Below are 72,089 nucleotides of genomic sequence, written 5' to 3'. Positions count from 1 at the left end.
TAGATTGGAATAGAATAGAAAAACAGAATACTATACAATAGAATGAATACTATACTATTCATTCTTGTGAGAAACGGAAATCTCAAGTAAAGTAGCAGTAAAGTCTCAATGGTAATTCTGCTTCAAAACACTACATCTTACACGTGCTTATTACTGTGACTTAACTGGATCTCGATGCATGTCTCTTTAACTTTGCACACGGGTGAATAAAGCAGATATTCCTCTGGCCGTTGTGGATAATGTGACGAATGAACCACCAGACAAACAGGACTCTGTAGTGACCAGATCACACAGACAAGCTGAGGCTGAGGGGGGTGTGGGGTCAGCTTTTCAGGCTGAGCTCCACAAGGTAAACCCTGAACAGTAATATAGTGGTTATACTTATGTTATTAAGTTATGTTATTATTATTTATTATCATGTAGCTTAGAAAAATACATAATTGTACATTATTTAAAAAATGGTTTCTACCCTCTTTAAAATGTCGAATAAAAAAAGAAAATATATAACAATAATACATAGTGAAAAAATGACATTGCATGAGTAGTATATTTCAAGATAGATAGACAAAGGTGACATAAACCCTATGGTTATGGGATTTCATTGATGTATATAGTACATTGTGCACAGTGAGCTGTATCTTTCTAGTGGAGAGCTCAAAACACGGAGTATTGGGTTCACTTTACAGGCCTCAAACAGGCTGTGTATGACAGCTCCCTCTGGTGACCGTTCCCTGTCCTACATCCATCAGAAGAACCCAGCTGTCATAAGAACTGAACTCAGAGTAGGAACAGCAGCAAGGGCATCTGAGGAGGAGAAGGTTAGTCCAAACTACGGCCTAACTGTGATCACTTGATTTCATTTTTATTTTACTCAAACAAAACCGTGGTCTGCCCAGTAATCACCACTTTCATACATAAAACAGATGATACCCACACTTCATGAAGTTGTATGGCATTGTTTATTTCTACTGATTATCACGTCCTACTGGTGTGGAGCTCAACAAAGGCTTATTCTGATTCCCCACCATAGAAATAGAATCATTCTATAGAAATATATTTCTATGTAGCTCACTAGTGGTTAGAGCGTTGGGCCAGTATCCGAAAGGTTGCTGGATCGAATCACCGAGTTGACAAAGTAAAAATCTTTCATGCTGCCCCTGAGCAAGGCAGTTAACCCACTGTTCCCCGGGCACCGAATCGGAGAAGGTGTATTGCTGTTAAGAATGTTAATAAACCACTCCCATGAAGCGATGGACAACAAGGATGTATTTGATTGTTTCATTTCTGTGAAACCGAAAGTAAAATATCGACTTGAGGAGAGCAACTAAAAAACTGTTTGGTAAGTTTATTCTACAACTACGTTAAGTATTCGTACCTGTTGTTTCTTGTTTTACATGTTGAAGAATGAGCCAGTGCTCGAGAGCCTATGGCTGTAAAGTTGTCTGCCTAGTGACGACAGGTAGCTCAGTAAACGCCTGAGTTTTGAACTTCATTGAACATAACTACATTATTGTATTACAGTAGCCGTAAATGCCTGAGGTTTGAACATCATTGAACATAACTACATTATTGTATTACAGTAGCCGTAAATGCCTGAGGTTTGAACATCATTGAACATAACTACATTATTGTATTACAGTAGCCGTAAATGCCTGAGGTTTGAACATCATTGAACATAACTACATTGTTGTACTACAGTAGCTGTAAATGCCTGAGGTTTGAACATAACTACATTGTTTTACTACAGTAGCTGTAAATGCCTGAGGTTTGAACATCATTGAACATAACTACATTGTTGTACTACAACAGATATTTATTGTTGAAGTATCCAGCAGCAAAGACAGATGATGGGGAAAGAGAACCAACATAGTCCATTAACCATGAGCTATAGAGACGCCCTTCAAACACCATCTAACAAAGGTGAGCTTTCTTTTTAAAATTAGTTAGGGTACTGTATTTTGTAAGACCAGTATATGACAACCCAACCTTTTTGCTTTGGGGAGGGTTGTGTGTTTTTTATTGGGCACAGGGAAGGGTAGTGTGTTCTCCCATGGTTTACATTCACTCTTTTGCAGATTTTACTATATAATGTCTTCTATCCTAGGCAGGGTAGCCTATTGGTTAGAGTGTTGGACTAGTAACCGGAAGGTTGCAAGTTCAAACCCCCGAGCTGACAAGGTACACATCTGTCATTCTGCGCCTGAACAGGCAGTTAACCCACTGTTCCTAGGCTGTCATTGAAAATAAGAATTTGTTCTTAACTGACTTGCATAGTTAAATAAAGGTAAAATAAATAAAAAATCCTAGCCAACTTTCCTTGTCTGCTTGCATGCGCCTCCACTATATCAAGGTGTTTTGGTATTTCCCTTATGCGCTATGGTTTTCCTGCTTTCTAACTTTTAATAAAAAACTGGGTGGTTTGAGCCCTGAATGCTGATTGGCTGACAGCGGTGGTATATCAGACTGACAAAACATGCATTTTTACTGCTTAAATTACATTGGTAACTAGTTTATAAAAGCAATAAGGCACCTCAGGGTTTTGTGGTATATGGCCAATATATGGCCAATGTTCTTATCCGTGATCCTTCGTGCATAACACCAGCCCTTAGCCTTGGTATATTGGCCATATTACCACCCCCTCGTGGCTTATTGCTTAACTATACCAAAGGTCAATATAGTCTACCAGTCTAACCGTCTATCCTGCCCTCTATCCACCATTCATCGTGACAATGGTGGTTGATCGTTTCTCCAGATCTGCAGAAGGCTTACTACTAGCGGTCAAGCAACACATAAAAGCAACCTGCACAAATGTTCCATATGAATCCACTAGAACAAATAGGAATAGTTAATAGGCAGTGGAGGCTAGGTGCATCATTGCGCATGAATGAGACAAGCAGCTCAAAAGGCTCCCCTAATGATCTTGTTTAGGGACAATACATTTATCCAGTGGCGTGTATGCTTGGATGCCAAGGAAAGCCAGGCTTCCCCAAAACATTTACCAAGAACAAAATATATCTACCTTTAAAAAAAATCTTTCATCTCTCTACGTTTCATACATTTCCTTCAAATCGCAAGAGGCTGAATGTATTTCACTGGAGAAAGCACCTCTCTGTCTTACTATGTGAAGCACATCTATCTGATGCTGTCTGGTCAAAATTAATATGACATTGTTTCTGCCCATTGCATTGAATGCAATGGAAGCCAGCAGACATTTGGCCTCCCTTGATAAAAAAGAAAGAAGCTCAACTGAGTGAGCTCAACTGTGAATGGTCCTGTTGCAAAACAACAAAAAAGTGTCAGGTTTGCTAAAATCGTCCCTTTCTTAAATTAGGCATGGATGGAGACAGGGAATTGAACTTGTGGTTTTACTTAATTCTCCGTACTGGCCAATGATTATAACAGCAATTCTGATTCAACCACTGATTCAACCACATTGTGCCCATGGCCTGAGGATGGAATTTCAACATGTAGCTAAATGTAGCTAGCTGTCAACTAGCTGGTAGCCTAGGACAACAAAAACTAAAAGCATGTAGAGTCATAGACCGTTTGAGTAGCATGAAAGAGAGGAGGATGGCATTGATGATTCTCTTTTTCTACTTACACACACATAAATTAGTACCATGGATGATATTTTGCTGATGTTGATTGGACTAAATTGTTTTTTTGTATCTTTGTTGTCACTGTACTAGACTAAGCATAGGTGATTTGATGTTGAAATGGTGCTGGAATAGGGGAGTCAGCTCCCGTTTCCTCTGCGACTTGCAGTAACTCTTCTGTGTTCTAAATCAATAGTTGTTTAGTAGTCCGAAAAAGTCGGAAATATTAACTTGATTGGCCATGTAAATGTATGTTACATGCAATATGCTTTGTAGACTCCACCACGTATTGTCTCGGCCTTAGGCCTACAGTGCTTTCGGAAAGTATTCAAACCCTTCCCCTTTTCCACATTTTGTTACGTTACAGCCTTATTCTAAAATTGATTAAATCGTTTTTTCCCTCGTCAATCTACCCCCATAATGACAAAGCAAAAACAGGTTTTTAGAAATGTTTGCACATTAAAAAACAGAAATACCTTATTTACATACTGTAACTATTCAGACCCTTTGTTATAAGACTCAAACTTCAGCTCAGGTGCATCATGTTTCCATTGATCATCCTTGAGATGTTTCTACAACTTGATTGGAGTCCACCTGTGGTAAATTCAATTGATTGGACATGATTTAGAAAGGCACACGCCTGTCTATATAGGGTCCCACAGTTGACAGTGCATGTCAGAGCAAAAACCAAGCCATGAGGTCGATGGATTTGTCTGTAGAGCTCCGAGACAGGATTGTGTCGAGTCACAGATCTGGGGAAGGGTACCAAAATATGTCTGCAGCATTGAAGGTCCCCGAGAACACAGTGGTCACCGTCATTCTTAAATGGAAGAGGTTTGGAACCACCAAGACACTTCCTAGAGCTGGCTGCCTGGCTAAACTGAGCAAACAGGGGAGAAGGTCCTTGGTCAGGGAGGTGACCAAGAACCTTATGGTCACTCTGACAAAGCTCCAGAGTTGCTCTGTGGAAATGGGAGAATCTTCCAGAAGGACAACCATCTCTGCAGAACTCCACCAATCAGGCCTTAATGGTAGAGTGACCAGACGGAAGCCACTCCTCATTAAAAGGCACATGACAGCCCGCTTAGAGTTTGCCAAAAGGCACCTAAAGGACTCTCAGACCATGAGTAACAAGTTTATCTGGTCTGATGAAACCAAGATTGAACTCTTTGGCCTGAATGCCAAGTGTCACGTCTGGAGGAAACATGGCACCATCCCGATGATGAAGCATGGTGGTAGCAGCATCATGCTGTGAGGATGTTCTCCAGTGGCATGGACTGAGAGACTAGTCAGGATCGAGGGAAAGATCAACAGAGTGAAGTACAGAGAGATCCTTGATAAAAACTTGCTCCAGAGTGCTCAGTACCTCAGATTGGGGCAAAGGTTCACCTTCCAACAGGACAATGACCCTAAGCACACAGCCAAGACAATGCATGTCTCTGAATGTCCTTGAGTGGCACAGCTAGAGCCCGGACTTGAACCCAATCGAACATCTCTGGAGAGACCTGAAAATAACTGTGCAGTGACGCTCCCCATCCAATCTGATAGAGCTTGAGAGGATCTGCAGAGAAGAATGGGAGAATCTCCCCAAATACAGATGTGCCAAGCTTGTAGCGTCATACCCAAGAAGACTCGATACTGTAATCGGTACCAAAGGTGCTTCAACAAAGTATTAAGTAAAGGGTCTGAATACTTATGTAAATGTCATATCTGTTTTTATTTGTAATAAATTAGCTGCAATTTTTAAAACCCTTTTTTTGCTTTGTCATTGAGGTATTTTGTGTAGATTGATGAGGATTTTTTTTTTTTTGATCCATTTTAGAATAAGGCTGTAACTTAACAAAATGTGGAACAAGTCAAGGGGTCTGAATTCTTTCCGAATGCACTGTATATATCACGGTGGCAAGGCATATGAACTAACAGGTTATAGAGCAAACAACTCAATTTCACAACACATAGGTTGTAATATGGCTTTTTTCACTCTGGTTTGCTTTCCCTGGTGATTTTACCTAAGCACTGCCATTGTAATTATCCTCCATAGAATTTATTTTCCAATTTACAGATTATGTGAATATTCTAAAATCTACATAAAACAATATACTCATTTTCCTACTGGAGATGTGTTTCCAACTGACTTATTGTGGATAAACGGCTGTGCGTGATGACCTAGTGCACATAAAAATAACTTCTGCAGTTAAATTCTCTTGTACCGAATGAAAAATACAAGTTAAATGGGTTCCATGGCATTATCAGCATTACTGATGGTTTTGTCACAAAAACTGTTGTTTTATAGCAAATGTGCGCATTATTAACAGCAGCCAAGCATCGATCATCATATCACCAGAATAAGACCCTCAATATTGATTGGACACTCACCACCTTGGATACTCACCACCCTGTGAAGTTCATAATTTCTTTAATCTGCTAATCAACTGCATGCTTTCACGAGTTGTAGTGGGAGGACCACTTAACATATCATCGCATGACTCCCCAGTTTACTTCGACATGGTCATTATATCAATATTTGTGCATAAAGGTGTTCCCACTGCCATTTCTCACATAATTCATTTTACACACAAAAATATCCAACCATGTCGACCGAGCTTTCTCATTCTGAGGGGAGAGATTCTGCAAGTGATTTACAGTACAAGGGGAGTCATGATTGGATCAGACCCCCCCCCCAGTACATTTTTAACTATCCCTAATTTGGTTATATTACAACAATGAGAGGATAGCACCTGAGTGCAACCTCATAAGATTAATATATTTTCTTTTTCTTAAAAAGTAAGGACTTCTGCAAGACCAGCAGCCCCTACTACTGCCCAGAACAGTTACCTGACCAGACTGAGGAGCAGCCTCCATGACCTGATGAATCAGCACCCAGAGGGAGTACCCCTTTCCCGTATGAGTCAGGCCTGCTCTCTCCTCCTGCACCCGGAGGTACTTAAGCCCTATCCCTCCACCAGGTACCTCTTGGCCTCCCTTCCCACTGTGGTGAGGCTTCAGGGGATCGGGGTACAGACCCTGGTGCTCCCAGCACTAAGCCATTGTGGAGGTGGGACGGATGCTGGTCGTGTTGGTTGTCGCTAGCCTTCTCGACCTATGCCAAGCAGGGACCAGGCCGTCCGCAAAGAGACTGATTTCAAGATTCCAATCAAAGCCAAGACAACGGAAGAACCTCAAATGTACACAGCCCATAATGATATCAGGGAAAAGCATTAGGGAAGTCTACATACAAGACAATGGCACATCTTACAAGACGGGATACACACAATCAACACATTACTCACTTACCATGAAAGCACACGCCTGTGAATTACAGATGTATGATTTTTTACATTTTTAGACTGTGGCAATACAATTCATTCAATTATTTTATATTTATGATACATCATGGAAAACAATATTTCACTTTAAAGTGTACATGTTTGAACCTAGATACTTTGTGCCCAATTTTATTCATGTTTGACAGATTTTAGACAAGTAAACCTAGAACGCTACATAAACCAATCACTGTTGTGCAGCGTCAATTTGATTATATTTTTCTTAGCGTGATAAGCGACATACTTTACCATATAATAACAGTTTTCCAAACATTTGAATAAAACATTCTGAAAAACATGGAAAGTGCTTTTTTTTGCCTCAAACTGAACAGGCAAGGTCTATTCTATCATGTTAAGGTCACATCCATTCAACAGCACTGTACAATAACACACCCACTACCTCTTCAACACTCTAGTCATCTTACTTTCCCACACAACCTATAACATACAGTACAATAAAGTCTAAATAAACCAAAAACTTTGAATGAAACTGAGGGGCAACGTTGTTACATTTAATGCCTGTTTGCCTGAGGCTGATGCCGTACAGGTGTTGGTACACATGCATGCAAATATTCATTCACACGTAAATAGTGCCATACATGCACTCAAAATTATTCAGTTGTCCTTGATGTCATTTTATGTTCTCCTTTGTTTTTCGCTTTTGTTCATTGTTGCTGCATTGGGGGACCGGGAATGGAATGATTTTAACATTATTATTTTTATCAGGGGGGGGGTCTCGGATGATTGAGGGGCAGCTCTCGGGAACTGTGTGGGGGGGTCTTGGAGGACTGGTGGCCTGGCAGTTGGGAACTTGGGCCGGTGGCTGATAGGTTCCTGGGTCGGGTCCCTGTTTTTGACCATGTGGGAGAACTGTCGACATGCCCTTGGGCAGGACATTGACCCTGGTTGCTTCTGTGGGTCCCCCTGGATGGGAGTCTGTTAGATGACAATGTAAATGTTGAGCGGCTTCACTGCAGGTAGATTGTATGTTTAATATTCAATAAAATAAAAATGTAAAAAGTGCTCACGGTGCTATACGGCTGTCTCCATTCCGATTCACCTTTAGCTCATCTCCCTCTAGTCTACTTTGTTTTAACATGATTACTCCACCACAAGCTGTAGCAGTTACCCAAGATGGGTATCTAACTGTCAACATCATTAGTCAAAGGGCAAGGAACATCATCACTACCTCACTCTCCAACCAAGGGACTTTAATTAAGGAGCAAACTGAACTGAAGATAACATTCTGCAACTCTTGGAAGTTGATAGAAATGTGTCTTTATTGTTCAAACCAACACATTTCAGCTCATAGACACTGTCCTTCAAGAGTTGTTGAATTTCCTCTTTACTTCAACATCCCATTAGTTATAAAAATCCCTTGATAATCAAAGTTGTTCACACAGCATGTTTTGAGATGAGCGAAGTTTAATTCCGTTATTCACCCTGCTGCCCTAGCATTTTCATTAGCTAGCATTTGGTGTTAAGACTAAAGAAGACCCTTAGTTTCATCATATTATTCACTCATTAGTTTCATCATATTATTCACTCATTGGTAGACAATCTTGGCCTATGTGCTTACTAAACTCCGGTTGGGTTTTGATACAGATGCTTGAAACATACGGCCCCTGGTCTCAGTGTTTGGTGCCAAGGCTGTGACAGAGCATGATGAAGGGTTTGGGTTTGTGGATCAGGTTGAAGAATGCCCTCCGTGTCCTGGGGAGAAGTGTTGGGGGGCCAGGATAAACACAGGCGCTGCAGCAGGGATGTGAAGAACACAGACAGATCCAACTGGCCAGCTACTCCCCAGACACACCCATGGGCCTTCAGAGGACAGGGAGCCAGTCAAATCAGGGCCTTACTTAACATGTTTCAAATAAATAAATCCTCAGAAATCTACACAATATCCCATAATGACAAAGCAAAAACAGGTCTAGACATTTTTACTAATATATAAAAAAATCATAGAAATACCTTATTTAAATAAGTATTTAAACCCTTTGCTATAAGACTCGAAATTGAGCTCAGATGCATCCTGGTTTCTGTTGATCATTCCTGAGAATAAGGCTGTAATGTAACAAAATGTGGAAAAAGTCAAGGGGTCTGAATACTTTCCAAATGCACTGTACATACATTACATTTACATTTAAGTTATTTAGCAGACGCTCTTATCCAGAGCGACTTACAAATTGGTGCATTCACCTTATGACATCCAGTGGAACAGTCACTTTACAATAGTGCATCTAAATCTTAAAGGGGGGGGTGAGAAGGATTACTTATCCTATCCTAGGTATTCCTTAAAGAGGTGGGGTTTCAGGTGTCTCCGGAAGGTGGTGATTGACTCCGCTGTCCTGGCGTCGTGAGGGAATTTGTTCCACCATTGGGGGGCCAGAGCAGCGAACAGTTTTGACTGGGCTGAGCGGGAACTGTACTTCCTCAGTGGTAGGGAGGCGAGCAGGCCAGAGGTGGATGAACGCAGTGCCCTTGTTTGGGTGTAGGGCCTGATCAGAGGCTGGAGGTACTGAGGTGCCGTTCCCCTCACAGCTCCGTAGGCAAGCACCATGGTCTTGTAGCGGATGCGAGCTTCAACTGGAAGCCAGTGGAGAGAGCGGAGGAGCGGGGTGACGTGAGAGAACTTGGGAAGGTTGAACACCAGACGGGCTGCGGCGTTCTGGATGAGTTGTAGGGGTTTAATGGCACAGGCAGGGAGCCCAGCCAACAGCGAGTTGCAGTAATCCAGACGGGAGATGACAAGAGCCGACTTCAACATACAGTTGAAGTCGGAAGTTTATGTACACCTTATAGGCTGACCACACAGCGTGCGCTGCGAATTAAATTTAGAAATCTATGTTATTCAATTATTGCACCCACACTGCTCGCGAGCGTCAATGAGCGTCTGCATTGCCAAGGGCTAAAATAGAAGTCATTCCTATTTCTGACACAGATCGCGTAGCAAGTCCTGCCTCTCCAATCTCCTCATTGGTTTATAGAAGCAGGTACCCACGTGCCATCTCCTCATTGGTTATACCCACGTGGGTGATTGGAAGACGAACTGTTGCCAGTTGTCGTGGTAATAATAGGAAAGTTTAGATGCCAATCACCATATAAGTTCAATGAAGAAAAGGCCTGGAAGGAGGAGAGATGACTAGAACGGTTGACCGTTTTATGTGTGGATTAATTGTCAGAGTAGAGGACCTTGTTATTTTACCTGAAATGCAGGACAAATTAGCTAGCAACAACAAGCTAGCTAAATAGGACAAATTAGCTAGCAACAACAAGCTAGCTAAATAGGACAAATTAGCTAGCAAGTGCAAGCTAACTAACTAAATTGCCATAAATGTTTCATGCTTTTCGCCTGTTCCCAAATTAATGTAATTGGTTCAGATTTTTTTTTAAATATTTCAGCCGGCGTGTCGTTATCGCATTTGGTGTAGGGGACAAAATAAATGTATGCACGATGGCGCCAGCGCGCAGCCGGTTTGGGTTCCGTGTTAGCCAAAAACATTTAAACTCAGTTTCACTCCTGACAATGTCATTCCTGACATTTAATCCTAGTAAAAATTCCCTGTCTTAGGTCAGTTAGGATCACCACTTTATTTTAAGAATGTGAAATGTCAATAATAGTAGAGTGAATGATTTATTAGACTTGTGGAGATCTACCATTTCTTTTTCTGAGGTCTTAGCTGATTTCTTTTGATTTTCCCATGTCAAGCAGAGGCACTGAGTTTGAAGGTAGGCCTTGAAATACATCTACAGTTACACCTCCAATTCACTCAAATTATGTTAATTAGCCTATCAGAAGCTTCTTAATTAAGCCATGACGTAATTTTCTGGAATTTTCCAAGCTGTTTAAAGACACAGTCAACTTAATGTATGTAAACTTCTGACCCACTGGAATTGTGATACAGTGAATTATAAGTGAAATAATCTGTCTGTAAACAATGGTTGGAAAAATTACTTGTGTCATGCACAAAATAGATGTCCTAACCGACTTGCCAAAACTATAGTTTGGCAACAAGAAATTTGTGGAGTGGTTGAAAAACTTGTATGTAAACTTCCGACTTTAACTTTACTGTACATACTGTGCAGTTAAACCCCAACACATGAAAAATCTAATCACATCGTTCTGGGATTTTTAAATAAACACAGATAAGCATTAGGAAAGCAGGACTGAGTCTGAAATGGCTACCTATTCCCTACATTAATATCAGCACTTTCAATTTCTCACACACACACACACACACACACACACACACACTTTTCACCTATTGCCTCTACATATTTTTAGAGTAGTGATACATTACTAGAGTGACCCATGTCACAAACCTTCATAACTCTAGAAGGGCAGACATTTTGGTCAAAGATAAATTCCAAACAAGTCAAATTGTAACCATACAAATGTTTTATTTATTTCTATGGGTACTCCGTACTCGTACCTGGCCGAGAGCAGATCCAGTCAGGAAGAGATTTTAATTGTCGATGTCCAGGAGGCTGTGGAAACGGTGTTCTTGTACTCATAGCAGTCCGAACACCACTGAGCAGATTGTTGGACACGGCCTTCACGATCACGTGTTGTGGGTTGAATGGATTCTCATGATAAAACCACCACAGATCACAGTGAAAACTTTACACAGCTGGTCAGCGTCCTTCATCACACAACAGTAGATATAATATTCCACTGACAAGATTCCAATAAGCCAATAGAAAATGTCTATGTGGCACAATCAGGATTACTTTTCGGGGCAGTCCTGCCAAAAACTAATTACTGCCCTCCTTCTGTAGCACCTGAATAAGGTAGTGGGCCTCCTCTGTGACCCGATGATCCAGAGATTTCTTAAGGCCTTAAGACTGAGAAAGACTAACTTCCTGTTGACACCCAACTTTCCCCTGTAGACATTCAAATCCCTGAGTGGCAAAATAAATCATATAGGGTATATCTAGCTGGCACCCTATTCACTATGTAGTGCACAACTTTTGACCAGGGTCGATTGGGCTATGGTCAAAAGTAGTGCACTTGTGATAGACTTTGTGATGTGTCAATGCTTTTTATCCATCCTAGCACTTGAGTGCAAGAGACCCAATCAAAACCATCTGTTCCAGCACTGCAACAATCTTTGATTAATGAAAAGGAAAATGTGTGGTTTTTAGTTACACCTGGTGGCAAATATTGCAGAAATAATTATGGTAGTATCTCAAATATGCTTTCTTTTAGCTCAGCAAAAGTGGGGTATACTGATCCAGTCCAGAACAGGCATAGATGGCCTCCCTTAAAACATGGCTCCATTCCGGACCAGAGTCACAATGGTGACGTGGAGAGTGTTCAGCACTATAGACAGCTTCCAGCTGTTAAAGGAATACTCCACACAAACATTTTATTTATTAGTCCCAAAATGTTTTGCATGTCAGCAGTCACATTTTCAAGGCATAGGATTTTTCCAGAAGCAAAATGTCAATTGCATCCTCATGATGTGGTAAGTGATACTTTGCCTCTTGAAAATGTTATATCTTGAAAACGTGAATGTTATCATACAAAAACATTTTGGGACTGTATTAAGTAGACTAATGAAAAACAATTCCAAAAAGTAGTTTGAGTGAATTTTCCCTTTAATTATTCTTTCGGGGCGGTTTTCCCTCACTCACAAATTAAACACTTTCAAATGGAGATTATCCATTACGTTTTCCTTTTAGTCCCAGGACTAGGCTTAATCTTGTGTCTGAGAAACAGGTCCTTCATCTATATTAGTTAGGAAACTGCAGAAAGTCAAACTGACTTGACTTATACCCTTTTAATGAATAATAAATGGATCATTTGGTGGGTCAGTGCCATAGCGCAGTTTCGTGCCCACCGCACGGTCCATCTTTCCCCCCACAAATATTTATCTTAAAATTAATATTTCAAATATATAACAAATCATTATTTTACTAACTGGATTTATGTCAACTCAGTGAGACACCATAAAAGCCTTTTCATTTTTACAATGATTGTCCAACAAGTGTTTAAAGGACTTGATTAATTCTAATATTCAGATATGTAATACAAATCTCCAAACTTCTTTTGGATTAATAGCCCTATTAAATGCTCCAGGGATAATGTATTTGGCATGGTTGTTTTTCTAGATTTAGAACATAAAACATTTATAAAGCAAACAATATCCCTAAAGTCTAGCACAGAAAATACTTCACTGTTTTAAGCATGCGTTGCAGAACAGTGATTACAATACTTATTCAGAATATTGACAAAACATTATTGAGTCCATCAGTAGAGTTGACAACAGCTATTTGACCTAGATTGTGTGTATGCATCTAGTTCGGTCCTTGAGCTGTTCTTGTCTATTGATGTTCTGTATTATGTCATTCTGTATTATGTTTCATGTTTTGTGTTGGACCCCAGGAAGAGTAGCTGCTGCTTTTGCAACAGCTAATAGGTAGCCTAATAAAATACCAAATACTCAGACATTTTTGCCTCTAAAGAAACAAATTAACATTTTTAAAATATGGAAAAATATTTTTAGCAAATTTGCTTTTCCTCAGTTGCTTTAAGAGACTCTAAAACCTCATTAAATGTACCAGAATATGAATTTTGGTTCAAATATATATCTTAATCTATCAGGCAGATGGAGCTGACAGTTAATGGTTGTGACCACGGTGATTCTAATATTATTAAAATCTATCGAAAGTAGAGAACTTCAGACTACAAGTGGTCTTGTTGCACTACATGTTATGAAGAAATTAATAAGGAGTCCTTATGGTAAATAGCTGCCCCTGCTTATTCGTAATTTAAGATTTTTGACAAATATGACAGACCAAATCTCCATACACATCTTTAAGGAATCATAGTTTTGAGAGAAATATTATTTAAAGTCAGAGGGCTATTGCAAGAAACTAAATAAGATAATGGATATTAACTGAAATGTTTTTGCCAGTTTGTAGAATTTTAAACACTTATTTGGATCCTTAACCATGGACAAGGGCATTTCCAGGCATAGAGCCGACATGGAAATGAATAACATTTAAAGTATTTAGAAAATACCAAAAACAATTTTTTCCCCTTGTAAAATCCCTCTAAATGTAAAAATTCTCAACACTATAATTAAAGTTTCCCTGCCGGACAAGGATTGTCCGACTTTCAAAAATCTCTGGACAAATTTCCTACACATTTTGCCATAAGGCTGAGAGAAAATGTTGCAATTTTAAAGCAAATATCATTTAATTCTAAACATTCCTTCATGGCGTGTTCATATGCTATCTGGGGAGGCCCGACCTCCGTGGGCCATGCCAGTGTGGTGGGGGCTTATATGTGTGTCCTATTTCACCCATGAACAAGTGTGTGTTATGTATGTAAACGACCACCCCTCATCACTGTCAAACGCTCCCTAAATCACTTGCGGACCTGTCTAATCGACCGGGCCCAGGTATCCTGGTAGGATATTGACCTCATCCCGTCAGTAGAGGATGCCTGGTTGCTCTTTAAAAGTGCTTTCCTCGCCATTTTTATTTAACCAGGTAGGCTAGTTGACAAGTTCTCATTTACAATTACGACCTTTCCAAGATAAAGCAAAGCAGTGTGACACAAACAACAGAGTTATACATTGAATAAACAAACATACAGTCAATAACAATAAAAGTCTATAACAATAGAAAAAGTCTATGTACAGTGTGTGCAAATGAGGTAAGATAAGGGAGGTAAGGCCATAAATAGGCCATAGTGGTGAAATAATTACAATTTAGCAATTAAAACACTGGAGTGATAGATGTGCAGAAGAGGGGATGGGGTAGTTGGATGGGCTATTTACAGATGGGCAATGTACAGGTGCAGTGATCTGTGAGCTGCTCTGACAGCTGGTGCTTAAAGTTAGTGAGGGAGATAAGTCTCCAGTTTCAGTGATTTTTGCAATTCGTTCCAGTCATTGGCAGCAGAGAACAGGGAAGGAAAGGCGGCCAAAAGAGGAATTGGCTTTGGGGGTGGCAAGTGAAATATACCTGCTGGAGCACGTGCTACGGGTGGATGCTGCTATGGTGACCAGTGAGCTGAGATAAGGCTGGGCATTACCTAGCAAAGACTTATAGATTACCTGGAGCCAGTGGGTTTGGCGACAACGGCATGCAGGTCGCAATGGTGGGTAGTAATGGGGCTTTGGTGACAAAATGGATAGCTCTGTGATAGACTGCATCCAATTTGCTGAGTGTTGGAGGCTATTTTATAAATGACATCGCCGAAGTCTAGGAACGGCAGGATAGTCCGTTTTACGAGGGTAGGTTTGGTAGCATGAGCGAAGGATGCTTTGTTGCGAAATAGGAAGCCAATTCCAGATTTAATTTTTGGATTGGAGATGCTTAATGTGAGTCTGGAAGGAGAGTTTACAGTCTAACCAGACACCTAGGTATTTGTAGTTGTCCACATATTCTAAGTCAGAACCGTCCAGAGTAGTGATAAATGGGTGGGCAGGCAGGTGTGGGCAGTGATCGGTTGAAGAGCATGCATTTAGTTTTACTTGCATTTATGAGCAGTTGGAGGCCATGGAAGGAGAGTTGTATGGCATTGAAGCTTGTCTGGAGGTTAGTTAACAGTGTCCAAAGGGACAGATGTATACAGAATGGTGTCGTCTGCGTAGAGGTGGATCAGAGAATCACCAGCCGCAAGAGCGACATCATTGATGTATATAGAGAATAGAGTCGGCCTGAGAATTGAACCCTGTGGCACCCCCATAGAGACTGCCAGAGGTCCGGACAACAGGCCCTCTGATCTGTAACTTCATTTGTTGACTTCTGTAACCGTTAAAAGCCATGGTTTCATGCATGTTAACATTAGAAGCCTCCTCCCTCGGTTTCTTTTATTCACTGCTTTAGCACACTCTGCAAACCTGGATGTCCTAGCAGTGTCTGAATCCTGGCTTAGGAAGGCCACCAAAAACCCTGAAATTTCCATCCCCAACTATAACATTTTCCAACAAGACAGAACTGCCAAAGTGTTGCAATCTACTGCAGAGATAGTAAGACAGAACTCAGCAGGCTAATCACGTCTGTGCCCCAAAAAAAATAATTTTTAAAAGTAGCTCACCTTTCCAGAAACAATTCTCTCACAATTGTCACTTGCTATAGACCACCTTCTGCCCCCAGCTGTGCCCTGGACACCATATGTGAATTGATTGCCCCCCCATCTATCTTCAGAGCTTGTGCTGTTAGGTGACCTAAACTGGGACATGCTTAACACCCCAGTCATCCTACAATCTAAGCTTGATGTCCTCAATCTCAAACAAATGATCAATGAATCCACCAGATACAACTCAAAATCCGTAAACACGGGCACCCTCATAGATATCTAACCAACCTGCCATCCAAATACACCTCTGCTGTCTTCAACCAGAAGCTCAGCGATCACTGCCTCATTGTCTGCGTCCGAAATGGGTCTGCAGTCCTAAAACACTTCAGCGAGCAGGCCTTTCTAATCGACCTGGCCCGGGTATCCTGGAAGGATATTGACCTCATTCCAGTCAGTAGAGAATTCCTGGTTATTCTTTAAAAAGTGCTTTCCTCGCCATCTTAAATAAGCTTGCCCCATTCAAAAAAAATGTAGAACCAGGAACAGATATAACCCTTGGTTCACTCCAGACCGGACTGCCCTTGACCAGAACAAAAACATCCTGTGGCGTACTGCACTAGCATCGAATAGCCCCCGTGACATGCAACTTTTCAGGGAAGTTAGGAACCAATATACACAGGCAGTTTGAAAAATCTAGCCTTTGCTTTCCTAACAGAAATTTGCATCCTGTAGCAAACTCCAAAATGTTCTGGGACACTAAGGTCGATGGAGAATAAGAGCACCTCCTTCCAGTTTCCCACTGCAGTGAGGCAAGGAAACACTTTCACCACCGATAAATCCACTATAAGCATTTTTCTACGGCCGGCCATGCTTTCCACCCCCCTACAAATCAACTGGGCTAGACAATCTGGACCCTCCCTTTCTAAAATGATCCACCAAAATTGTTGCAACCCCTATTACTAGCCGGTTCAAACCTCTCGTATTGTCTGAGATCCCCGAAGCTTGGAAAGCTGTCGCAGTCATTCCCCTCTTCAAAGGGGGAGACACTCTAGACCCAAACTGTTATAGACCTATATCCATCCTGCCCTGCCTTTCTAAAATCTTCAAAAGCCAAGTTAACAGATTACGACCATTTCAAATCCTACCGTACCTTCTCCACTATGCAATCTGGATTCCGAGATGATCATGGGTGCACTTCAGCCATGCTAAAGGTCATAAACGATATAAACACCATTGATAAAAGACAGTACTGTGCAGCCATCTTCATCGACCTGGCCAAGGCTTGACTCTGTCAATCACCGCATTCTTATCAGCAGACTCAAAAGCCTTGGTTTCTCAAATGGACTGCCTCGCCTGGTTCACCAACTATTTCTCAGATAGCTCAGTGTGTCAAATAGGATGGGCCTGTTGTCCGGACCTCTGGCAGTCTATGGGGGTGCCACAGAGTTCATTCTCAGGCCAACCTTTTTCTCCATCGCACCTGTCCACCCGACTAGCATCACTACTGTGGACGGTTCTGACTTCGTTGTCCACATATTCTATGTGTCTGGTTAGACTGTAAACTCTCCTTCCAGACTCACATTATGCATCTCCAATTCAAAATTAAATCTAGAATTGGCTTCCCATTTCACAACAAAGCCTCCTTCACTCATGCGGCCAACACTTCCGCTGGCCGCCTTTCATTCCAGTTCTCTGCTGCCAAAGGTGGAGTCTTATATATTCCCCTCTAACTTTAAGCATCAGCTGTCAGAGCAGCTTCCCGATCACTGTACCTGTACACAGCCAATCTGTAAATAGCATACTCAACTACCTCATCCCCATATTGTTATTTATCCTCTTGCTCTTCTGCACCGCAGTAGCTCTACTTGCACATCTGCACATCACGCCAGTGTTAACGCTAAATTGTAATTATTTCACCTCTATGGCCTATTTATTGCCTTACCTCCCTAATCTTCTACATTTGCACACACTGTTCATAGATTTTTATATTGTGTTGTTGACTAAGTTTGTTTATGTGCAACTCTGTGTTGTTGTTGATGTCCCACTGCATTGCTTTATCTTTGCCAGGTCGCAGTTGTAAATGATAACTTTTTCTCAACTGGCCTACCTGGTTAAATAAAAGGTGAAATAAAATTAAAATAAATAAAGTATTATAATAGTGTAAATTGAAAATGTGTGTTTTGCATATCCCATAGTGCATTCAAACTGACATTGGGTCTTCTGCATGTAGCCAAACGTATGCATTGCAGTACATATACAACTTGCACTATAGCAAGTTTAATTTAGGCGGTTTGGCGATGTTTGGTGCTGCTACCTAAATTACACGTGTTATAATAAAAATACCCTAATTGCCCACACTGATCATAGAACTGCGTGATTCCAAGCTCCAAGTCTTGTGCCATGCAAGTTTAAATAGTTTAAGCTATTACTATAGTAATAGTTTATGTCCAGATTCATTTTCATTACAATTTGTATTTGTATCCACTATTACTTGACCCTCACCCACAAGGATGCGAGTGTTTACAGAGGAGATAAATAAAAGATTGTAGGGTTTCATAGTCTAAATCAAACAAACGTATGGAAGAGAATGAACACTAAATTGCCAGTGAAATATAGGCGGTTATTATTTCCTGAGGATAAGTCCTAGCTGACTGTACAGACTACTTCTACTGCCTTCCTTTCGATACAAGAACTCTGGGCTAGGCAAAGGAGGGAGAGCCCAAGCTCAGTTCAGAGGGTTTCCATCAGTGCAGGACAATATACTACAAGAGCTTGTTTATACTGCTAGACTGGTGTGACATCTCCTGCCATTGAACATTGAGAAAAACACATGCCAGGGGTGTATTCATTAGTGCATACCATAGGAAACTGTTGCAAAACATTTGCAAAGAAAACAAGAGTTCCTTACTGGAAAAGTTCAGCCGATCCCTCCAGCATTAAGGCCAGTTTAGTTCAGAGTAAATACACCACAGGGTCTTTTCTAGGAAAAGGTTAACTTTGGTGACAGAACCACTACCATTATGTAATAACAGAAATCCAAAGTAAAGTTTACTATCAATGAACAATATGAATAATAATAGTACAGTGACTTTGCTATAAAAGTCGATAAGAGTCCATGTCCTGCTGATTAAAAACTCATGCTCTAGTAGTAGAGCAACTGCAGTTCTGGACATTATTACTAAAGCTGGATTGTAAACATCTGTACTCATACAATGAGTAAAATCATAAAACTCACCGATCATAAATGATGTGTATTGATACTATAATGAATTGTATGTAGAGTGGCCGTGGTTTGCGGTCCTGACCAGGCTATATCAGGGCATACAATTAAAAATATATAAAAAACAAACAGATTAAGAATCTCTATTGGAAATACTTTTAGAACAGGAGAAGACTTAAGATGCTTAGGAAAATTATCAAAATTGTCTGCAGTCAACAAATAATGTCACCAAAAACAAAATGTTTGATTTAACTTTATTTATTTTTTATGGCTTTGTTTTTTTCTTATTGTTTTCTTATTTTTTTCCCCCTTACTATAGGTCTTTTTGGCACTACATAATTATCTGATAGGAGTGGGCATGTTAAAATGTTGTTTTTTGTTTGAACAAATGTCTATTCAAAGCTTTTATCCTTAAGCAAGCAAAGTATGAACACAGCTAATAAAAATAAAGGATCATTTTCCCTCCTTTACACAAAATAAAAACACTTTTTGGACCCCTTCAGAAATGGGGGTATTAAAATATTTAACATTTGTATTACAAATCAATGTAATGAGACAAAACACGTAAAAACTGTACAAAAATGATAAAATTCATTTTAAAAAGTATTGTGACCAGATGATGAAAAGTTAAGATTATATAGTTTTTGTTTTGTCAGGGTGAAGGACCATAAATGAAAGAAGCTGCTATGAGAGCAGAGTTCACAATTCATTTCTTCTGCTGGATGTAGTTGAGGTTGACGTGATGTCGTCCGTGGGGGAGGAGCGGGAAATGCTGATTGGGGTTCACCACAGAACCTGGGGCGGGGCCAAGACAAAGAAGGAAGTAAAGTTAACTACAGTAGGGGCATTTTTGTAAGATCGAAGGGGAGAATTATTTAGAGTAGACCAATCAATGAAGTATTACAAACTATACTAAATGAGAGGTGGATCCGTGGCTTTCCCACCCCATGAGATATGCAATAATTAATTGTATTTTTTAAAACGGACACCCGTTCTGAATGGACTCAAGGACAGACCGACCCTTTCCGAAAAGGACTGTTTGAAACTGACCCAAACAGACCCATGCTGGTTCAGGTTCCGAGACACCCGTTTAGATTCTAAAGAAAGCAATTTAAAATATCCAATTGGGCGCTGCCAGCACCATGAATAAACAAGCGATGTTGGCCAAATTAACTACAGTTACGTGTCCTTAAAAACTGCCTATAACTAATTATTTTAAAAAACGATTAGTTGTGTCTCGACGTGTAGCATATGGACTATACTTTGCTAATACAAAATGATATTAATTTATAATTTTTTTATATTTAAAAAGAGACGAGCTTAGGCCTAGCCCTAGAACAACAGAAAAGATAGGTATGCCGGTGTTGTGCCGAAAATCTCCCCCCTGCCAGACCCCCCTCTTCTAATTTCCTTAATTTTGTGGCTAGTGTCAAATAATTTCTGTAGAACTTCAAGTCAGGATAGGCAACCAAAAATGTATAATTAATTCATGTGTGTTTTATTAAACATGGAGGGAGTAAAATGTTGGCAAGCAATAAACCTTTCAGAACAACTACGGCTGAATTATTATCCATAGACTTTCAAAAATACTAGTTGAATAAGACATGGGATAGATGACGAATGGCAAAGAGATTTATTTATAGACCAATACAAAAATCAGTAGCGGATTTAGGTACGCGACAAGGGCAGCCGCCCATGGCGGCATCTTGCCGGGGGTAGCACAGGGCGCCCCAGGGGTGTGTGCGCTGAAGGGGGGGTTCGCCCAGGGCGCTATACAAGCTAGAACCGCCACATACACTTGAAACAAATAGCCAAACCGAAAACTGCAGACAAAAATGCATTCTGCTACTAAGATCAGTGAATGTAGGCTAAACTGACAAATGAGTGAAGGGCAGAAATCTCAACTAGCACGCAAGTCGCAACAATGAAGAACACGGGGGGGATTCTGAGGGGGAGATTTGGCAATACTCCAGCGCCATGTTCCCGACATCTTTTAAATCCTTGTCAGATTGCTAAACAGATATAGGCTGATGCAGTAGCTTTATTTCTACATTTTCTATCCCAATGTGTTTTTATAAAGATAAGCATTATATTGTTAGATTAAAAGGTGTAACTCCGGTAGGCATAAAATATTCTTCCTCACCTCAAGTTCAACTCTCGGTGTGCACTGCCTTCATAGGTCTGCAGTACCTAAGCCGAATGAATAGGCATACCACACCAAACAATCACAAAAGTTGCTTAACTTTATTGGGATGATATCAAAAGTCCCTATTCACTGGGAAAATACGAATATTGCCGCAATAAATTCAATACCAACAAAGGTGACTGCCTACCGCAGGCCTACCCAACAAATGACAGTAATAGGTTAATGCCATTTCTTTTACAACAGGCCTACTTTTAGCCTTAAACTAAATACATAGCACAAAAATATAGATACGTTTTCGTTGACAAAAAATGTTCAACAAAATGAAACACTTTTTGCATTGCTAATTTAAAGAACTGGTTTAGATAATTAAAATAGACCTACAATAGTAATAAATAAACAATAATGGACTGGACGATAAATGAAAATAAACAAGATAGAAATATGCATCAAACCTGAATAGCGAATTGCACACAGTCCATTTGGCTGTGCCAACATTTTTCCTCATATTTGTCAACTACAATATCACAACTTGTCCCTGAGGACGTTCCCCTTGTCGACTTCTTTTCACTTTTCTCTTTCTCCTCTAACTTTTGTTATACTTCAGTGAAAAAGGACTCAATCTTCACGGATCAATAGTAGAGAAGGGTAATTAACAGAAGACGGGTCCAAATCGGGACCAACGGTAATACATTTTAATCGCACATACCTGGTACCCGTGACAATTACGTCAGACCCGACCCAGATCCGAGCCAGAAGTCAGATTTTAGGGCCAGGACCCGATTGGGTCCCGGGTCAGATCTCGGGATTTCAAGTCTGTTGAAACCGTGAAGACCTCTAATTCGCATCTCTCTATCACAGAGCCTCTTACCTTGGGACATGAAGGGTTTGCCGGGTTGTGGGTAGCCCCCGTTGCCCTGCTGGATGAAGTTCTGTGGCATGCGGTAAGGCCAGGACGGGGACAGGGAGTAGTGGGCCGCATTGCTGTGCTCCCAGGTCCTAGATCCCTGCTGGCTCACACCCCCAAACTGGGTCTTGTAGCCTGGGTCTACAGGGAAAGGGAGGTCTTTAAATTTGGTCCACAAAACGTAAATGGAAAATTTAAACAAGAAACTGCTCAGCCAACCACAATAATTTGATATCATCCTTCTTACCCAGCACCAGTTTAAGTGCACAGTGAATTAAGTGTAGCTCAAAACCACTGGTGTCTCTTACCTGACCACACAATCAGCACAGTTAACAAGGAAACAGACAGTTACTGCTAAAGACAAGGACAGAATCTGACCAGTTAGTCAGACAAACCAACAAAGACAGACTGTTCTGACAACTAGCAGAGACAGAAAGAGCCCAGACAGAGACTGAGCCACCCAGTGTGTACCTGACTTCCCCACAGTGCCGTTAGCCACCATTGCCCCCTGTTGTGCCAGGTGGTTGTGCCAGTGCCTGTCCCGTCCCTGCCCTCCTCCCAGGCCCATGGGCCTCCCCGCCGGCTGGGCGAAGATGATGCTAGGGTCGTTTAGGTTCATAGGGCTAGGGCTGCCACCCCCCAAAGAGCCCCCTGGCCCTGTGTTCCCATTCCCTGGGCCAGGTGCCTGGCGCAGAGGGAATTTAAGGCCGGGCGGGGAGGGCCCACCAGGGCCACTGGAAGTCTGGAGGATTGGGCCGTGAATGGGCCAGGAGTTGGAGGGGTGGTGGTGTTGGTGATGAACCTGGTGCCCCTGGGACTGATGAGACTGGTGCTGGTTGTGATGGGACGGCAGCAGTCCCAGAGCAGTGAGAGCTGCAGAGTGGTGGTACTGGCCCGGGTGGGAGGGAGGGAAGCCGAAGAGAGAGAGGGGAACCTGGGGGTGTTGGGGCTGCTTAGGGGGTCCCACTCCAGCGGAGGTCTTGGAGGAGGAGGATTGGGGGGGAGCTGGAGGATTGGCTGGAACCCTGGGAGAACAGGTTGGGCTGGGGGGAGTAGGGCGGAGTCTGGTGAGAATCAGACTGAGGAGGGGGGGCGGGGGACAGCAGGGTAAGGATGTAGAGGGAAAGTCAGGAAGGGAAAAATACAGGAAGGGAAACAGAGAAATAAATTAAAAGGCTTCACCATACATAGAGGTCTGTACTGATAGATAAAGAAGCTAGCTGTAGCATGTTTGAACATGGTTAGGGTGGCTCAGGGAGAGAGACAACATAGAGTTGTACTCACACATTCGGAGGGTTGTCTGGTGCGTCCGGGGCGGTCCTGTGGAGGCTGGGGGATGGGGATTGACTGGGAGCTCACCATGGCTTGCACCATGTGGGGAACTGGAGGAAACGGAAGCAAACCATTACATCACTCAGTCATCGAGCCACTGCTGTCCTCTGCTGGGAGGTAGTAGTCATGACAAAACACAGGTCTTTAAATCAACAACTAACATGGGCTCCTATACAATACAGGAATGATAAGTTTTAGTTTGAAACGATTCAGTGCCATTCGGTTTGAATACAGAACTAATCGATGCAATTCGGTTCGAAACAATACGATTCGATACACTAACATTTGTTGCACAAACACATTCATTTTCCATTCTAAATTAAAAATCTGCTGCTGATGGAGCTCATGAGTTGGGACTCTTGGAGTTAATCTGTCTGAGCTTGTTATTTTTGTTATTTTTTTTTATATTTTTTTTGCATGTTTGAGCTTTTAATATTTATCATTTACAAATTAGCTCAGACATACCCAATGAATATATAGCACAACTTTGGATTTCACTCCCATCTCAAAATCAAATGGTTTTAACCGTTTTTACAGATTGATCTTCTCGTCGTCTCTAGTTTTGGCCATGCAGTGCGACTCGCAAAAGTGATTGCTGGCCTCTCGAGTGGAGCAGTGGTCTAAGTCACTGCATTGCTAGCTGTGCCACTAGAGATTCTGGGTTCGAATCCAGGCTGTCGCAGCCGCCCGCAACTGGGCGGCGCACAATTGGCCCAGCGTCGTCCGGGTCAGGGGAGGGTTTGGCCGATAGGGATGTCCTTGTCCCATCGCGCACTAGCGACTCCTGTAGCAGGCCGAGCGCATGCACGCTGACACGGTCGCCAGCTGTACGGTGTTTCCTCTGACACATTGGTGTGGCTGGCTTCCCGGTTAAGTGGGCATTGTGTCAAGAAGCAGTGGGGTTTGGTTAGGTTTCGGAGGACCGTGAGTCCGTATGGGAGTTGCAGCGATGAGACAAGACTAACTACTAATTGGAGACCACGGAATTGGGGAGCAAAAATATATTTATAAAAAGTGATAGCCGTCCTCGTTATGAAATAATTAACTTTACACTGATTGTTCAAAGCAAAACTACCAAAAATATTGCTGATGGTGAACCTGAATAATCAAAATAAACTCCATTTTAAGCCCTGTTCAGCAGGTAGGCCAACAGCCAGTTGTCTCTCCGATAGCTTACTTTTATTCCAGTAAATCAGCGCACAGATGACAACCTAAATGACATCTGACTGATGCATGCTACATTTGGATCGGTTTAGGGTCCGCAGACCAATACACTTGTATCTTAAACATTCGGTGAATCGTTACATTCCTACCTGAATTTGTCCAAATGAAACTCTTGTTTTGCTCTGTTTGCTTCTCAAATGGTAGACTGTTTACGTAATGAATTCACCCCAGAGGTGTAATTATTAGACCAAGACAAACTGTTTTGCAAACAGTTGCAAAACCCTTTGCAACGGAAACAGTTTACTCCAAACAGAAAACGGTTTGGCAACGAAAACAGGAGTATCTATTCAACAAATTCAGGTATGTCCCTCCCTGTTTAATTTCTGTTTTCTTCCTAGCGGATACACCCTCGATCAGGTGTGTGTGTGTGTGTACCTAGTCCCACTGCGGCTCTCTGTCTAAGATGACGGTACTCTTGGCAGTCCCTCCGTACGTGACCCATGTCACCACACTGGAAACAGCGACGCTCCCGCAGCTCATGATCATCTCCCTCCTTCACATCCTCCTCTTTCTCGTTCTCCTTCTTCCTCATCCCCCTGTTCAGACAGACATGCACACAGAAGCAGAGGATTGGCTCATTCAAACATGCAGCCACCACTTGACATAGGTTAAAATACTATTATAAATCATTTCAAATACTGTATATGTGCTTGATTGAGCTCGTCTTCCAACAGAACCAATGCAACAAAAAGTCTCAAAAGTGCAAAGCCCTCCCACCTGGAATTATTTCAAATAGTATTTGAACCCAGGTCTGTCACACACACACACTAGTTCCGAAAGAAACTCACTGATGTTCTCTCCCAGTGTACCTGCGTCTCTTGGGGCAGTCCTTCATATAATGGCCGATCTTGCCACAGACCCGACAGCACCTGTCATTAGGTGCCAGCTCCCCATCAGTTAGCACCTTGGAGTCAAAGAAGTAGTACTGCACCACAGAAGAAACAATGTTAGACAAATGGAATAATTTGACATCGACAGTGTACAGCCCGGGCAACAATGCCCATTATTACAACGGGTCTCAGAGTGCGGATGTTGGATCAGGTCCAACCTCTTGTTAATCATCATTTAAAAAAGGCAAAAATGATCCTATATCAGCACTCTGAATTACAGCCCTGTATCTAGTGTGTGCCCTACCGCCTCCAAGCCAGGCTGGGGGTAGAAGGGAGTACCAAACAGCTTCCTGCCGTTGATAAAGGCCTTCATGATGAAGTTAGTCACTAAGGAGAGACAGAGAAGGGGTGTGTTGGGGACCATGATCACTGAACTACTACAGGGAGCACAGACCATAATCACTGACATACTGTGGTAGATGATACATATTGGCCTGATAAGGATAACTTAGGAGTAAGGTGGCAAAACTCTCAATAAATTCTGTGATTTTCCAGAAATCCTGGATGGCGTATTCCAGATATCCTGCTCATTATCTCCTGACAACCTCTAACCAGGATTTCAGGTAAACTAGGGAATTTATTGAAAGTTCCTCAACCCTACTGAGGACACAGTTCACTTACTTTTGCGAGAAACTCCAGCACCAAGATTGTGATTCAAGTCAAAGGGATCTAAGGAACAAACAAAAAGTAACCAGTGATCAATCGGTCCTTTCATCATCACAACCATGTGAATGAGAAGGAAAGTTTCACTACCTTCAATAGCGATGCACTTGGAGGTCCACTGCTTCTCGAAGGTGGTGAGTCGTTTCCTCTGGCGGATGCTAATGACATGCTCCTTAAAGTCAAACTCCTCGGTGTAGAACCTGAGTAGGCCCAGCCACAGCTCCCCCACAGACTCACGGTTTTGCTGCAGCTCTGGCAGATGACGACGCTATGAGGGAGGACAAGGGACAGCGAGCTTTATCAGAACTCTTTAATAGAATGCTTTAGACTACAATGACTAGTAATCAAAACAACAAACGTATTCAAGGTCATCATTTAGGAGAGGCAGGTGTGTGTAGGATTTGCTACATTCAGTTGCGTTGATGACTTAACTCACCAGTTCCTCGAGGTCATCACAGAAGAAGGCATTCCAACCATCCACCATCCTCTGTGGTACAGTATGTCCGTCAAAGACCTAAGGAACAGGTGGACATTGGGTTATTTCCTAAAGCTTTTACAAAGACTGAGTGGCTTCTGTTGGTGTCAGCTACATCCACACTGACTGGCTATAACAGGATGGACCTGTAACAAGGGTTAGCAGAGGGTAAGTGAACAGTACCTCTTGGAGAACAGGGATGACGGGGGGCTTTCTCTGCTGCAGGAAGTAGAGCACCATGAGGATGTATGCATAGGACGACAGACTTCCTCTGGACGCGTCACCTATGTCGCAGCGCTTCGCAAACACCTTCATGGTGTATCCCAGGAACTGCACGCGCGGGTCTAGAGCCGCGTAGGTAGCCAGCATTCTGGTGTTGTGTTGAGCCTGAAAGAGGAGTGACACCAATGAATCCATACAGATGGATCGTACACAATCACTGATTACACAGCAACTTAGCTTGACATACAAAGGACATGTTACCCAATGATAGTACTCTGTCCCATACCAGTCCTTGTTATGGCTATCTGTAACGTTAAGTAATGATCTCTGTTTACTCACCAGCGTATTGTAGAGGCTGATGTCTGCCTCCAGTCCGCTCGGTCTGTGTTCAAACTTCACAATAGGCACTTTGGCTGTCGTAATAGGCAGGATGTTCCTCAGACCTGACAGAGGAAAACACAGGTCATCAATCACCAAATCACAAAATAGGACAGTCTGCATTCATAACAAATAGTCAAATCACACATCCTGAAAGGGGTCAATGTAATGTGCTATGAAAGAACCTCTTTTACCTGCGTGTTTCTTTAGCACCTTGGCTAGGTCTTCGATGATCTCTTTGCAGTTCAACTTCTGTTGAGTAGAGGGATAGACAGATATACATCTCAGAATGACTGGGGAGTCAAAGACCTGCGGGAATGAGTTTCAATATTCAAAATGGACACCAATCACAGTGAGCCCACGTACCTCTCCGGTGTCGTGGCCCTCCAAGGTCATGCAGATGTCCAGGTCACTGTCACGGAAACCAAAGCCGTTCTTGGAGGAGCCAAACAAACACAGCTGGGCCTCGTCTGTGTGATGATATCATAGATGTTTATAATACAGAGGTTGTACTACACAGAATAGTAACTTCCATATTCTTGTGAACTGCTGTTACATATGAAATTTTGTTCTGTACGTACCATTGTATTCCTTTCGTATAAACCTCTCCAGACTACTCATGACCTGCTCTCTCTTCTGCTGCTCTCCAAGAGAGGGGGACAGCTCATCTACAAACAATCAGAAAACGTATATTTAACGTGTTTGAGTATTCCTATTTGTGCATGTGAAGTCTATATATACAGGTTTTACCAGTGTAGTGTTCAATACATGTCTTAGCTCTATAATATAGAAGATCTGCTTGGACAAAATCTGGACATAATCACTCAAACAAACTCCTTCCAAGACAGCAGAATGATGTTAAGCAGCAAATGACTTACGGTAGCAGAGTCTACAAAGGCCATCCAGGATGTCTCTGAAGCGATCGGTCATGGGAGGCAGCGGTTTGAGCTCGATCTTCTTGAAGTCCTCAGGACAATCGTCCTTCAGATGGCCATCTCTCTTACAGATGCTGCACACGACTGTAGGAGGCTGCAGAGAAAATCAATAAACATAATTAAGCAAAGCCTGTGAACTTAATTCTGGAACCTACACTAAACATCTGTCAAAGCAAGTCTAGAATTTTCATTATCCAATTCAAAACAATCAAAAAAGCATTTTGTACATATACCTTTCCGCCTGTGAAGATCATCCTGTCAAATATATAATGCAGGTCCTCTGGTGCAATATGTCCCTGCATCTTAAACACAGGCTTAACTTCCTCTTCCCCCTCTTCATCACTGTCCAGCAGGCCGTTCTGGGGCGAGGGGGAGGCGGAGGAATACTCCAGGGTAGCGCCAGGCTCAGCTCCAATCCCATCTGTAGAACTGTACCCCTCACTGAGGACCAAGTCCATAAGGCCAGCGTTTAATGCCCGCTCTGCTCCAACCTCTTCATCACTTTCAAACTCATCATCCTCCATCTGTCCTGTCTCAGAGCTCAGACTGTTCCCTTCTTTCCCATTGCGCTCTCCACCTCCACTCTTCTCAGCCACCTCGTCTCCCTTTCCGTCTCCTTCCTCCAGTTTCATGTCGCCATGTTTGCATGTCTTCTTGCCTCTCTGGCGCCCTCCTGTGTCCCTGTCCTTGCTCTGCGGGCAGGCAAAGTATTTGTAGGCAGTACGAAAGCGCTCCTGGACGTACTCAAAGACCATCTGACTGTTCAGGCTGCGGGCAACATTCCTCTTCAGGGCAAACGGATCTGAGAAGAAATAGAAGAGGATAAGTTTAAAGGTGGTTGAGTAGTGGAGTGTAGAAACTGACAAAAATAACTAGCCATGAAAAAAAAAAGTTGATTCTGACTCCACCACATTAAGCTATTCACACCTAGTAAGTCAGCAGTCTCATTGAGGGAGACAAGTAGAGAGGACAAAAGTGGTAACAATCAAAGGGAGCTAGTCATATAGAAAACAAATCTGACTGTCTGCCATTTAGAATTGTGTGTGGGGGAGTCACAGAGAGAAAAAAAAAAAGGAAAAAAAAAGCTGTGAACGATCTGAGAGACAAGGCAAGAAGGGCATTCTATGCCATCAAAAGAAACATAACATTCAACATACCAATTAGGATCTGGCTAAAAATACTTGAATCAGTCATAGAGCCCATTGCCCTTTATGGTTGTGAGGTCTGGGGTCCGCTCACCAACCAAGACTTCACAAAATGGGACAAACACCAAATTGAGACTCTGCACGCAGAATTCTGCAAAAATATCCTCTGTGTACAACGTAAAACACCAAATAATGCATGCAGAGCAGAATTAGGCCGATACCCACTAATTATCAAAATCCAGAAAAGAGCCATTAAATTCTACAACCACCTAAAAGGAAGCGATTCACAAACCTTCCATAACAAAGCCATCACCTACAGAGAGATGAACCTGGAGAAGAGTCCCCTAAGCAAGCTAGTCCTGGGGCTCTGTTTACAAACACAAACACACCCCAATGAGCCCCAGGACAGCAACTCAATTAGACCCAACCAAAACATGAGAAAACAAAAAGATAATTACTTAACACATTGGAAAGAATTAACAAAAAAACAGAGCAAACTAGAATGCTATTTGGCCCTACACAGAGAGTACACAGCGGCAGAATACCTGACCACTGTGACTGACTACTAAGCTTTGACTATGTACAGACTCAGTGAGCATAGCCTTGCTATTGAGAAAGGCCGCCGTAGGCAGACATGGCTCCCAAGAGAAGACAGGCTATGTGCTCACTGCCCACAAAATGAGGTGGAAACTGAGCTGCACTTCCTAACCTCCTGCCCAATGTATGACCATATTAGAGATACATATTTCCCCCAGATCACACAGATCCACAAAGAATTCGAAAACAAATCCAATTTTGAAAAACTCCCATATCTACTGGGTGAAATTCCACAGTGTGCCATCACAGCAGCAAGATTTGTGACCTGTTGCCACGAGAAGAGGGCAACCAGTGAAGAACAAACACCATTGTAAATACAACCCATATTTATGCTTATTTATTTTATCTTGTGTCCTTTAACTATTTGTACATTGTATGTATATGTATATGTATATATATATATACACACATATACATACATACACATATACACACACACATATACATATATATATATAATATGACATTTGTAATGTCTTTACTGTTTTGAAACTTCTGTATGTGTAATGTTTACTGTTCATTTTTGTTGTTTTTCACCTTATATATTCACTTTGTATGTTGTCTACCTCACTTGCTTTGGCAATGTTAACATGTTTCCCATGCCAATAAAGCCCTTGAATTGAATTGAAATAAGAATGAACAGAATGGGCTTGGAACCTCTAACCCTAGCAATTTAATAGGTAAACTCATGGGTACACTCACAATGGCTGTCTAGTATTGTGACGCAATAATTTCCATGGTAAAATAGAATGTTCATTCAAATGATGTTAACTGATGTGGTTCATGCAATTGTATGTATTGTTTGTAATGACATTTGAGTTGAATCACAGCACAAATTGATAGGTACACTTCCTGCTTTGCTCCTATGGGTACACTCACAATTGTTGCCGGTCCACCCATTATGCCATAATTGATTGATCATGTCAGCTCTATTCATTAAATTTCTATCTGCAACATTCTGAATGTTTCAAATCTGAATACCCTGTTCAGTGGACTCTCTCCCTCACCCTTGATGGCCCACCTGTCTGTTCAGTGGTCCGTCTCCCTCCCCAGTCTGTCTGTCCAGTAGTCTCTCCCTCGATGGCCAGCCTGTCTGTTTAGTGGTCTCTCTCCCTCGATGGCCAGCCTGTCTGTTTAGTGGTCTCTCTCCCTCAGTCTTACCCTTGATGGCCAATCTGTCTGTTTATTGGTCTCCCTCCCTCAGTCTTACCCTCGATGGCCAATCTGTCTGTTTATTGGTCTCCCTCCCTCAGTCTTACCCTCGATGGCCAATCTGTCTGTTTATTGGTCTCCCTCCCTCAGTCTTACCATCGATGGCCAATCTGTCTGTTTATTGGTCTCCCTCCCTCAGTCTTACCATCGATGGCCAACCTGTCTGTTTATTGGTCTCCCTCCCTCAGTCTTACCCTTGATGGCCAACCTGTCTGTTTAGTAGTCTCTCTCCCTCAGTCTTACCCTTGATGGCCAATCTGTCTGTTTATTGGTCTCTCTCCCTCAGTCTTACCATCGATGGCCAATCTGTCTGTTTATTGGTCTCCCTCCCTCAGTCTTACCCTCGATGGCCAGCCTTCGTCGGGGCCAGTTCTTCATCTCTCTGGAGAGGAGCTCTTTGAGGCGGATGCTGATGATGCGTTCCTCCAGGGCAAACTCCAGAGTGTAGAACCGAAGCAGCTCCAGCCACAGCTGGCCCAGGGACACCCCCTTACCCAGGTCCAGGGCCAGGCGCGTCTGAGAGGGAGCAGAGCGAGAACAGAGTGAGATGGGACATATGAACGAAGCCTAAGACTACATGGACAGTAACCACAAAGGAGAACAGAGGCACTCAACGCCATTGGTGGCATTGAAAAAAAAAGGAAATGGACTGGTGTAAGAAATATGGTGAGGAATCAGTCCAGCTAACACACCAATAAAATGCTTTGTAGCACTCCTGAGAAAAGGGGATACACTCAGTCCTTTGAACTCTGCTTTTAGCACTGCAGAATGTAAACATGTTACAATATGCAGTCATATCATTTCTTAAATGAAAAAACTTTATTTGAAAAAGAAAATGAAAGCCTTGTCGAGAGTACTCACCATTCCCTCTGTATGCTGGTTCTTCATAGCTGGTTTCTTCTGCTCAGGCTTGACCTTCCCTCCGTCCCCCCGTCCCTCTGTACTGGGGGGCCGGTGCTCCCACCCCACAAATATATCCATCTCTATCCCTGTTAGATGGTACTCATCCACAGCCTTCACATCAAAGCCTTCGATCTGAAATCAACCACATAAAGTTAGAAACAGCATTAACAAAAAACAGCAACAAGCACAGTAAAAACATCTTAAATAAAAGCAAAAAAAATATGACCTGAAAGAAAATGAATCAGTTCAAATGTGTGCAGCAATAGTGGTAACTATTTTAATAAAATATTGACCTTTGTGTGGTGTCACCTACCCAGTAGCCGAAGTAGACAGGAAGGATGGGCTCTCTGCGTTGTTGGAGGAAGAAGATGACCATGAGGGAGAAGGAGTAGGACGGGATTCCCCCTTCTGCCTGGCAGTCAATGTGGCACAACTAGAGGGAAAAACAAGCACACAAACGATCATCTTTATTTAAATCAGGTAAGTCATTAAGAACACATTCTCTCTGGTCAGGGGCTGACGTTGTCATCAAAACCACTAAAGCGACAATATGCTAAGTTAGGTAAAGCAACCATATAATTTACAATGAAATCCACTCTACACATAAATGCTGGTTCAGTCATCAAAGGCCAATACATTTAGTTACATTTGTTATTTCCACTAAAAGCACTAGCGTTAACTAGACAGATGCTATTTATATCATATGCTGGTATCCATAAAATACTATTTTCCCTAGACCAGCCTTACCTTAGCCCAGAGGCGGAAGGCCAGGACCAGAGGCACCAGTCTGGGTTCCAGTCTAGCTAGGGCAGCCAGGTGGTTGGTGGTGAGGCAGGCCACATCATTACCTGCACTCACCTTGCACATCAACCCACTGTGGAGATACAACACACTGATCAGGGTTGTATTCATTAGACACCAAACAGAAGAAAACGTACTGAAGCAGAGATGGGTTACCTGAACTTGTCCAATAAGGAACTCTCATTTTTATTTTGTTGCAAAATGTTTTGCTATGCTGTACCCAGGTATTAAAAATGCACCCAGGAACAACTAACTCAGAGGATATTTCAAAAAAGCAGGTTGTAAATGGATAACAGTAGAGCTCATAGAAAACAGTAGAATTAACCTTCCACTGACCTGTTGACATCTCTGCAAAACACTACCGGAACTTTGGCGTGAAAGTCAGACTCAACCTCAGAATATTGAGCTGGAAAAAGAAAGGCCAACATTCTTTGACTGCTACCAAACCCAACACAATTATCTCCTGGCTGGCTACCTAATTTACATAGCTTAACACATGAAAATGATTAAACAATCTAATTTACCAAAGTTGTTTGTATTAAAACTACTGTGCATTAGTTCGGATTTCTATTAATTTTATTTTCTCATAACCTTCATTCGAGATGGTTAATATGAGCTCTCCAAGCTAACAAATAACTCAATATAGCTTCTTATGCTGAATTTACAGTCTCTCTCAACACTGTGTGTGTGTGTGTGTGTGTGTGTGTGTGTGTGTGTGTGTGTGTGTGTGTGTGTGTGTGTGTGTGTGTGTGTGTGTGTGTGTGTGTGTGTGTGTGTGTGTGTGTGTGTAGCACACCACTGTTCTTCACGATTTCCAATACTTGTATCAGCACATCTGGTTGAGTCATCTAGAGAGACAAAAACATTAAATACATTATTGAGAGTCAAGGCATCAACATTTATCATATTAAATTCAATCACGTCTTCATAAAGCAGTTTATACATCATCAGCAGCAGTCAAAGTGCTTTTACTGTGACCGCAGCCTAGAACACAAAGACCTAACAGGAGTGGAGGCAAATCATATTCAGTCCACAGTTCATTTGAGTCCTGTTTTAGTATCCTGTCTAGGAGTCCAATCATTCACAGGTTCTTGGATCCCTCCAACTGATAAATATACCCAATCAGTTAAATCCTATCCATGACAATCAAGGTGAGGGCGATCAGAGATCATCCGATACAGACTGACAATAAAGCAATAATGCAAATCAAGGTTGTGTCCCAATAGTCTTGAATAACCTCCTTCCTGTTTCCTACGTTGATTACCACTGATCTTACAATCATTTGACTTGCACCCACATTGCATTTAACACCTGCACACTTCGCATTTACACTCAGTGGCCAATGTATTAGGTAGTGTGTGTCTGATGGGTGCACCTTGTACTGGGTCGGACACACCTTCGCTTCCAAAACAGCCTAAATTCTACGGGCCATTGAATCATTGCTCAATTGGTATCAAGGGACCTAACGTGTGTCAGGAAAAAAAACATTCCACACACCATTACAGCACCACCACCAGCCTGTACTGTTGACACCAGGCAGGATGGGGTCATGGTCTCATGCGGATTTCGACAATCCTGATTCAGGAACCAGGATTTGTTGAACAAGGCACTGTTTCTGCACTCCTCAATTGTCCAGTGTTGATGATTGCATGCCCCCCGGAGCCGCCGCTTCTTGTTTTTAGCTGATAGGAGTGGAACCCGGTGTGGTCGTCCGCTGCAATAGCCCATCCCTGACCAGGACCGACGAGTTGCGCATTCAGAGATGCCGTTCTGCGCCATTTGTGGCCCGACTGTTACCTTGCATGATTCGCCTTTGACCTCTCATCAACAAGCTGTTTTCACCCACAAGACTGCTACTGACAAGATGTTTTTTGTTTGTTGCGCCATTCTCGGTAAACCCTAGACACTGTCATGCGTGAAAAGTCCAGGAGGACGTTTGAGACACTGGAACCGGCACGCATGGCACAGATGATCATACCACACTCAAAGGTCACTTGTTTTGTCTACTAACGTTCAATCGAACAGTAACTGGATGCCTGTCTGCCTGCTTTATATAGCAAGCCAAGGCCATGTGACTCACTGTCTGTAGGAGCGAACCATTTTCGTGAACAGGGTGGTGTAGCAAATAAACTGGCAATTGCGTAATTATAATTTGCATTAGTGAGTTGTTAACCGCTCTTGGGTAGGGGGAAGTATTTTCACGTCTGGATGAAAAGCGTGCCTAAAGTTAACTGCCTGTTACTCAGGCCCAGAAGCTAGGACATACATATACTTGGTAGATTTGGATAGAAAACTCAAAAGTTTCTAAAACTGTTCAAATAATGTCTGTGAGTACAACAGAACTGATATGGCAGGCGAAACCCAGAGGACAAACCATCCAAAAAAACTGTTTTCAATTGCTGTCATGTTTATTATGAGGCGAAATCTTCCCAGATTGCAGTTCCTAGGGCTTCCACAGTCTTTAAAAATAGTTTCAGGCTGGTTTTTGGAAAAATTAGCTAGAAGTTGTGTTTTTTCTAAGTGGCTCCCATTTTGGCTGTAGTGTTTCCATGCGCATGGATGAAAGCGCGTTCTTTGTTATTTATCTCCGGTAATTAATATATTATTCTCCATCTTAAATGTTATCATTTATTTACATATTAGGTTACCTGAGGTTTGATTATAAACATTGTTTGACTTGTTTGGATAAGTTTATTGGTAACGTTTGGGATTGATTTCGAAGGAGGGAAACCGGTGGATTATTGAATTAAGCGCACCAGTTAAACTGAGTTTCTATGGATATAAAGAATGACTTAATCGAACAAAAGGACAATTTGTGATGTAGCTGGGACCTTTTGGAGTGCCAACAGAAGAAAAACTTCAAAGGCATTTATTATATCACCATTTCTGACATTCGTGGCGCACCTGCCTGGTTAAAAAATGTTTTTCATGCTTTTGTATGCGGGGCGCTGTCCTCAGATAATCACATGGTGTGCTTTTGCAGTAAAGCCTTTTTGAAATATGACACATCGGCTGGATTAACAAGAAATTAAGCTTTATTTTGATGTAAAACACTTGTATTTTCATGAATGTTAAATATTTATATTTCTGTCATTTGAATTTCGCGCTCTGCAATTCCACCAGTTGTTGACCAGGAGGGACGCTACCGTCCCATCTGCCCATAAGAAGTTAAGAAACAGACAAGACTTACAGTGGAGGGGTAGGTGACGTCAATGTTGATGTCACTTGTCTTGAAGGCAAATCGGGTGAGACAGGAGCCATAGAGGCGGAGGGCGCAAACTGAAAAGAAAAATAACAGCAACAAAAGCCATTAATTAACCAGGGATCTATTGATACCAGACATTAACCAGGGATATACTCATACCATTCATTAACCAGGGATCTATTCATACCATACATTAAACACCATTCTATTCATGCCATACATTCAACAGGATTTCATTCATGCCATTTCCCTACTATTGCATTTTATTGGTTTATTGCCACCCTGGGAACCTTTGCCACTCCTGTAAGCCGATACTTACAATAAGCTACTTTCAACCATCTAGACATGGCAGATGAACAGTCTAGATGACAGGAAGGAGACAGGAGGATAGAAATACTTTACACAATTTTACCTACCTCATCCCCATACAGTCTACATTTATTTACTTTTCTGCTCTTTTGCACACCAGTATCTCTACCTGCACATGACCATCTGATCATGTATCACTCCAGTGTTAATCTGCAAAATTGTAATTATTCGCCTACCTCCTCATGCCTTTTGCACATAATGTATATAGACTCTTTTTTTCTGTGTTACTGACTTGTTAATTGTTTATTCCATGTGTAACTCTGTGTTGTCTGTTCACACTGCTATGCTTTATCTTGGCCAGGTCACAGTTGCAAATAAGAACTTGTTCTCAACTAGCCTACTTGGTTAAATAAAGGAGAAATAAAAATACATTAAAAAAAATAAAAACAACTAGGTTACCCGAGAGGTGCTGCTGGATGATGATCTCCATCCTGGTGACCACTTCCTTTCGCATCAGGAAGTCCTGGTCAGAGATACCATGTTGTTGGGTGACCTGAAGGACGGCTGCGTCCACGGCTCTGAGCTGGGCTGGGGAGGGGGCAGGCAGCGCACGCAGCTCGTTCTCCTCCTGCTTCTCCTAAACACAACACAGGGGAGAGAGACAAAGGCAGGGTGAATCCAAATCCCCTCTAATGGCACTGTCTAATCTATTGGAGAGAATGTGGACAGAATTTGGGGTTTGGGAGAGATACAAAATGGCCAACGTAGGCTTAGGAAGCAGCAAAATAGTACGAATGTATACAGATACACCAAAAAGCTCCACCTCAATTAACCATTTCCACTTCTGAAATAACAAAGATGTAAATAACAGCCTAGGATTTTCTTTCAAGTTACAGTACATATCAGTTGTTGGAGAACATGACAATTATGACAAAATAAATAAAAGTTGCTAACTTTTTCTCTCACCATGATGCTCTTCTTGTGTCTCTTTTCCTTGATGTGTTTGTGTGCCCCCTGTATGTTCTCTATGTGTATTGAACATAGCTTGCATAGGTACTGGAAGTTAGGGTACTCTGGAGACCGCTGTAGAGACAGAAAGCAGTGAAACCAATTATATATGTGAGAGACCAGTCACTGATAGTGCCCCTCACTGTACACATGCAAATTATTTATTTTTTAAACCCCTCAGCAATGTGTTGAACTGTTGACTATTAACATTGTTATTGTTTTTCCTGGTGGAGGGTTCCCAGCAACAAACAACAAATTGATAAGACATCTGACCTAAGAAGTTGCCTTAAAATGTAAAGTTGTGTCCACAAATTCCAGTCAACTGTTACAGACAACACAGTGGCTTCAGGAAGTATTAACACCTTGACTTTTTCCACATTTTGTTGCGTTATAATCAGAATTTAAAATGGATTTAATTGAGATTTTGGTCCACTGATCTATACACAATAATCAAAGTGGATTTCTTCAAAGAACTGTTTACAAATTAATAAAAAAACTCAAAGCTGAAATGTATTGACTCAATAAGCATGAAAAGAATGAGAAAAATATTCCAAAGCATGCATACTGTTTGCAATATGGCATTAAAGTTACACTGCAAGCTTTTTGTCCTGAATACAAAGCATTGTGTATGGGGAAAACACAACACATCACCGAGTACCAGTCTTCATATTTTCAAGCATGGTGGTGGCTGCATCACGTTATGGATATGCTTGTCACCTGCATGGACTAGGGAGTTTTTTTAGGATAAAAATAAATAGAAGAGCTAAGCACAGGCAAAATCCTAGAGGAAAACATGGGTCAGTCAACTTTCCAACAGACACGAGCGGACAAATTCACCTTTCAGCAGGATAATAACTGAAAACTCAAGGTCAAATATATTGCTAAGCTAACAAAAAGATGACAGTGAATGTTCCTGAGTGGCCTAGTTACAGTTTTGAATTACATCTGCTTGAAAATCTATGGCAAGGCTAAAATGGCTTCCTAGCAATTATCAACAACCAACTCGACAGAGCTTGAAGTGTTTAAACAATCCAGGTGTGTGAAGCTCTTAGAGACTTACCCAGAAAGACTGTAATCGCTGCCATATGTGATTCCAACATCTATTGACTCACGGGGTTCAATACTTATCTAATCACGGATTATTAGCATTTACTCATCTTTAAAACATGTTTAAAAAATCTTCCACTTTGACATGAGTATTTTGTGCACATCATTGACAAAAAAAAAGACAACTAAATCAATTTTAATACCAATTTGTAACAAAATGTGGAAAAAATTAAGGGGTGTTAATACTTTCTGAAGGCACTGTAAATACAGACAACTAATAAACTGAAGTAACTTATGTTCTCGCCTCACCTTGACCAGTCTGTGTATGTAGTCTCTGTACAGGCGATCTTCAGCCTGTCTGAGACCCAGCTTCTGCTCAGAGGTCATGTTCCTCCCATGACCCTCCTCATTGACCGCTGACCCCTCCACAGCAGGTTGCCCTGTCTCCAACACAGCACTGGCCTTCACACCTGAAAACACAGACAAACCAACTCTTCACTTACAGTCAGCATGTAGATAACCAATTTTATGACCAGGAAGTGGTTATATAACAACAACAAAAACTGCAACAGGACTCTAACACAGACATATTGTAGCAGGAAATGGCTCAAACATGAAACAGTTATGTAGCTAAAGTATAGAATAACGCACCAGGTGACTTCTCCTTCAACGGCCCCATCTTGGAGGTCTTGGTCTGTGCAGTAAGGACTTCGTCAGATGAGTTGGACACCGTACCTGCCCCTGTGTCTCTCCCTCCACCAGCCGGACTCCTGTCTGAAGCCACCATGGGCCTAGCATCACCCCCCTGCCAAGCCTGCTGCTGGCCTCCCAGTCCCACCTTCCCCTTCCTCCTCTCCCCAGAGCTGGTCCTCCCAGTCAGCCTGCGAGGCTTCCCTCTCCCTGGGTCCTGAGGGCTGGCCGTGGAGGCTCTGCCTGTCCCACGGTTACTGCCTTGGTCCTTATGGTCCTCCCTGGCTGTGGTGATGTTCTCCTTGCTCCGGCAGGCAGTGGCAGGCTTGGGGCCAGACCCCTCTCTCTGTGTCGCTGGAGCCTCTTTCAGGGACCTGGAGCTGGTGGAGGACGGAGCTGTGGCTCCCCTGTCCTCATTGCGTGAGGGCTTGATTAATTTTAGGGGGCTTTTTGATTCCTCCATGCCACGATCCAGTCCTCTCCCTCACCCGGGCTGAAGAGAACAAACTACTACTCTGTATTGAGGATGGGGAGGCAGCTAGTTCAATGAAACTCTGAAGAGATGAAAGTCATACATTTTTGGCATTACTTACATTGATATTAAAAAAACAATAGCCTAAACTATTCATAGACACTCAATACTATCAAAACATATCATATTGAACTAATTCTGCATCTGCTAGGAAGAACTGAGAAAGTAGCCAGTGGCAAAACATTTAGCTTGCAATGAAGCCACAAAGGCCTGATCAAAACAAATACATCCTTGTTATGAACACATATGGGTTACAGTAGTTAGACCAGTGCATAAAGGGTAGTAATAGAACTTGCGAATTTTATTGCAAATATACATTATTACGATATAACGAAGCTGAGAAAAAACCTAGGCTGAAGCACTTGTGTTTGTTATGAAACGAAACCAACCCACAATATACTGCAAGGGCCTTCTCGCGGAGCGAGACACACTGCAGATGGAAACAAACGGGGCAAGTGACATTTAAAATAACAGCTAGACAAATAAATACCGTGCAGCTAGAGCAGACTTGTTAGCTACCTGACAAATGTTTGTATTTGCAAACGGTAGCTAACTAGCCACCTCGTAAATCGAAGTACCTGATAAATGGCTAGCTAGCAAGTTAGCCATCTATCCGCTAGCTGGCCAGCGGCTAGTAAACCTTTCTATAAAGTGTTTGACTAGCCACCCGACCCTATACAACTGACATACGACAAAAGCACCAGAACATGAAAAATAATATACAATGCCTTACTGTAACATGCAGATTTTAGCTCTAAAATACGTCTAATTTCTCTTAATCTTCCTGCTCAGTATTTTGTTGTTTTCATTCACGGATCAAAACCATTGCGGTATGATCAAAACAGCACCATAGACGCCATGTTAATTCTTGCATAGGGCATTGTGGGTACCTTTATTGAATGTAGGTGTATCAAAGAATATGGATATACTGACAAGAAACTTGTCTAACCGCCCTAACAATGGGAGTCGGCACCTCGGGCTGTCTTCCTTCCGCCTATCTTTCTTTGGATTGGTGCATACATCTCATTATTTTTAATACTTCTTTGAATATTCGATGAGGGTTGTCGTCAACCGCCAGTAATCTCCACGGATATAGATGGTATGCTGCCAGCCTCATGCCATGAATATCTATATCTATCTGCGCTTCCTCTCTGTTTGTATTCATGAAAGCATTATGGGATGAAAGCCATTGAAATTTTAAGGAAGTATTTTTAATGTAAAGTAAATTTAAATTCATAGAAAATTGCCAAGAAATACAAAAGTATTTGGAGGGATGGGGTCCCTGAACCATTTACAGTGGGTTGTATTCATGAAAGTCTTATTGATAGAAAATAGCCAAAGGCCAAAAATACAAAAGCAGGGTGAATTCAGAAAAAGGGAGAGACATTTTGCTTTTCCATTATATATTATATTTGCGCAACACCTAATACATTTCTAAAAGGATATTTCCTAATCACACAAAAAAATAACATGTTGATATGATATTCGCAGGAGGCATGACACACACATTTGTGTACACAACCAAAACCATATTTTCGGTTCACATTGGGTAAACTGGGACGCAATTATCATAGTCCTAATAGTTTTTTAATTTTAATTTGAATTTATTTCACCTTTATTTAACCAGGTAGGCTAGTTGAGAACAAGTTCTCATTTACAACTGTGACCTGGCAGTTGTAGCTCAGTTGGTAGAGCATGGCGCTTGTAACGCCAGGGTAGTGGGTTCGATCCCCGGGACCACCCATACGTAGAATGTATGCACACATGACTGTAAGTCGCTTTGGATAAAAGCGTCTGCTAAATGGCATATATTATTATTATTATTATAGGTAGGATAAGGGGGGGTGAGGCAATAAATAGGCCATAGTGGCGAAATTATTACAGTATGGCAAATTAAACACTGGAGTGATAAATGTGCAGAAGATGAGTGTGCAAGTAAAGATACTGGGGTGCAAAGGAGAAAAATAAACAAAATAAATAATAATATGGTGATGAGGTAGTTGGGTGGGTTATTTACAGATTGGCTATGTACAGGTTCAGTGATCTGTGAGCTGCACTGACAGCTGGTGCTTAAAGCTAGAGAGGGATATATAAGTCTCCAGCTTCAGTGATTGTTGCAGTTCGTTCCAGTCATTGGCAGCAGAGAACTGTAAGGAAAGGCGGCCAAATGAGGAATTGTCTTTGGGGGTGACTAAAATATACCTGCTGGAGCGCGGTTCTGTGGGTGGGTGTTGCTATGGTGACCAGTGAGCTGAGATAACGCCTTGAGCCAGTGGGTTTGGCGACGGATATGAAGCAAGGGCCAGCCAACGAGAGCATACAGGTCGCAGTGGTGGGTAGTATATGGGGCTTTGGTGACAAAATGGATGGCCCTGTGATAGACTGCATCCAATTTTCTGAGTAGAGTGTTGGAGGCCATTTTGTAAATTACATTGCCAAAGTCAAGGATCGGTAGGATAGTCAGTTTTACGAGGGTATGATTAGCAGCATGAGTGAAGGATGCTTTGTTGCAAAATAGGAAGCAGATTCTAGATGTAATTTTGGATTGGAGATTCTTAATGTGAGTCTGGAAGGAGAGTTTACAGTCTAACCAGACACCTAGGTATTTGCAGTCAGAACCTAGTGATGCTGGACGGGTGGGTAGGTGTGGGCAGCGATCGGTTGAAGAGCATGCATTAAGTTTTGCTTGCATTTAAGAGCAGTTTGAGGCCACGGAAGGAGAGTTGTATGGCATTGAAGCTCATCTGGAGGTTAGTTAACACAGTGTCCAAAAGAAGGGCACTATAAAGAAGGGCACTATACAGAATGGTGTCGTCTGTGGTGTCGTCTGTCGTCTGTGTAGAGGTGGATTAGAGAATAACCAGCAGCAAGAGAGACATCATTGATGTATACAGAGAAAAGAGTCAGCCCAAGGATTCAACCCTGTGGCACCCCCACAGAGACTGCCAGGGGTCCGGACAACAGGCCCTCGGATTTGACACACTGAACTCTGTCAGAGAAGTAGTTGGTGAACCAGGCGAGGCAGACATTTGAGAAACCAAGGCTGTTGAGTCTGCAGATAAGAATGTGGTGATTGACAGAGTCGAAAGCCTTGGCCAGGTCGATGAATACAGCTGCACAGTATTGTCTCTTATCGATAGCGGTTATGATGTCATTTAGGACCTTGAGCGTGGCTGAGGTGCACCCATGACCAGCTCGGAAACCAGATTGCATAGCGGAGAAGGTACGGTGGGATTCAAAATGGTCGGTGATCTGTTTGTAAACTTGGCTTTCGAAGACCTTAGAAAGGCAGGGTAGGATAGATATAGGTATGTAGCAGTTTGGGTATAGAGTGTCCCCCTTTGAAGAAGGGGATGACCGCGGCAGCTTTCCAATCTTTGGGAATCTCAGAGGTTGAACAAGCTAGTAATAGCATTTGCAACAATTTCGGCTGATCATTTTAGGAAGAGAGGGTCCAGATTGTCTAGCTCTACTGATTTGTAGGGGTCCAGATTTTGCAGCTCTTTCAGAACATCAGCAATCTGGATTTGGGTGGAGTAAAGTTGATCCTGGTTGAAGACAGCAGAGGTGTATTTGGAGGGCAGGTTGGTTAGGATGATATCTATGAGGGTGCCCGTGCTTACGGATTTGGGGTTGTACCTGGTGGGTTCATTGATCATTTGTGTGAGATTGAGAGCATCCAGCTTAGATTGTAGGATGGCCGGGGTGTTAAGCATGTCCCAGTTTAGGTCACCTAACAGCACGAGCTCGATTGTACCACACGATTGTACTGCATGATTGTACCGCAATAACAATTAAATTCACACTTTTTTGTTATATTATAATCTAGAGAATTTCAGAAATGTACTGTATCATGTGTTGGGCTAATATGTTGGATAGATGTCGAAAGAGGTTAGAGAAGACAGAAATGGAATATATATAAATTAAACAGGATAACGGTACTTCATGAACCAGAGCTCTGCCTAACCTAAGTACAAGGGGTCCCTATAAACGGGATCTGTCCCACTTTAGGTACTCCATGCTATCTTACTTTAGCTAGCAATGGTTGGTAAAGTGGGACAACAACAAAAAGGACTGAATTACAAAATTGAAACATATCAGCAACTTGTTTTTATTTATTTTCAAGCACCAGTAGATTGTATGATTATTTACATCACAATTTGGCACAGTGCATTATTTATGACTGGGTTATAACTAACCCAAGATAGTTCATCTGTGTCAGTTTCAATGGGAGCAAATTAAGCATAGTGGGCAGAACAAGCAAGTTGTTGCATATTTCTGTTAGGGGACGACTTCTCTGTGAAGTGCACGTGTGCAATAACTCAATACGCTCTAGAACATCTTGTAAACAACACTTTTTTTCCCTTTTTATTTTATTTTTTTATTTTTATTTCACCTTTATTTAACCAGGTAGGCTAGTTGAGAACAGGTTCTCATTTGCAACTGCGACCTGGCCAAGATAAAGCATAGCAGTGTGAACAGACAACACAGAGTTACACATGGAGTAAACAATTAACAAGTCAATAACACAGAGAAAAAAGGGGAGTCTATATACAATGTGTGCAAAAGGCATGAGGAGGTAGGCGAATAATTACAATATTGCAGATTAACCTTTGGCAAAATGCCATGTCAACAAAACGTGTACTCTGTTCGTAACAGATTTTAGTTTTGGGAACAGAAAACCTTATTGCAATGAGACTTTTCTTCGATCAGAAAATCAACAGAATGTTGGCCCAGTTCCATCTTGTTCTAACCTATTGGAAGCTGGGGTGTCTGATCTGTGTGCTAGTAGTTCAAACAGACAACTCGGTTCATTCAACATTCAATACCTCTCACAAATACAATCAGTGATGAGGTCAATCTCTCCTCCACTTTGATCCAGGAGAGATTGACATGCATATTATTAATGTTAGCTCTAGCTTTCCATTGAAAGGCAAGCCGTGCTGCCCTGTTCTGAGCCAATTGCAATTTTTACAAGTCCCTCTTTGTGGCACCTGACCAAACGACTGAACAGTAGTCCAGGTGTGACAAAACTAGGGCCTGTAGGACCTGTCTTGTTGATAGTGTTGTTAAGAATGCAGAACAGCGCTTTATTATAGACAGACTTCTCACCATTCTAGCTACTATTGTATCAATATGTCTTGACCATGACAGTTTACAATTGAGTTTTACTCCATTTACTCAATTTCCTCCATTTAGTCACCTCAACTTGCTCAATTTCCACATAATTCATTACAAGATTTAGTTGAGGTTTAGGGTTTAGTGAATGATTTGTCCCAAATACAATGCTTTAAAAAATATATTAAAGACTAACTTGTTCCTTGCCACCCATTCTGAAACTAACTGCAGCTCTTTGTTAAGAGTTGCTGTCATTTCAGTCGCTGTGGTAGCTGACGTGTATAGTGTTGAGTCATCCGCATACATAGACACTTTACTCAAAGTTATTAGTAAAGATTGAAAAAAGTAAGGGACAGCTGCCCTGGGGAATTCCTGATTCTACCTGGATTCTGTTGGAGAGCCTCCATTAAAGCACACCCTCTGTATTCTGTTAGACAGGTAACTCTTTATCCGCAATATAGCAGGGGGTGTAAAGCCATAAAATATATGTTTTTCCAGCAACAGACTGATCAATAATGTCAAAAGCCACACTGAAGTCTAACGAAACAGCCCCCACAATCTTTTTATCATTAATTTCTTTCAGCCAATCATCAGTTGTTGAATGTCCTTCCCTATTTTTTAACTAGGCAAGTCAGTTGAGGACAAAGTCTTATTTACAATGATAGCCTAGGAACAGGGGGTTGACTGCCTTGTTCAGGGGTAGAACAACAGATTTTTACCTTGTCAGCTCGGGATTTCAATCTAGCAACCTTTCGGTTACTGGCCTAACGCTCTAACCACTAGGCTACCTGCCGCCCCAATAGGTGTGCCCTATAGGTGTGCTGAAAGTCTGCTGTCAATTTGTTTACTGTAAAAGAACATCGAATCTGGTCAAACACAGTTTTTTCCAAAAGTTTACTGGGGGTTGGTAAAATGGCTCGGGTATTTGAACCAGTAAAGGGGGATTTACTATTCTTAACTAGGGGAATAACTTTCGCTTCCCTCCAGGACAAAGGGCACACACTTTCTAGTAGGCTTAAATTGAAGATATGGCAAATACAGTGCCTTCAGAAAGTACCCCTTGACTTTTTCCACATTTGATTCATTTACAGACTTATTCTAAAATTGATGAAATAAAAAACAATCCTCAGCCATCTACACACAATATCCATAATGACGTTTTTGGAAATGTTTGCAAATGTATAAAAAATAAATAAAAGACAGTAATGTCCAAAGTTTGAACGCAACTACTCATTCCAGGTTTTTTATTTTTGTTTTTATTTTTATTTTTTTCAACATTATATATTAATAGTGAAGACATCAAAACGATGAAATAACACATATGGAATCATGTAGTAACTCAGAGTGTTAAACAAATCAAAGATATTTTATGTTTGAGGTTCTTCAAAGTATAGTCGATGACAGCTTTGCAAACTCTTGGCATTCTCTCAACCAGCTTCATGAGGTACTCACCTCGAAAGCATTTCAATTAACAGGTTTGCCTTGTTAAAAGTTAACTTGTGGAATTTATTTCCTTCTTAATGCGTTTGAGCCAATTAGTTGTGTTGTGACAAGGTAGGGGTGTTATAAAGAAGATAGCCGTATTTGGTAAAAGATCAAGTCCATATTATGGCAAGAACAGTTCAAATAAGCAAAGAGAAATGACAGTCCATCATTACTTTAAGACATAAAGGTCAGTCAATCCGGAAAATTTCAAGAACTTTTAAAGTTTCTTCAAGTGCAGTCTCAAAATCTATCAAGCGCAATGATGAAACTAGCTTTCATGAAGACCACCACAGGAAAGGAAAACCCAGAGTTACCACTGCTACAGAGTAGAGGTCGACCCATTAATCGGAATGGCCGATTAATTCGGGCCGATTTCAAGTTTTCATAACAATCGGAAATTGGTATTTTTCGGCACCGATTTGACGTTTTTATACCATTATTTAACTAGGCAAGTCAGTTAGAACACAGTCTTATTTTGAATGACGGTTTAAGAACTGTGGACCGTAATCAAAAACCAAGACTATCAAAGGCCTTTGTGTCCAAACATCAACAGATATTTGTACTAGCTCCAATGTATCAAGGAGGGGGACTTAGGCCTATCTAATGAAGTTAGAGGAAATATGTAGGCTACAGTAAGTAAAGTGTGATATCGTCTCTAGACAAGCTGTGCCATTGAATTTTTCAAGTATCATCATTATAAAATGTTCCGGTTGGAGCGAGTGGTCGCATCTGCACGTCGCTCCAACGGGTAGTATAACTTTTTCATTATATTTCATTATATCACAACGGTTTGATTTGTCTTATCTTAGCAATTTCTTCTCAGCTAGCTACATAGCCGTCTTTGTATCAAAGATAATTGCGTAATTATCGTATTTCGCCGTCCTAACGTAGTCTTCACTAGCCAGCTAGCTAACGTCCACTGATTAGCTGCACTGGAGAAACTATTACACTCAACTGAACGACTTGATTAGTTTAGTGTTAGCTAGCTACATAGCTGTCTTTGCTGTCTTCGTATCATCGTATCCAAGATAATTGTGTTGTTTAGGTTTAGAGTGTGTAGTCTTAGAGTGATTATCTTAATTTACCGAGGTTAGATAGCCAGCTATTTGTCGTCCTTAACGTAGGTGACTCTGCTAGCTAGCCAACAGCTAGCCAACGCTAGCCAACGTCTTCTGTATAGAACTCAACTACCCGGTCGCACTCACAGGTAGTATCACATTTTCACTTCATTTCATTACAGTACAACGGTTTGATTTGTTTGATCGTAGCTAGCTACTTAGCTAGCTACATAGCCGTCTTTGTATCAAAGATAATTGTGTAGTCTAGAGCGATTTTCTAGGTTCGCTAGCCATCTATTGTCGTTCTTTTAACGCAACGTAACGTAAACAACACTGCTAGCTAGCCTGCTAGCCCCGAATAGCAACACTGCAGAAACTATTACACTCAACGGAACGACTTGATTAGTGTAGTGTCAACAACGCACCCACTGCCAGCTGGCCTACTTCAGCAGTACTGTATCATTTTAATCATTTTAGTCAATAAGATTCTTGCTACGTAGCTTAACTTTCTGAACATTCGAGACGTGTAGTCCACTTGTCATTCCAATCTCCTTTGCATTAGCGTAGCCTCTTCTGTAGCCTGTCAACTATGTGTCTGTTTATCCCTGTTCTCTCCTCTCTGCACAGACCATACAAACGCTCCTCACCGCGTGGCCGCGGCCACCCTACTCTGGTGGTCCCAGCGCGCACGACCCACGTGGAGTTCCAGGTCTCCGGTAGCCTCTGGAACTGCCAATCTGCGGTCAACAAGGCAGAGTTCATCTCAGCCTATGCCTCCCTCCAGTCCCTCGACTTCTTGGCACTGACGGAAACATGGATCACCACAGACAACACTGCTACTCCTACTGCTCTCTCTTCGTCCGCCCACGTGTTCTCGCACACCCCGAGAGCGTCTGGTCAGCGGGGTGGTGGCACCGGGATCCTCATCTCTCCCAAGTGGTCATTCTCTCTTTCTCCCCTTACCCATCTGTCTATCGCCTCCTTTGAATTCCATGCTGTCACAGTTACTAGCCCTTTCAAGCTTAACATCCTTATCATTTATCGCCCTTCAGGTTCCCTCGGAGAGTTCATCAATGAGCCTGATGCCTTGATAAGCTCCTTTCCTGAGGACGGCTCACCTCTCACAGTTCTGGGCGACTTTAACCTCCCCACGTCTACCTTTGACTCTTTCCTCTCTGCCTCCTTCTTTCCACTCCTCTCCTCTTTTGACCTCACCCTCTCACCTTCCCCCTACTCACAAGGCAGGCAATACGCTCGACCTCATCTTTACTAGATGCTGTTCTTCCACTAACCTCATTGCAACTCCCCTCCAAGTCTCCGACCACTGCCTTGTATCCTTTTCCCTCTCGCTCTCATCCAACACCTCCCACACTGCCCCTACTCGGATGGTATCGCGCCGTCCCAACCTTCGCTCTCTCTCCCCCGCTACTCTCTCCTCTTCCATCCTATCATCTCTTCCCTCCGCTCAAACCTTCTCCCACCTATCTCCTGATTCTGCCTCCTCAACCTCCTCTCCTCCCTCTCTGCATCCCTTGACTCTCTATGTCCCCTATCCTCCAGGCCGGCTCGGTCCTCCCCTCCCGCTCCGTGGCTCGATGACTCATTGCGAGCTCACAGAACAGGGCTCCGGGCAGCCGAGCGGAAATGGAGGAAAACTCGCCTCCCTGCGGACCTGGCATCCTTTCACTCCCTCCTCTCTACATTTTCCTCCTCTGTCTCTGCTGCTAAAGCCACTTTCTACCACGCTAAATTCCAAGCATCTGCCTCTAACCCTAGGAAGCTCTTTGCCACCTTCTCCTCCCTCCTGAATCCTCCGCCCCCTCCCCCCCTCCTCCCTCTCTGCAGATGACTTCGTCAACCATTTTGAAAAGAAGGTCGACGACATCCGATCCTCGTTTGCTAAGTCAAACGACACCGCTGGTTCTGCTCACACTGCCCTACCCTGTGCTCTGACCTCTTTCTCCCTCTCTCTCCAGATGAAATCTCGCGTCTTGTGACGGCCGGCCGCCCAACAACCTGCCCGCTTGACCCTATCCCCTCCTCTCTTCTCCAGACCATTTCCGGAGACCTTCTCCCTTACCTCACCTCGCTCATCAACTCATCCCTGACCGTTGGCTACGTCCCTTCCGTCTTCAAGAGAGCGAGAGTTGCACCCCTTCTGAAAAAACCTACACTCGATCCCTCCGATGTCAACAATTACAGACCAGTATCCCTTCTTTCTTTTCTCTCCAAAACTCTTGAACGTGCCGTCCTTGGCCAGCTCTCCCGCTATCTCTCTCTGAATGACCTTCTTGATCCAAATCAGTCAGGTTTCAAGACTAGTCATTCAACTGAGACTGCTCTCCTCTGTATCACGGAGGCGCTCCGCACTGCTAAAGCTAACTCTCTCTCCTCTGCTCTCATCCTTCTAGATCTATCGGCTGCCTTCGATACTGTGAACCATCAGATCCTCCTCTCCACCCTCTCCGAGTTGGGCATCTCTGGCGCGGCCCACGCTTGGATTGCGTCCTACCTGACAGGTCGCTCCTACCAGGTGGCGTGGCGAGAATCTGTCTCCTCACCACGCGCTCTCACCACTGGTGTCCCCAGGGCTCTGTTCTTGGCCCTCTCCTATTCTCGCTATACACCAAGTCACTTGGCTCTGTCATAACCTCACATGGTCTCTCTTATCATTGATATGCAGACGACACACAATTAATCTTCTCCTTTCCCCTTCTGATGACCAGGTGGCGAATCGCATCTCTGCATGTCTGGCAGACATATCTGTGTGGATGACGGATCACCACCTCAAGCTGAACCTCGGCAAGACGGAGCTGCTCTTCTTCCCGGGGAAGGACTGCCCGTTCCATGATCTCGCCATCACGGTTGACAACTCCATTGTGTCCTCCTCCCGGAGCGCCAAGAACCTTGGCGTGATCCTGGACAACACCCTGTCGTTCTCAACTAACATCAAGGCGGTGGCCCGTTCCTGTAGGTTCATGCTCTACAACATCCGCAGAGTACGACCCTGCCTCACACAGGAAGCGGCGCAGGTCCTAATCCAGGCACTTGTCATCTCCCGTCTGGATTACTGCAACTCGCTGTTGGCTGGGCTCCCTGCCTGTGCCATTAAACCCCTTCAACTCATCCAGAACGCCGCAGCCCGTCTGGTGTTCAACCTTCCCAAGTTCTCTCACGTCACCCCGCTCCTCCGTTCTCTCCACTGGCTTCCAGTTGAAGCTCGCATCCGCTACAAGACCATGGTGCTTGCCTACGGAGCTGTGAGGGGAACGGCACCTCAGTACCTCCAGGCTCTGATCAGGCCCTACACCCAAACAAGGGCACTGCGTTCATCCACCTCTGGCCTGCTCGCCTCCCTACCACTGAGGAAGTACAGCTCCCGCTCAGCCCAGTCAAAACTGTTCGCTGCTCTGGCCCCCCAATGGTGGAACAAATTCCCTCACGACGCCAGGACAGCGGAGTCAATCACCACCTTCCGGAGACACCTGAAACCCCACCTCTTTAAGGAATACCTAGGATAGGTTAAGTAATCCCTCTCACCCCACCCCCCCTAAGTTTTAGATGCACTATTGTTAAGTGACTGTCCCACTGGATGTCATAAGGTGAATGCACCAATTTGTAAGTCGCTCTGGATAAGAGCGTCTGCTAAATGACTTAAATGTAAATGTAATGTAAATGTAAATGTATTGGAGGATTTTTACTCCACTGGCTGGCTACAAATAAAGGTCCTTTTCAAAACACTGAAACTGTAGACCGTTTGTCAATCAGACTCAGGAATTACCATTGGTTGAAATTGGAATCCTCGGATGTTGTGACAGGCCAAATCAAGGAGTTGGGAAAAAAGTTCAGTGAACGCAGCATGTCTCCCCTGGAGGCGGTGAGAAGAGTGGAAGAAAGCAGTGAAGTTGAAGAAATATTGGTAGTAGGAGTAGAGACACCAGATAATATTCCTTGTCAACTGAGGGATATGTTGTATGTTAGGAAGGTGGATTTTTTTTGGCGTGTATTGCATTGGGTAGCAACAGCACAGCTCAAACAAAGAGGAAATCTGAGAAAATTGGAGGGTTTGCAGAAATAAAGCGTTTTTTGGGACTGATATATTTTACAGCATTACAAGGAATCCTGTCGATGAATGCTCTGTTCTTCCAGGTACCTGAGCCTGTTTAGGGATGTGATTAGAACTGGGACTGAAGTGGTGCGATATATTTAATTTTATTTTCTATTTTTATGACGTCCGATCGTCGTCCCCTCCCTCAATGGAATATTTTTTTGTTTCAATACCCGGAAGTGATGGTTCGTCGGCGAACTAGTCGGCTGTAAGAGCCGGCTCTTGTAAATGAATGTTGGGAGCCAACTCGTATATCAGAAGAGCTGAATCTATATATAAAAATATACAAAAACTAAGATATGAATAATCAAACGTTTTAAATTAATAGAATTAACTAATTCAAAGAACGAAAAAATAAATAAAATAATATAGGCCTATATACTCACACACATTCAATCTGACTGTCTGCTGAGACTAACAGCCTCACCTGTTGTTCCTGTCAATCAGACACGCAGTGTCAACCAATGAACCAAAGAAGCGTGAGGGATGGCCGAGCCAACTCACTCACAATCACACACTTAGCAGCTGAGGAGAGAGAGGAAGGACAGCTGTGAAAACAACAGCTGGAAACTGAGTCGGAAACACAGTAGCTTTTGGATGCATTTGAATAATGTAGACAGTGTTAGAGCACAGTGTATTTGCCCAAACAAAATCTCATATAGAGCTGGTTCTACACACAACCTACACCGGCATATGCGAACTGTGCACCCAACTGTGAAGCTAGCTGTAGCGGAGCTTTGAGAATCTAGCGGGCCTGCTAGTGATACTGGTGGAGCCAGCACCTCCACACGTGGAGATGTATCCACTCAGTCAAGTAGGCCTACTCTGTATCCACAGCAATGCAGTATTCTATGGACCAGTTTATACCAAAGTCTATGTCTGTAGCAAAACAAGGCCAAATTGATACTGCATTGGCTAAAATGATTGCCACCGATTTCCAGCCATTTTCGATTGTGGAGGTTTTATAAATTATAGCAATAGTCTAAATCCAATGTACACAATTCCAAGCAGGAAAACCCACTGATGGACATCAAGGGTAACCACTTCTTACATTTCTTGTTAATGTACCTGTTGATGCTCTGACCCAAGAGGAATGGGAGGTGATGGAGAAGATGTGCAGAGTCCTGGGACCTTTTGAGCAGGTCACTGTGGAGATCAGTGGAGAGAAGTACAGTAAGCAGTTATATTACTACATCATGATTTAATCCAGTATTATATATGTATATGAGCAATAGATGAAAATGTAGTATCAGTAGACAAAAACCTGAACTAATAAGTTAATGTTCTCTCTTTTCAGCTATGTGACAGCCTCAAAAATGATACTCCTGTGTAAGGGTCTGCAGCGAATCACAGCCAGCCGCCAGAGAGAAGCAAATGTAACCACAGGACATGTGACAGAGTTGATGGACACACTATGTTCATAAATGGACAGAAAGTTCCACAGAATGGAATATAATCACGAGCTATAAGAAACTGCTGCACTTGACCTCAGGTTTAAGAAGTTAGCCTTCAGTGATGCCAGAGGGATTGATGAGGCTCTTCAAAGAATAACCTCAGCTGCAGGGAGGAACAGCCCCAGCAGTCAACTGGCTCAGGCACCAGGGCAACAGGAAGAAGAGGGAGGGACAGCCCCAGCAGTCAGCTGGCTCAGGCACCAGGGCAACAGGAAGAAGAGGGAGGGACAGCCCCAGCAGTCAGCTGACTCAGGCACCAGGTCAACAGGAAGAAGAGGGGGGGACAGCCCCAGCAGTCAGCTGGCTCAGGCACCAGGGCAACAGGAAGAAGAGGGAGGGACAGCCCCAGCAGTCAGCTGACTCAGGCACCAGGTCAACAGAAAGAAGAGGGAGGGACATCCCCAGCAGTCAGCAGGCTCAGGCACCAGGGCAACAGGAAGAAGAGGGAGGAACAGCCCCAGCAGTCAGCTGGCTCAGGCACCAGGGCAACAGGAAGAAGAGGGAGGGACAGCCCCAGCAGTCAGCTGACTCAGGCACCAGGTCAACAGGAAGAAGAGGGAAGGACAGCCCCAGCAGTCAGCTGGCTCAGGCACCAGGGCAACAGGAAGAAGAGGGAGGGACAGCCCCAGCAGTCAGCAGGCTCAGGCACCAGGGCAACAGGAAGAAGAGGGATCAGATGGAGCAGAAGCACCAGCAGTTGTGCCGCAAACAACTGTTGTTTGAATGCTGTTTGACGAGAAAGCAACTGGGGATGCAGCACGAAGGAATCCCTCAGCAGATGCCATAATGGAGGTCCGATCCTATTTGGAGGAGCAACTCCATGATCTGCAGATCCTCTGAGCTGGTGGAAGAACAAGGCCTCTGTCTACCCACGGCTTACTAAAGTCATGACAGGGAGACTCTGCATAGTGGCCACATCCGTTCCCTGTGAGAGGGTCTTCTTGAAAACGGGACAAATAATTACTGAGAGAAGAAACCGCATCAGCCCCTTGAAAGTGAGGCAGCTTGCATTTCTGAATGCAAATCTCTCATAAAAGCAGCATTGGTCAGCATTGTTGTGTGCTGCTGGTTATAACATGGCAAGAAAGACGAGAGAGAAAAGAGAGACCAGTTAAATGTTTTAAGTGGGATGCTGCAGTTTTGCAAATTGTTATTTATTTTTCTTTGATATAGTGCAGTATTCTATTATGCTGTTCAGATTGTATTCGTTTTGAATGGTTAGATTTATATGCACTTTGTTTTATATACATTCAAAAGTTATACTTTAAATGCAAATGTTTAATAGCATTATTTTTCATAACAAACTAATGCATTTTTAAATACATTGTGGTTAATGTAGAGTATGATTTCATTTAATAATTTAATTAGAATCGTTTTAACACCAATCATAATCAAACTATCGCAACTGTTTGACTTGAAAAAATACAAAACATATCTTTTTTTAAAGAGCCGTTTTGGAGCTAAAAGAGCTTACTGAAAAGAACCGGAATGTCCATCACTAAACCCGGTACAGTAGGTGGCGGCAATTCACCGAAATATGTAGTCTGCCATAAAACCTGAAGACGAAGAAGAAGAAGTTCAGTGCACAGAAGCTTCTACAGTAAATAGCTTACGTTGTACATTGATAAATAAGAAGACATGCTTTCCGTCCTCACATTGCTATTGATCTTATTCAGTCTAAATGAGGCCAAACAGAAAGATTTGTACACTTTCAAAGTTGTTAATAGCAGAGGGAGATTAGTCTCTTTGGAAAAATACAGGGGTTCGGTAAGTTTGAAACTCGAGCCTACCAATTTTTGCACGGTAGCCTATGCAAAAGTGCCATTTGTTTACCGGTGAATGCATGCTGCGGATTTTACTTTCACAAGGCATGTATGACCTATGCACGTTTTATAACAATAGCATCTTACTCTTATGAATAAAATGCTAAGTTTAAGACCAAATTCTTTGTGTCTATCATCTGTATACGTGGCAACTGCTGCTGGACTCCAACGTTGCTTAGAATACTACATTGATTTATAGGCCAATAGCTAGCCTTGGTTTGATCCAACTGTTATGTCTGGTTGTGTATTACTGACTATAATGTAAACTGCATGCAGTTATTTCATAAGCCCTATAAAAGAGAGGTCATATTCCCTTCTGTAGTCAGTGATAATTTAATATTTTTAAAACATCAAGGTGGGCCATTTTAATACATATTTAAAACTTCACAGGACACATTTTATAGACCGTCTGCATGCTGCATAATCTGAACAGAATTTAAAGTGATACAGTAGAGAGGCGTTCCCAAATCTGCCCATTTTCTATCCTTACCACGTGTAGTTCCGTCGTATTGACACTAGAGGACAGCAATACCATATGAGCACTACAGGTAAAACCTTTTTTCTCTCGCAGTGTTTACCTCCGAGCTCCATTTATTTAAAGGCCGGGTGCACAGCCAGGGATACTGATGCAAACACTTTTTGACCTAAAGAAGTCCAAGTAACCTATTAATAAACGAAAACACAATGCACAATTAAAAGTGCATGTCTGCTAAATGGAGCATTCATGAGGAATTTATTGCGAAGCATTTATTTATTTATCCTTTTAGAGTTTATTATTGTGCAGTATTATTCTAGCACTTTATACAATTTTACAAAAGAGATTTATAAAATCATAGAAGCTCAATTAAAAAATAAATAATGAAACAGTCCTGTGTAGCTCAGTTGGTAGAGCATGCAATGCCAGAGTTGTGGGTTTGATTCCCATGGGGGACCAGTATGAAAATGTATGCACTCACGTAGTAAGTAGTTCTGGAGTAGTGTAAAATGTCAAATTTTGGAAATGGAATAGCAACTTTTCATTTTGATGGATACAATTATAGACCTTGAAGAGGAAGGGAGATGTATAGAAAAATACAGAATTATAAAGTTGGCCATAAACATGGCTCACAAATCACTTTCTTTTGCTGCCGCCTCCGATGAGTCACACATTCACATACGAGAACATAGGACAGCCCACAGGGCACAGATATTACTTCAACATCTATTCCACGTTGGTTCAACATAACTTCAATGAGATGGAAACAGCATTGATTAAACCAGTGTGCGCCCAGTGGGAAGTAATGGCTCAAACATTCACCTCAAGGATGTTTGGAATGTGTTTGTGCAATTCTATAATTCCAGTGTTCAAGTGATTCATTGGATAATTCTTTGGGGCATAGAAGTAGTGCACTGGGCCTTTACTAGTCCTGCATTAGAGGACCCATCTGTAGTGCAGGCAAAAAACACATGTGTCATAGCAAATCACATGTAATATATCTTATATTTGATCAAATAGTCACTGCATCTGTTCAATACTAAAACCAAGCTATTAGCCCAGAATTGCTCAAATATTTTAATGGATATAAAGAATTTGACTTGACCAAACATTATTGCAACTATTGACCATTTTCCAGGGCTTCTTTCACTATCGCCATCATTACTATCTGGCCTGAACCTCCACTATTCACTCTGCTCAGAGACTCCTCATCACTTACATTCACCTCCAAACCTTTGATCTTGTTTTCCTACCATGCCCACTCAGTTCTTAGCCTTGTAGCTCTGTGGTAGTCCCTACACAGAGAGCAGGAGGGATAAAAGGGTCAAACTAGTTAATGGAATAACCCCTGTGCCCTTACCAAATGTGTCATCTGGTCACATAGACAACAAATCATCACATTGAAATAGCCAGTGCGTGACTTTGGCAGCTCACTGGACCTGAGTACCGGCACCTCAAATGTTCTAATTGTTGAGCTCCTGTTTCTCCTATAGAATATTTGCTCAAAAGTATTGTGGAGCTCCTCCAACTAAATATAAGAAGTACCAGCACCCACAATGAGTACTGGTACCTATTTCAGTCAAGCTCTGGAAATTGCATTCAGCACCAATGAAAGGCTACTGGTTATTTTCATATTATCGATAACAGTTTTCATCAGTCCATTTATATTTTTAGTATTATGGTTGCCTGCAGGTGTCTCTTGTGGTGAATGTGGCCAGTGACTGTGGCTTCACTGAGGATCACTACACAGACCTTCAACAGCTGCAGAGGGACTTTGGGCCATCCCACTTCAACATCCTGGCCTTCCCCTGCAACCAGTTTGGCCAGCAGGAGCCTGGCAGCGACAAGGACATTGACGCCTTTGTACGGCGTGTCTACGGAGTCTCCTTCCCCCTCTTCAGCAAGATTGCTGTGGTGGGCACCGGGGCCAACAATGCCTTCAAGTACCTTGTGGGTGAGTGAACAGATGAGGGATGGATGGGGGCAGAGGCATACACACATACATCTCGCTGTATGGGCGAAAGGCAGCCTTGTGGTTAGGAGCGTAGGGCCAGTGACCGAAAGGTCGCTGGTTGAAATTCCCCAGCCAACTAGGTGAAAATCTGTCGATATGCCCTTGAGCAAGGCACTTAACCATAATTGCTCCAGGGTCACTGTCAGTAATGGCTGATTCCTGGCTCTGACCCCACTCGTAGGGGGAGTGGGATATACATTTGTGAAATAGGACAAATGTAAGCACCCACCTAACTGGATGTGTTTTGGGTGTTGAGGGGAGCTCTAGGACCTCAGATGTAATCATTTAATAACCTAATATCCAATGTTTCCACAGACGAGCAGTCTTTATCAGGGTATAATGACAAACACTGCGGGGTGACTAGTTTATATAGTGTCAAAGGACACACACAGGTGTCTGTAATCATGGCCGGGTGTGGCCTGATATCATTGGTTAATTATCATATAAAAATAACATATGAATGGATAGCATTTGATCATAGATATAATTTGGCTACATAGGCCTACAAATGTTTACAATGAATAGCAAAATCACAAGAATGACTTCAGGTCAAAGTCTACGTTGAGACCGAAAGGAGTAAGGGTCTTTAAATTAAAGATCCAGGCAGCCTCTCGTTTTAATAATAGATTGTCGAGGTCACTGCCTCTCCTAGGGAGGTTGACATGTTCGATGCCAATATAACGTAGGTACAAAATCGAGTGGTTCACTTCCATAAAGTGGGCCGCAACTGGGTAAGTCGAGTTCTTGCTCCGAGATTCATACTTTTAATTCACGCTTATAAGTTATAAGATAAATAACTGCCTTAGTGGAGCACGTGATAACACCTTTGATTGGGATCTGTTTCCCTGTTTGTGGGTGTTTGAAAAATCTACATTTTACCAATTGATCTCTGAGATTTCTGCCCCGTGAGAATACGACCAAGGGAGGGTCTGAAAACACATTAACGATACTGTCATTGGATCTTAGAATGTGCTAATGTTTGTGAACGATTCCCTTAATTTGTTCAGAGCACTTTGAATAGCTGGTAGTTAGAACGCAAGAATGCTTCTTTTTGCGAGACTGTCCTTGTAAGAGATCATGTCTCGATTTGTTTTGAATTTTCTCAATGGCAGTATTAATCTGACAATTTTTGTACCCCTTCTCCTTTAATTTTCTTTGTGTCTCAGCCATATTTCTGTTGAATTCTGAGTTTTTTGCAAATGATTTTTATTGCATCCTAAGATGCTGGGTTCTTTTACTGCATCCTAAGATGCTGGGTTCTTTTACTGCATCCTAAGATGCTGGGTTCTTTTACTGCATCCTAAGATGCTGGGTTCTTTTACTGCATCCTAAGATGCTGGGTTCTTTTACTGAAGACTCCGAAGCGTACTTATAATAAACAGAACAGATTTATTTAATGTTCTCCTTAACACATTAGTCAACTACTCTCTACGGTGTCTTCAGCCCAACTCTACTATACATCATTGAACCTTTTCCTCCCTTCCATCTCGTAATCCAATCACTTCAATGCAAGAATGGAAACCCCATTGTCATTTGTTAATTCAAATAACTCAACCTCTGCATACAAATGTCATTGGCTATTTGCAACCATTTTAAATCTCAACTCATTAACACATAATACATTTCTCAATACACCACACTTTTGATTCGACAGAATTGGCTGTAGGGCAAACTGCTTTTCAAGGGAAGTGTGTGACCACTATCAGCCCTCAACAAACTGTTAGGATCAGTAGGTTTCCTGTAAAGATCAAGCTATTATCCTCACATAAAATCAGAAGATCAAGGAAACTGATTTGACGTGTGTCAGATTGCATAGTAAATCTCAGATGCTCAGAACAAGAGTTAAGCATGGAATGTCTGGAGCTGTTTTGCATCACCCCTCCATAGAACAAAAATATCATCAATATACCGTTTGCAAATAGTAATGTTCGGCAAGAAAACATTTTTGAGAGAGTTGAAAATGAACTGTTTTTCCATGTAACCCACGTACAAATTACCATAGTTAGGAGTCATAGGGGATCCCATCACAGTACCCTTTGTCTGAATAAAGAAATCATTTAGAAACATGAAGTAGTTGTGTGTGAGTACTATTTCAGCCAATGTTATAATGCAGGCACTGGAAGGTAATTCATTAGGGTCACGTTGCAGAAGAAAATGTTCCATGCCTTCAATACTGCCCTCGTGTGGAATATTTGTGTATAACGACTCAACATCAAAAGTGACAAACAAGGTATTCTCAGGGAGAAGAAGAGATTCAATGATAGAGTTCATACTGCTGGTGTCCTTTACAAAGGAGGGGGCTGTTCTGCGGGTGGTCTAATAAAAAAGTCAACGAAAGTCGATAAAGGGGCCGTTACTGCGTCAACTACATTCTTGTGTAATTCTGTATAGAAAGTGGCAATTTTAGGGTGTTGAATAGCCAAAAAGTTGTGTTCTTTCTTGGTGATCTGACCAGAAATTAAATACCCATCTAGGAGAGTAAAGACAGTGTTCTGCAATTGGGAAGTGGGGTCACTTCTGAGTTTGTTGTTAAAGGTGTTGTCAAGCAGTTGTCTATGCCACTCATTTACATAAACTGTCCTATCCATGAGTACAACCGACCCACCCTTATCAGCATGATGAATAAGGACTGACATATCGGATTGTAAATCAAGCAAAGCTTGTTTTTCATCCTTGGGTAAATTATGGAAAGATTTGGACTCCTGTTTGTTCTTAAGGAGATGAGCAACATCTTTTTCAACAAGTCTGCAATATGTCTCGATCGAGTGATTGTGATTGGCTGGAGGCATAAAATAACTCTTACTTCTAAAAGGAGTCGGAGTATGTGCAGGTGAGTAACCTACTGGTTCAGCAGAAATATAACGATTAGGGGAGCTAAAGTATCCCTTTAAACGGATGTTACTAAAACACTTAAACTTGTCTACCTTTAAATCAAAATCGTTACACTGAGTTGTATGCACAAAATAACCCTTTATTAAGCAAAGAGACATGGGCAGGGCTCAATATCTTGCTTGATAAATTAAAGTCACTCAGTCCCGTGGGTTCTGGGACCGTGTGAACGGTCTCCTCTGCCTCTGATAGTTGTTTCTTCTTACCCCGTCGGGTGCTGCATCTCGTCGATGCGCGTGCCTGCGGCCACCTCCGCCCTTCCGTCCGTCCAGTCTCTCGTTGAATAAAAAACTACCACTGGAAGCCGATGAGGCACTGATTGTAGAGCATTGGTCAGACGGGTGGATAGAAGTAAGCGGCATCCCTCCTGCGTCTGCCATGGAGAGAAGGAGCAGGACCTCTTGTCAGGGTTTCTCCAGAAGTAGACTTTGTTCTCAGCCTTGTCTTTTATGTCTTGGTTGAATTTCTTGATTTTAAGCTCCTTTATTTCTGTAACTTGTCCTGGAGCGCTTGGTTAGTTTTCATCAGTTCATTGAATATGCCATCATCATTAACAGCTCCTGGCAGAGCTGTGCGTTTCGCTTGAATTGTTATCCATTTCAATAAAATCCCTTTTCAACTGGTCAACAATTAATGTCATTAAATCAATAGAGCATGTGTTCAGGATGGCACACCAGCGCTGTACCAATGACGGTTCTATTTGCCACCTGTGTCCCCGTGGAATTATGCCTTGACACACATTCTTAATACACACGTGAAACTGTTGAGCGTGAAAAACCCAGCAGCATTGCAGTTCTTGACACAAACCAGTGCACCTGACACCAACTACCATACCCCGTTCGAAGGCACTTAAATATTTTGTCTTGCCCATTCACCCTCTAAATGACACACATACACAGTCCATGTCTCAATGGTCTCAAGGCATAAAATCCTTCTTCAACCAGTCTCCCCCCCCTGCATCTACACTGATTGAAGGTGATTTGACTAGTGACATCAACAAGGGATCATAGCTTTCACCTGGATTCACCTGGTCAGTGGATGTCATGGAAAGAGCCAGTGTTCTTAATGTTTTGTACACGGCTATGGGTGGGGGATGCATTTTCCAACTTTTTCCTGAATAGCTTGAAGTGTGAACAACAAGTTTATAACCCCTGACTGACATGGGCAGACTCCGACCGTCTTTGGACTTATTAGCAAGCCTAGGCCAGCTCAGAGAGAGTGTGTGTCTTAAGTGTGTTTGGTTTATTATGGGTTTGAGTGGCAGGTCGGGTCCCCCAGCGGGAGATAAAATGGCAGGCTGCACGTTTTTACAAACGGACCCTCAGAGTGTAGGTGACTCAAACGGACCCTCAGAGTGTAGATGATTCAAACGGACCCTCAGAGTGTAGGTGATTCAAACGGACCCTCAGAGTGTAGGTGATTCAAACGGACCCTCAGAGTGTAGGTGATTCAAACGGACCCTCAGAGTGTAGGTGATTCAAACGGACCCTCAGAGTGTAGGTGATTCAAACGGACCCTCAGAGTGTAGGTGATTCAAACGGACCCTCAGAGTGTAGGTGATTCAAACGGACCCTCAGAGTGTAGGTGATTCAAACGGACCCTCAGTGTAGGTGATTCAAACGGACCCTCAGAGTGTAGGTGATTCAAACGGACCCTCAGAGTGTAGGTGATTCAAACGGACCCTCAGAGTGTAGGTGATTCAAACGGACCCTCAGAGTGTAGGTGATTCAAACGGACCCTCAGAGTGTAGGTGATTCAAACGGACCCTCAGAGTGTAGGTGATTCAAACGGACCCTCAGAGTGTAGGTGATTCAAACGGACCCTCAGAGTGTAGGTGATTCAAACGGACCCTCAGAGTGTAGGTGATTCAAACGGACCCTCAGTGTAGGTGATTCAAACGTCAGGAAAAATCAAGGGGAAGGAGAAAAAGAGTGTGTGGTAAAAAGTACATTTTTACCACACTCTCATATTTTCCTGATGGAGTGCTCGTGAAAGGAATGATGATTGCAATCTTCTCCTCATCTTTAAGTGGACTATGTCTAAATATTTTATTCAAAGCATTTTTTTAAAAACCGCAACAACTAGGGGTTGCAACATGGCTTTTGATCAGATGCTAATTTGTATTCATGATATATTACCACACAATGATAATACTGTATATATGGTTAATTTTATACCTTTATTGAACTAGGCAAGTCAGTTAAGAACAAATTCTTATTTTCAATGACGGCCTAGGAACAGTGGGTTAACTGCCTTTTTCAGGGGCAAAACGACAGATTTTTACCTTGTCAGCTCAGGAATTCAATCTTGTAACCTTTCGGTTATTCTGTAGACAACATGTCCTGGAGCGCTTGGTTAGTTTTCATCAGTTCATTGAATATGCCATCATCATTAACAGCTCCTGGCAGAGCTGTGCGTTTCGCTTGAATTGTTATCCATTTCAATAAAATCCCTTTTCAACTGGTCAACAATTAATGTCATTAAATCAATAGAGCATGTGTTCAGGATGGCACACCAGCGCTGTACCAATGACGGTTCTATTTGCCACCTGTGTCCCCGTGGAATTATGCCTTGACACACATTCTTAATACACACGTGAAACTGTTGAGCGTGAAAAACCGAGCAGCATCACAACATTTTTTTTCTCTTTTGATTCTTTACAGAGATGTCAGGAAAAGAGCCTGACTGGAACTTCTGGAAGTACCTCATCGATACAGATGGGAAAGTCGTGGATGCCTGGGGACCCAGTGTCTCTGTCAAAGAACTCCGACCTAAAATAGCTGAAATGGTACGGAATATCATCCTCAAGAAGAAAGAGGAACTTTAACTCAACACCTCAAGACCCATCTGACAATCTATTCAGGAATATCCTATGTGATTGAAATCCACTGTCTGCAACAAAAACACCCCGAGCATCATAGAAATACGCACCAAGCACCACACACTCCAAGCACCACACACTCCATATGGTAAATGTTGTATTCTACAGATGTAGGATCTTAATTTGAGCTAGTTTGCTACATCAGGAAAATAATCCTGTAGCAATAGAAAATGTGAATTATTATGTGGATTATAATTAATGGGCATTTTTGTAGGTGTTGATACATTTTTAGGGAAAATCAAGTCTGGAATTTCAAATGTGAAATTACAAGCTTCAGAAGCCTTTTTAAACCTCAAATACACTAAATAGTTGAAAATCTCCTGCAACAGGGTGATCAAATTATGATCCTGTATCTGTGCCCCTATTAACTTTTATGAAACCACCTCTACGACTGCATTCAGCATACTGATATCCTCTTTTGGAAGCAGTTGATCTGCCTGCGAAAAACTCTCATCAGTAATCAGAGCTTATTGTTGTGCTGTTGAGAGGTTCTTTGTATTGGATTGCCTTTTCATGGTACATGTGTGCACATTAATAAATATACTTTTACAAAGTGGCATGAATGCTTTCATCAGTCTTTTCTCTACACAAAGCTGTACATGTAAATGTGTAGGAGGTTAATTTAGGTCTAACTTGACTTTTGCATTAACGATTTTCTCAAATAGATTTTTTTTTTTTTTTGACTGTCTCTGCCTGTAAGGAATACTCACATTCCTTTGTAGATAAGTCTTTCACTCTCTAATGTTTTCAAGGTTAACATGGTGCTTTGTGCTTTTGTGTTAGTTCTTTACCTTGTTGTCATTTACATTTTTCTTAGACTGTGTGCTTGTCCTGCTACCGCTTTGCTTTCAACTCATTTGAAACCGTATCTTTGGAGAATGAAAATACATTTTGGAAATTGTTTTAACAGCCTTCCCCTATTGCCTGTCCTGAATGTGTTTTATATGGTACAAGGTGTCGTTTCTCTGTTCAGCAAAGTGTTTTTATCCTTGGAAGATTTTGGTTGATTACCTTGGTAAAAGAATAGGGCTGTTGATTTCGGAGAAGACCCAGTTTGGCTGACACTGCATTGTCAGTAGGATTGAATTCAGATGAAATAAAAACCTGGAATGTTGTACCAGCATACAATGCATTCAGAGCTCTGTTTCATTGAACAGCAAGACAGTGGGAATGTACAATAGGCCTCGGATCTCCACCACTGACAATTACCGTTCCCTCTCATGTCTCTATCAGGAACAGATTTACCACAAGGGTCTGTAAATTAGCCCTTACAGATGAATGAGGGCAGGGGACACAGACTGTAGGACCTTTGAGACTATCATGACACACCCCTAAGGGTATACAGTTGTGGCCAAAAGTTTTGAGAATGACACAAATATTAATTTCCACAAAGTTTGTCTCTTCGGTGTCTTTAGATATTTTTGTCAGATGTTACTATGGAATACTGCAGTATAATTACAAGCATTTCATGAGTGTCGAAGGCTTTTATTGACAATTACATGATGTTGATGCAAAGAGTCAATATTTGCAGTGTTGACCCTTCTTTTTCAAGACCTCTGCAATCCGCCCTGATATGCTGTCAATTAACTTCTGGCAGCCCATTCCAGCATAATCAATGCTGGAGTTTGTCAGAATATGTGGGTTTTTGTTTGTCCACCCGCCTCTTGAGGATTGACCACAAGTTCTCAATGGGATTAAGTTCTGGGGAGTTTCCTGGCCATGGACCCAAAATATTAATGTGATGTTCCCTGAGCCACTTAGTTATCACTTATGCCTTGTGGCAAGGTGCTCCATCATGCTGGAAAAGGCATTGTTCGTCACCAAACTGTTCATGGATGGTTGGAAGAAGTTGCTCTCGGAGGATGTGTTGGTACCATTCTTTATTCATGGTTGTGTTCTTCGGCAGAATTATGAGTGAGCCCACTCCCTTGGCTGAGAAGCAACCCCACACATTTATGGTCTCAGGATGCTTTACTGTTGGCATGACACAGGACTGATGGTAGTGCTCACCTTGTCTTCTCTGGACAAGCTTTCATCCGGATGCCCCAAACAATCGGAAAGGGGATTCATCAGAGAAAATGACTTTACCCCAGTCATTAGCAGTCAAATTCCTGTACCTTTTGCAGAATATCAGTCTGTCCCTGATACTTTTCCTGGAGAGAATTGGCATCTTTGCCTCCCTTCTTGACTCCTGGCCATCCTCCAAAAGTATTTGCCTCACTGTGCATGCAGATGCACTCACACCTGCCTGCTGCCATTCCTGAGCAAGCTCTGTACTGGTGGTGCCCCGATCCCGCAGCTGAATCAACTTTAAGAGACTTTCCTGGCGCTTGCTGGACTTCCTTGGGCGCCCTGAAGCCTTCTTCACAACAATTGAACTGCTCTCCTTGAAGTTCTTGATGATCCGATAAATGGTTGATTTAGGTGCAATCTTACTGGCAGCAATATCCTTGCCTGTGAAGCCCTTTTTGTGCAAAGCAATGATGACAGCACGTGTTTACTTGCAGGTAACCATGGTTGACAGAGGAAGAACAATGATTCCAAGCACCACCCTCCTTTTGAAGCTTCCAGTCTGTTATTCGAATTCAATCAGCATGACAGAGTGATCTCCAGCCTTGTCAACACTTACACCTGTGTTAACGAGAGAATCACTGACATGTCAGCTGGTCCTTTTGTGGCAGGGCTGGAATGCAGTGTTTTTTGGGGATTCAGTTCATTTGCATGGCAAAGAGGGACTTTGCAATTCATCTGATCACTCATAACATTCTGGATGCAAATTGCCATCATACAAACTGAGGCAGCAGACTTTGTGAAAATTAATATTTGTGTCATTCTCAAATCTTTTGGTCACGACTGTACAAAAAGGCAGGATAAACGAGTTAGCCAGAAATAACTCGATTTTATGGATCAATAAAAAAGTTAAACTTAGATGTATTTTTGTTTGTTGAATCAATTAGTCCATGACCATTTCAAGCCTATCTTTCAATTAAAAGTTAAGATAAGTTAGCTGGCTAAATCCTTAAACCTACTTTGTAGTATCCCTATGACCTTGCTCTGAGTTTAAAGACTTAATTTAACACATTTAAACACCATAAGCTATGTTTTTATATTATCCAATAACTTTTTAGGACTTGTCCTCAGACCCCATGTGCAGTAGGCTAGAATATCAGAAAGAACCCTGTTGTTTGTGGACTGCACATGTTCCTTACCACGGAGAGAAAAGGCAGCAGGGTTCTCACTTTTTGTTTTCTGTTTGTGAAGACTTCAGAGCAGAAACATAAAAGTATCATTAATATGCATGACATTATATAACACAGATCTTCATATACATGTCATTATACAACACCGATTTGTGAGCAAACAATGTTTCAATCCACCTCCCAATTGAATTTAGCAAATTGTTGAAGGATGGCTTTGTGAGACATTTTGATGCAAGTTAAGATGCACCTGGGCTGTGAAAGTCAATAGAACCCCAATTCCAAGGCAAATGTGTTACGTCTGAGGTTTTGATTGTCACGTTCTTTCAAAATCGAACCCAGAAGCAGACCAGGACAAGGAGAGTAGGCAGAAGGTGAGTATTTATTTACAAGTGAATGTGAATGGGTAGATATATCCAGGTGGCGTAGCGGGTAGCTGTGGTGAGTTGATGGGAGTAAATAGGTGGATCCAATGGGGTAGCGGAATCCTCCGACGACCAGGCGGGAATGGGGTAAATGATCCGGGTGAGTAACTGAAGACAGAACAAACGGAGGTAAGTTTAAGGCAAGCAATACGTAAAAAACAACAAAACAAATTCTATCCAACTTGAGGCTGATACTCTGGCACAACATACTGTTCATGGCTAACGATCCGGCAGAGAATGGATGTCAGGTCCGGGCTTATGAAGGGGAGAGGTGATGATCAGGACAGGTGTGCAGATTACTGATGGGATACAGGTGCGGGTGAACATCATCTCCCAACAAGCTAATTCGCCCGGCAACCAGACAGGGTGCGTTCCAGGACACCGGAAACACACTCCAGGACAGAAACACAGGCAAACACAGACTCAGGAAGTGGGATTCGTGACATTGATGTTTTTCAAGCAACTGCACTCACAAACTTCTACAGATGCACAATCGAGAGCATCCTGTCGGTCTGTATCACCGCCTGGTACGGCAACTGCTCCGCCCACAACCGTAAGGCTCTCCAGAGGGTAGTGAGGTCTGCACAACGCATCACCGGGGGCAAACTACCTGCCCTCCAGGACACCTACACCACCCGATGTCACAGGAAGGCCATAAAGATCATCAAGGACAACAACCACCCGAGCCACTGCCTGTTCACCCCGCTATCATCCAGAAGGCGAGGTCAGTACAGGTGCATCAAAGCTGGGACCGAGAGACTGAAAAACAGCTTCTATCTCAAGGCCATCAGACTGTTAAACAGCCACCACTAACATTGAGTGGCTGCTGCCAACACACTGACTCAATTCCAGCCACTTTAATATTGGGAATTGATGGGAAATGATGTAAAATATATCACTAGCCACTTTAAACAATGCTACCTAATATAATGTTTACATACCCTACATTATTCATCTCATATGTATACGTATATACTGTACTCTATATCATCTACTGCATCCTTATGTAATACATGTATCACAAGCCACTTTAACTATGCCACTTTGTTTACATACTCATCTCATATGTATATACTACACTCAATACCATCTACTGTATCTTGCCTATGCCGCTCTGTACCATCACTCATTCATATATCTTTATGTACATATTCTTTATCCCCTTACACTTGTGTCTATAAGGTAGTAGTTTTGGAATTGTTAGCTAGATTACTTGTTGGTTATTACTGCATTGTCGGAACTAGAAGCACAAGCATTTCGCGACACTCGCACTAACATCTGCTAACCATGTGTATGTGACAAATAAAATTGGATTTGATTTGTTTTTGGCTATGGGGAGCATTCAGCCAGGTAGGGTTGGGCAGGCTCGGTGCTCGAGACCTGCAGTGCACCTCCATGGTCCGGTCTATCCGGTGCCGCCTCCACGGTCCGGTCTATCCGGTGCCGCCTCCACGCACCAGCCCTCCGGTGGCAGCCCCCCGTACCAGGCTGTCTCTCCGTCTCGTCCCAACAGGTGCTCCCGCCTGTCCAGTGTTGCCAGAGTCTCCCGTCTGTCCGGAGCTGCCAGGGTCTCCCGTCTGTCCGGAGCTGCCAGGGTCTCCCGTCTGTCCGGAGCTGCCAGGGTCTCCCGTCTGTCCGGAGCTGCCAGGGTCTCCCGTCTGTCCTGACTTGCCAGAGTCGCCCGTCTGTCCTGACTTGCCAGAGTCGCCCACCAGTCAGGAGCTGCCAGAGCCGCCGGTCAGCCAGGAGCTGCCAGAGCCGCCGGTCAGCCAGGAGCTGCCAGAGCCGTCAGTCAGCCAGGAGCTGCCAGAGCCGTCAGTCAGCCAGGAGCTGCCAGAGCCATCATGCCAGAGCCGTCAGTCAGCCAGGAGCTGCCAGAGCCGTCCGTCACACCGGAGCTGCCGGAGTCTCCCGTCTGTCCGGTGCTGCCGGAATCTCCCGTCCATTCGGGACCCGGGGCTAGGGTCCCGTCATTTTTAAGAGGCCTCGGAGGCGGAAAAAGAGGCGGAGAACAACTATGGTGAAGTTGGGTCCACGTCCCGCGCCAGTGCTGCCACCGCGGACAGACTCCCACCCAGACCCTCCCCTATAGGTTCAGGTTGTGCGGCCGGAGTCCGCACCTTTTGGGGGGGGGTACTGTCACGTTCTAACCGTAGTTCCTTTGTTTTGTCTTTGTTTTAGTATGGTCAGGGGGTGAGTTGGGGTGGGCAGTCTATGTTTGTTTTTCTATGTTGTATTTTGCGTTTGGCCTGGTATGGTTCTCAATCAGAGGCAGATGTCGTTAGTTGTCTCTGATTGAGAATCATACTTAGGTAGCCTTTTCCCAACAGTGTTTGGTGGGTGATTATTTTCTGTTTTGTGTTTCATCACTACACAGGACTGTTTTGTTTGTTCGTTCTTCCTAGTTGTTATTTTGTTTAGTGTTCAGTTTTGATTATATTAAAAATCATGAACACTTACCACGCTGCACCTTGGTCCTCACCTTCTTCCACCGACGACAGCCGTTACAGATGGTAGAATACTGAACAGGTGTTAGGAGATTGTAGAATACTGAACAGGTTTTAGGAGATTGTAGAATACTGATGTTACTACTGAATTCTAATGTAATTAAATAGAAAATACGCTTACAATAATATAATTAAAGCTTACAGTAAATGCATATGCATGAATATCTGACATAACGCAATCTGTCACTTTACATTGATTTTGTTATGTACTGTATGTGTGAGGGAATCAGGAGATGGTTTATGTAGCATGTAGCATATGTGTCCTACTGTATTTCCAGTGCTTGCTGAACTAGTGCTTGAGAACTCTGGAAGCTTTGGACACAGCGCTTCCACCCTCAGACTGAGCAGAGGTACGATATTTGGCAATCAAAATTGAGAGGTAAACTTAATTAAACTTAACACGGCAGAAAAATTGCATGAATAGCCCCCAATATCTAATTTCCTGTCTGTCCGTAGAAAAGTACATTTTAGCTGATAGTTCAGACAAGTCTGGCTGTCTCAGTGAGTTCCTCATCTGATGTCTAGGGTCTTGGCTTTCAAACTCAGACAGGATGATTATAGGCAATGCACTGTCATTATCTCAATACAAAGAGATTAGAATAGTTTTAGGTTTCTTACTTAATTTGAATATCATCAGCACTATTTTTAAAATTCCCTAATCTGCCTTACCTGCTTCACCTTTCACGGTACTGTCACGTCATCATTGCCTGTTGCACAGAAGAAACTTGTATATGTATGTGTTGGCCTAGAGTGTGCTTGTATTCCCAGTGAAATGCATTACTCCCTAACCTGCCATGTACGTAAAGAAGAACAGCAGCACAGTGTGGAAAGAGAGAAAGAGAGAGAGGAGAAAGAGTGTTGCTAGGGAGATGGGGATAAACAAAGAGATGTACGATGTCAACATGGAACAGGTTAGAGGTAGCATTCTCTTTTGTGCTTGTGAAGGTTATTTAGTTTAATACCCACCAATTAGTGCTACACTGGGTACTTTCCATAGCTTTGGTCAAAATGTATGCACATATACATTTACGCTGTCATTAAAGTGCACTATGGAATAGGCTGCCATTTGAGACACATACGCTATACATGCCCAGGGGTTATAAAGGTTCAAACCTACAGATATCTGTTCTTTTGCATTGGATGCGTCTCAATCTGCGTCTCAAACTCTCTGAACAGTTTGGGCTGCACACTAATATGACCCATTTGTGGAACGATGAGACTCTCACGAATATGTTTTGACTCTAGGATGCCCACAGGCCTCACAAGACTCATCTGAAGGTCCCCCGGTGCAAGTTTAAAAAATGAATGGAAGTATATAGGAGATAGTTTAGTACCAAAAATAAGGGGTTAAATACATGTACAAAATCAAATAAAAGACATGTTTCTTTCTTTTATCTCTCAAACATACAGACAGACACTTCAAAATAAACTTCCTTTAGATTTGTTTGGGGGACTATGTGTTGTTCCATGTAATGAATGTTTTATTGAATGAGTTTGTATGGGCTAATAGCAGTAAGGCCAAAAATAATTTTTGATGTATTTTTTAAAATCTTAAAGGGGTCTTAAAATGCCTAATTAAATAGTCCCTCCCCCGGCTTAGACACAGCTTAGACTGTGGTTAAACCCTGCTTCCCGTACACAGAGAAACATATAATTTGCAGTCATGTCTTGTGATAAATCAAATAATCTACAGGTAACTGCCAAAATACTTGAATAAATGAGGGATCCAAAGTATATTGAAAGTAGGTGCCTCCACACAAATGTGGTTCCTGAGTTAATTAAGCAAATCAATTGTTTTATTTTATTTTTATTTAACCTTTATTCAACTAGGCAAGTCAGTTAAGAAAAAAATCTTATTTACAATGACGGCCTACCAAAAGGCAAAAGGCCTCCTGCTGGGATGGGGGCTGTGATTACAAATACAAATAAATAAAATAAAAATAGGTGACAAAACACACATCACTACAAGAGAGACAACACAACACTACATGAAGAGAGACCTAAAACAACAACATAGCATGGCAGCAACACAGTAAGAGTGTCCATGATGAACTAAACCTCGAAATTTGATGTTTATGGACACACGTTGGATTTAGCAGTGAGCCTGTGAGAGCTTGTTGCAGGAGGTGTGTGTGTGTGTGTGTGTGTGTGTGTGTGTGTGTGTGTGTGTGTGTGTGTGTGTGTGTGTGCGTGCGTGCGTGTGTGCGTGCGTGCGTGCGTGCGTGCGTGCGTGCGTGCGTGCGTGCGTGCGTGCATGGTGTGTGGGTGTTTGGGTGTGGTTGATCAAATGGATACAGCCATTTTGATCAAATGATTACAGGCATGCAGTGCTTGATCAAATGGAGAGATGTGTTTCTCAGTGAAACTACACTGAACGAAAATATAAACCCAACATGTTAAGTGGTGTCATGTTTCATGAGCTGAAATAAAAGATTCCAGAAATGTACCATATGCACAAAAAACTAATTTCTTTCAAATTTTGTGAACAAATTTGTTTACCACCCTGTTATTGAGCATTTATCATTTGCCAAGACAATCCATCGACTTGACAGGTGTGGCATATCAAGAAACTGATTAAACAGCATGACCATTACACAGGGGGGACAATAAAAGGCCACTCTAAAATGTGCAGTTTTATCACACAACACAATGTGGAATTGGTATGCTGACTGCTGGAATTTCCACCAGAGCTGTTGCCAAATAATTTAATATAAATGTTTCCACCAACGTCATTTTAGAGAATTTGGCAGTACCTCCAACCAGCCTCACAACCGCAGAACCACATGTAACCACGCCAGCCTTGGACCTCCACATCCGGCTTCTTCACCTGCGGGATCATCTCAGACCAGCCACCCGGACAG

General features: G+C 42.6%; 2 protein-coding genes and 1 long non-coding RNA gene across 9 annotated transcripts; 2 read left to right on the top strand and 1 right to left on the bottom strand.

The window, feature by feature from the left end:
- The first annotated feature begins 1,187 nt into the window (after positions 1-1,187).
- Positions 1,188-7,217, top strand: LOC123997099. The gene is made up of 3 exons (XR_006832084.1): positions 1,188-1,339; positions 1,810-1,920; positions 6,382-7,217. It is a non-coding gene; the product is annotated as an uncharacterized LOC123997099 (long non-coding RNA).
- Positions 7,218-22,229: 15,012 nt separating this feature from the next.
- tut4 (terminal uridylyl transferase 4) lies at positions 22,230-40,817 on the bottom strand. 7 transcript variants are annotated; one of them, XM_046300296.1, is made up of 28 exons: positions 40,528-40,678; positions 39,224-39,816; positions 38,882-39,042; positions 37,472-37,600; positions 36,977-37,154; positions 36,194-36,282; positions 33,800-33,851; positions 33,340-33,409; positions 32,950-33,076; positions 32,516-32,635; positions 32,161-32,334; positions 31,641-31,815; positions 28,579-29,147; positions 28,289-28,439; positions 27,992-28,078; positions 27,777-27,880; positions 27,605-27,662; positions 27,372-27,475; positions 26,994-27,197; positions 26,772-26,849; positions 26,426-26,603; positions 26,294-26,341; positions 25,917-25,999; positions 25,571-25,707; positions 25,158-25,318; positions 23,511-23,608; positions 23,161-23,305; positions 22,230-22,367 (listed from the first exon to the last, which is right to left on the bottom strand). In XM_046300296.1, exons 2-27 carry the CDS (start codon positions 39,723-39,725, stop codon positions 23,180-23,182), a joined length of 3,963 nt encoding a protein of 1,320 aa, XP_046156252.1. In that variant the 5' UTR covers positions 39,726-39,816; positions 40,528-40,678; the 3' UTR covers positions 22,230-22,367; positions 23,161-23,179. The 7 variants fall into 7 exon arrangements, with proteins under 7 accessions (XP_046156252.1, XP_046156253.1, XP_046156251.1 ...); XM_046300297.1 differs by lacking the exons at positions 22,230-22,367; positions 40,528-40,678 and adding an exon at positions 40,685-40,817 and having other exon boundaries at positions 23,039-23,305; XM_046300295.1 differs by lacking the exon at positions 22,230-22,367 and having other exon boundaries at positions 23,039-23,305.
- A 12,816-nt stretch (positions 40,818-53,633) lies between these two features.
- gpx7 (glutathione peroxidase 7) lies at positions 53,634-63,656 on the top strand. The gene is made up of 3 exons (XM_046300325.1): positions 53,634-54,784; positions 57,008-57,269; positions 62,882-63,656. The coding sequence occupies exons 1-3, from the start codon at positions 54,656-54,658 to the stop codon at positions 63,043-63,045; spliced, it is 555 nt and encodes a 184-aa protein (XP_046156281.1). The 5' UTR covers positions 53,634-54,655; the 3' UTR covers positions 63,046-63,656.
- Positions 63,657-72,089: the final 8,433 nt, after the last annotated feature.

Source organism: Oncorhynchus gorbuscha, linkage group LG15 (assembly GCF_021184085.1).
Source record: "Oncorhynchus gorbuscha isolate QuinsamMale2020 ecotype Even-year linkage group LG15, OgorEven_v1.0, whole genome shotgun sequence".
In the NCBI taxonomy this organism is placed as follows: domain Eukaryota; kingdom Metazoa; phylum Chordata; class Actinopteri; order Salmoniformes; family Salmonidae; genus Oncorhynchus; species Oncorhynchus gorbuscha.
This window is presented reverse-complemented; position numbering and strand designations above follow the sequence as displayed.

Coding starts and splice junctions, on each gene's coding strand:
- gpx7 (XM_046300325.1), top strand. CDS start 54,656: ATGCTTTCCGTCCTCACATTGCTATTGATCTTATTCAGTCTAAATGAG. Junction 54,785..57,007: donor TGGAAAAATACAGGGGTTCG/GTAAGTTTGAAA, acceptor GGTTGCCTGCAG/GTGTCTCTTGTGGTGAATGT. Junction 57,270..62,881: donor TGCCTTCAAGTACCTTGTGG/GTGAGTGAACAG, acceptor GATTCTTTACAG/AGATGTCAGGAAAAGAGCCT.
- tut4 (XM_046300297.1), bottom strand. CDS start 39,725: ATGGAGGAATCAAAAAGCCCCCTAAAATTAATCAAGCCCTCACGCAAT. Junction 25,708..25,916: donor CCCAGCCTGGCTTGGAGGCG/GTAGGGCACACA, acceptor TCTGTGGTGCAG/TACTACTTCTTTGACTCCAA. Junction 23,609..25,157: donor GAGAGCCGCAGTGGGACTAG/GTACACACACAC, acceptor CGTTTCCTCCAG/TTCCCCACATGGTGCAAGCC.